The 58171-nt window shown below is 49.7% G+C and overlaps 2 protein-coding genes across 2 annotated transcripts; one reads left to right on the forward strand and one right to left on the reverse strand.

Moving 5' to 3' along the window:
• Nucleotides 1-5981: 5981 nt before the first annotated feature.
• Nucleotides 5982-37020, forward strand: Ccdc63 (coiled-coil domain containing 63). The gene is made up of 11 exons (XM_041649040.1): nt 5982-6081; nt 6404-6573; nt 8922-9111; nt 11175-11294; nt 16720-16901; nt 17924-18102; nt 22615-22835; nt 26191-26265; nt 28209-28401; nt 35418-35621; nt 36881-37020. Exons 1-11 carry the CDS (start codon nt 6073-6075, stop codon nt 37018-37020), a joined length of 1683 nt encoding a protein of 560 aa, XP_041504974.1. The 5' UTR covers nt 5982-6072.
• A 1154-nt stretch (nt 37021-38174) lies between these two features.
• Nucleotides 38175-44287, reverse strand: Myl2 (myosin light chain 2). Its single transcript, XM_041648752.1, has 7 exons — nt 44217-44287; nt 43530-43619; nt 41993-42068; nt 40699-40803; nt 39650-39728; nt 39519-39567; nt 38175-38375 (listed from the first exon to the last, which is right to left on the reverse strand). Exons 1-7 carry the CDS (start codon nt 44217-44219, stop codon nt 38277-38279), a joined length of 501 nt encoding a protein of 166 aa, XP_041504686.1. The 5' UTR covers nt 44220-44287; the 3' UTR covers nt 38175-38276.
• Between the last annotated feature and the right edge of the window lie 13884 nt (nt 44288-58171).

The raw sequence follows: 58171 nt of genomic DNA on the forward strand, positions 1-58171 counted from the left end.
AGACACTTGTCCCTGCAGTTGAGGTCTTAGGACCTCAGCTGGGCTCACTAAACCAACACGCAGTATAGATTAACCCTGCTTAATCTTCTTGTGAGGCCCCACCTATTATGCAAAGAATCCTGGGAGTTGTAGTGTTTTAAGTTTCTTTTGTTTTTGTTGTTTTGTTTGTTTTGTTTTTTTGAGACAGGATTTCTCTGTGTAGCAGTCCTGGCTGTCCTGTAACTCACTCTTGTAGACCAGGCTGACTTCAAATTCACTGAGATCCGTCTGCCTCTGCCTCCCAAGTGCTGGGATAAAGGGCTTGCACCACCACCGCCCAGTGGGAGTTGTAGTTTTTAGTTAGTTTGTTTGTTTTCTTGAGACAGGGTTTCTCTGTGTAGCCCTAGCTGTCCTGGAACTAGCTCTTGTAGACCAGGCTGGCCTCGAACTCACAGAGATCTGCCTGGCTCTGCCTCCCAAGTGAGGGGGTTAAAGGCATGTGCCATCACTGCCTGGCTAAGATTGTAATTTTAAGGTCTCCTCCTATTATCCTAGAAGTGAGAATGGAGACAGAGAAGAAGGAGGGGAGGGAGGGAGAGGGGGGAGAATGGTTCCGTCTTTTTGCTGAGGAGCCAGAGAGAGTTGCCTTTCCTCAGAGCAGCCTGGGGCATCTCATTCCTCCTGCCACCTCCAGACGGTGGCCAGGTGTCCTCAGTGTCTTGTGGGTCATGGACAGCAGCATGGTGCCAAATTGAATTGAATGCTGGCTTCCCTCCTGGGCTGGTCTCCATCACTGCCCTCTGGACAGAAGCTCAGGACACAAGAAGGTCACTTGTTTGTCACAGGGGGAGGTGGGGAGGGGATGTGATGGTTGTTAGTGGGGTTTTAGGATAAAGCTGGGGTGAATTAGGGATCGGTTTGGCTACCTGTCTTAACATGCCAATTAGAAAGAGACATAGATGGGCTGAAGAGGTGGCTCAGAGGTTAAGAGCATTGCCTGCTCTTCCAAAGGTCCTGAGTTCAATTCCCGGCAACCACATGGTGGCTCACAACCATCTGTAATGAGGTCTGGTGACCTTTTCTGGCCTGTAGACATACACACAGACAGAACACTGTATACATAATAAATAAATAAATATTTTTTAAAAAAAAAGAAAGAAAGAGGCATGGACAAAGACATAGACAGTCAATGTGGCCACCCTGGAAGAAAAGAGTTAAAAGGGTTTGGTGACCCTGGGCTTCTCTCCTGAGGCACTGATGGGAGCTTTGGGATGCAACAGAGGAAGAATTGGGTTAGAGGCTGACATGTTTATGAGTTCTGTTGTTCCTGGAATCCAAAGTGGCTGAAGGTTAGGGCAATGCCCAGAGACCTTGGTGAGGGCATTCTGGAGCAGGGCATTGTGGGAGCTGACCTCAGCTATCTCCTCACTCTTGTTTTCATTTCTTTTCTTTTTTTTTTCTTTTCTAGTTTTTCGAGACAGGGTTTCTCTGTAGCTTTGGAACCTGTCCTGGAACTAGCTCTTGTAGACCAGGCTGGCCTCGAACTCACAGAGATCCACCTGCCTCTGCCTCCCGAGTGCTGGGATTAAAGGTGTGTGCCACCACTGCCTGGCTATTCCCTCTCTCTTATTTCTGCATCTTCAGACTCTCAGGCCCTGAGCTCAGCCAGGTTGGCAATATTCTGCGGGAGCAGCACACTGATGAATTAAGCAGGAATGTGACCTAAAGAAAAGGGACTATAAAATGAAGGCATGAGGCACAGCATGGCGGCGCACGCCTTCAATCCCAGCACTCAAGAGGCAGAGGCAGGCGGATCTCTGTGAATTCGAAGTCACCTTGGTCTACACAAGGAGCTCCAAGACAGCCCAGGCTACGTAGTGAGACCCTTCCTCAAACAAACAAAAATGAGAAAATAAAATAAGCAAAATGGAGCGGGGGTCCACAGACATTGTCCTGTACCTCTCTTTCCTCACTGAGTACTGTCGCCAGCACTGGGATCCAAGACTCAACTCTCGTGCTTGATCTCCAGTTCTTGTGAATGCTGTTGAAAGAATTCAAGCAGAGTGTGGGAAAGAGGTGGTTTATCACAAGGCGGAGAATGTTCTCCCGGGATGGGAGTAGACAGGGGGCCAAGCAACCAAGACACCCATCTCCAGGGAGTGCACAGGAGGCCAAGCACTATCTACCAGTACTATCTACACTTCAGATGGGCTTGTGAATTCCTAAAGCTCCCAGAACCCACCATGCTGGCTTCCTGTTCAGGTGAGTGACTGGTCCATCAGCATCCACCCTTCCAGGAAAGGACAATCCTAGCCTCCTCCTTTATCACTAAGCCCGCTGCTAGATAAGGATCTTGCGGGATTTAGACAGTTACCTATTTAATGACTCTTAAGGCGACATACCTCCACCCAGGCCAGAACTGTGACTCAGACAGAGCCCATTGGCCTCTAACGAAAGTCCTGAAACTGCAGTTCCAGTTTTACACGGCTGATGGCCAGGGAGGGTGTCAGGGCCTTAACCTGCAGCCCCAGGCAATGTCTGAGGAGCCCCAGGAAAATATCCGACCATCTTACACTGGCTTCCTTTAAGACTGCAAGAGAGCTGCCAGCAACAAACTGAGGCAGCATGCTTCCTGCTTCCTTTCTCTTTCTCAGAGATGGCAAAGAACCGTGGACCTCTCCTTTGCTTCTGATGAGGCAGGCCACTGCCACTAATTATAAGCTCATCCCTGTGGCAGTCTCCAGGAAACTGTAGGGTACCAGTTAGTCTCTTGTGTTCTTGGACCAAGCATTGACCAGGCAGGCTGACTTGGCAGTCTGACCCTGATGGAGCCCTGCACTGTGTGTGAGGGTCACCTGGGTAAACTGGAATCTGATAGAGGAGTCTTTTGCATTTGTTTCCGTATGCCTTTGACTCTCATAGGCAGAGGTGGGGGAGCGGTTAGGCCCCTTGCTCCTGACCCCCACCCTTTTGCCCAGCTGGCTCCATCCTGGCTGTTTTACTGCTGGCAGTTTTGTTTGCTCCAGGCCACATGGGGGTGGGGGCAGGGCTTGTTCTTTTTTGGCAAGAGAGTTGAGCTCTGCACCCAGGAAGACCGCGAGGGTAAGCCTTCCCCAGGGAGTTATGTTTCTAACCTTTGTCCGCCCAGCGGCGGACAGTTGAGAGCTGTGAGTCAAGCAGCCTAACAAGTGACAAGACGGGGAGCTTCCAGGTGGTGAAGGCTTAGAGTTAGCGTCATTGTCTGGCACGCCTGAAACCATAGGGTCAATCTCCAGGCAGATAAATAAAATAAGTTAAACTCTGAAAACAAGCCTACTTAGGCCCCTGTGTTACAGAAAGGAGGGCCTTTAATGAAGAAGCGAGGGGACAAGAGAGAAAGGGCCAGGGAGGGGATGGGAACTGACTTGGTGGCCAGGGAGAACTCTTGGCGCGGCTGGTTTCACATGGGTAGGTGAGGGTAGCTAAGGAGTGTGTTGCCCTGTCCCCTCGGAGAAGCTGCGGGTTCCCCGTGGGTCCTGCGGTCTCGGCTGTCCATAGAGAACGCGAGTCGCCGCTGTCACAAAGGCGGGTATTCCAGGGCGGAGAACGCGGGGTGTAGAGCTGGTTGCAGCCCAAACGCTCGCAGAGCCGACTACTTGGAGCCGCGGGTGGTAAGTTCAGCGCGAACAGCGCCCCCTGCTGGAGAGGAGCGGAGGCTAGGGGCTACCGCAAGTCTGGGGCCACCACTGCCACCATAAATGCTCCCCAAACCCAAAGAGCAGTATGTCCTCTCAAGCGTCCTCATATTTATTTATTTGTCATTTATTCATTTGTTTGAGATAGGGTCTCATATCACAGGCTGGCTTCTAAACTTGCACTGCAGCCAAAGATGACCTTGACACCTGATCCTCCTTCTTCCACCTTCCAAATGGCGGGCCAGTACCACCATACCCTGCTTTATCCTTGTTTTAAAACAAACCGTGTCACTCATCCAGGATCCCTGCAGAACCAGCCTTGTCATTTAAAAGCGGGGAGGGAGTGTAGGCTCCCTGCCCTGGCTACTAAATGGGAAATGGTAAAGATGGCAGGGTAGCTAACAAAATGGGAGGTGTTCAAGATGGCCTGAGTGAGGCCATTCATTCACGTTGTGTTTGGGAAGGCTCTAGAGACTCTCAAGACATGGCCCCATGGTCATGACCTCCTCACTGTCTGTCAGAATCTTCTAGCATTATTTTCTCTTCAAGTATGGTATACTGAACCAGCTACCTCCATAGTCCCCATGGTGTCTTTGACAGCTCACACAAGCAGGCAGATGCCTTGGGGCTACATTTTTCTAGCTTTTCAGCCTTCAGCCAGGCGCTCTCTTGCCCAGAATTTCTCATCTCTTATTCAGCATGGCTTGGTGAGTTCCTATTCATCCCGCAGAACACAAGGGCCACATCTTGTTGGAACTTTTCCCACTCTTTCACCCTGGGCTGCCTTGGTAGCATCTTGAGGATGACTCACCGCTCAGTTCCCCCACGATATTAAGCACACAATAGTCACAGTTCGCATGCCAAATCGATTTGCACATTTGCACTGCCAGACTCTGGTGGTTTACAGGCCCCAGAAAAGTCACTCTGACTGGTGTGCTTGGCCACAACCCAGAAGCATCTTCCAGTCTGGCTTGATTTAGCTTGATTCTTAGGGCCCCGTGGAGACGGCTGTTCGCGCGCCTGACCTCAGGTGCCCAGGGAAAATTCATCCTGCGACAGCCTGAATTGCTGAATTCTCTCCAACACCTAGCACAGAGCCTGGGAGCCTGGGAGCCCAGGCCCGGCCCACTCTAGTGGGCAGGTATTATGCAGATTAGGTGAGTGTACTGATTGGCCTCTACCCTTCCCCGCTTTCCAGAGTGGAAACTGAGGTTCCAGAGAGCAAGAGGAATGCACCTAAGGTTCATCAGAGGCTGGGGAGGAATTTGAATTGAGACCCTGGAGTCCACAAGGGACCTCCCAGTTTCTGGGACACACAGTCCTCTCACAGTCCTCTGGGGTTTGTTAGACTCATGTCCACTTGTCTGAGTGCCTCTGGCAGGTGACATTCAAGTTTTTTTTTAAAGATTTATTCATTTATTTGTTATGTGTACAACATTCCATGTATGCTTGCACACCAGAAGAAGGCACCAGATCTCATTTCGGATGGTTGCGAGCCACCATGTGGTTGCTGGGAATTGAACTCAGGACCTCTGGAAGAGCAGTAAGTGCTCTTAACCTCTGAGCCATCTCTCCAGCCCCAACATTCAAGTTCTGATGTGCTAAATACTGGTCTGGGTTACTGGCTCCTGACCTGAGAGAGAGGGGCCACAGTGTGTGTGCGTGTGTGTGCGCGTACGCATGTGTGTGCATGTGTGCGTGTGTGTGCGTGTGTGTGCGTGTGTGTGCGTGTGCATGTGTGTGCGTGTGCATGTGTGCGCGTGTGCATGTGTGCGCGTGTGCATGTGTGTGCGTGTGTGCATGTGTATGTGTGTGAGTGGGTAGTGCTTGCTCAGCATGTGTAGGGTTCAGTACAGCACCACCACGCAAGTTGGGTGTGATGGCACACACCTATAATCCCAGCACCACGTTGGAGGTGGAGGTGTGAGGATGAGGAGTTGAAGGTCGTCCTTGGATACAGATTGACTTTGAGGCCAGCTTGGGCTGACAGGAAACCTTGTCACAAAATCAGAAGGCTCCCTCAGGATGCTCACCATCTGAGGCCTTTGTACCCCTTTCCTTCAGAGATGTGGGGAGAAGGGTGTGCGACAGGCTGGAGCCATCTGCCCGGGCCCTAATAATAAACTGGGAGAGGAAGAAGTTCCAGGCATGCTTGGCTCCGGGGGGAGAGGCTCTAGTCACACCCAGCACCATCTGCCATGTCCCCTTTGTATGCCAAGCTGTGGGCGGGAGAGGGGACCGTGAGAAGGGGGAGAGGCCCATGGGTCCTCACTGCCAGCAGGGGTGGCCCACTTCCTTTTTTCCTCCTTTCCCTCTGGGCAGGACGTTGCAGACAGACAGAGAGAGAGAGGGGTGGGCTTGCTGGCTGTGGCCTCCAGGATCCAGTGTCTAAGCAGGAAGGAAGCTCAGATCCGTCTCAATGCCACTGGTAGGTGACGACAGCTGGCCACTCGCTATCCCTTCATGTACCATCTCACCCTACCCACCACCCCATCTCTGGGCATCGACTGCATAGACGGGAGGTTGGAGTTCAGGAACAGTCTGTGACTTTCTCAGGCTCACAGCAGAGTAGGATTTGAACTCCGGACCCTAAAGAACACCTTCTCAACTCAGCAAGGCACCTCTACAGCGAGTTCGACTGTCACCTGGCAGCCCTGGGTGGGTCTCCCCTGTGACAGACAAGCAGATGACATCACCCTGGAGTGGGTTTCTCTGGTCACCTGGGCCTCCTCTCTCTCCATCTCACCCAGGGAAAGAAACACAGGAGAAAGGGCTCTTTGGGCTCTCAGGAGCTTTCCGAGAAGGCCAAAGAGCAGCTGGCAGAGGCGGAGCTGAGGAAACTGAGGCAGCAGTTCCGCAAGATGGTGGAGAGCAGGAAGTCCTTCAACTTCCGCAACCAGCGTATGATCGCCAACCAGTAGTAAGAGGGGTGTCCCCGGGTGGGCCTAGGGCACAGCGGGGGCAGGGAGCACCCTGAACCCACTTGGGGGCCGGGGACCTTTTATCCTATGCTCTAGAGCTTCATAGGGGGCACCCAGTGAGCAGGATCCAGGGTTTTGGGGGGCTCCGAGGGACAGGTGACCCTCAACCAGGTCACTGAGCCTCTGCTCCACCCGGCGCCTGGCAGACACACCCTCATCTAGTAACCCAGTCAGCACGGGGGCGGAGACCTGATTGGTTCAGGGGTCTACTCCTGTCCACCCAGCTGTGGCAGTGACGGGGCGTGGCCATCCTCTGGCTGGTGCCTCCGGGGAGGTTGCCAAGCTGCCTGGGCAGGGCCCAGCCTTTTGCAATTGGGGAGACCCGGTTGTGAAGCCCCTTCTGCAAGGCCAGAAGCAGACCTCCATCCACCCTCGCTGTCTGCTTGCTTGGAGTTCAGAGGAGGGAGCGGAGATCTTTCATTTCCCCTGGATCCGTTTACTCCATGAGAGGCTGGTCCCTAGGAGACATCCCCGTCAGTTTTAAAAAGAAGTGTTTTTTCCAGAGCACTTTACTGCCATCTGTTGGAAAAGTGTTTATTATATAGAGCCAGAGGAAATGTCTCAGGCTGGGGAGATGGCAAAGCCTGACTCCAAGCCTGATCTTGAATTAGATCCCAGAGGGCCACAAGGTTAGACTCCTACGTTGTTTTCTGACCTGCATACGCACAAACGTGGCATGCTAGCACCCACGCACATGTTCATATATCATGCACAAATAAATACATGTTGAAAAAAAGTGAAGGCTGGAGAGAAGGCTCAGCAATGAAGAGCACTTGTTGCTCTTGGAGAAGATCTGAGTCTGGTTCCCAGCACCCACATCTGTCTTCCTGCCACCTGGAACTCCAGCTCCAAGGGCTGTCCCTTTTTTCTGGCCTCTACAGGCACCCCTTGCCACCCAATCCCATATAGATAAAAATGACAGGATAAATAAAAAAAAATTCGGTGCATGGTGGTGCACACCTTTAATCCCAACACTTGGGAGGCAGATGCAGGTGAACCTCTGAATTTGAAGCCAGCCTGCTCTATGTAGAGAGTTCTAGGCCAGCCAGGGCTACATTGTGAGACTGTCTCAAGATAAATAAAATTTAACAGGAAAGCATGGGCAAGCTCTGACGGTGAGAGCCCCCTACACTCTAGGGCTCTGGCTCCCTTTTACCCAGTCCAGCCCTGCCCATCAGCCTGTTGCCTTTGCCTGTAACCACTGTCCTCCATGCCGGACTCCGCTGCTCTGTTTTCCTTCCACCTTAACAAGGTCCGCCTCCAGGAGGGAGCTGAGGGGTGGAAAGGCCCAGCAGCCTTGGAAAAGACCAACTTCTAGATTCACTGGTCACACATGGTCTCTGAAATGGTAGTGAGTTAAAAAAAATGAAGCATTTGGGTTTTGGTGCACACCGGAAGTGGGTCAAGGGTTCACTAGTCTCCTGACAGTGCAGGGACGGGACAACCTTGTTTGTTTGTTTTTGTTTTTTAGAGACAGGGTTTCTCTGTAGCTTTGGAGCCTATCCTGGAACTTGCTCTTGTAGACCAGGCTGGCCTCAAACTCACAGAGATCTGCCTGCCTCTGCCTCCCGGAGTGCTGGGATTAAAGGTGTGTTCCACCACCGCCCGGCCAGGGCAATCTTGTTAATTGTCTTTGTAGATTGTCCCATTGGTTTCATCTCTGACCATGATCAATTGGTTGCTGTTTTTTTGTTTGTTTATTCAAGACAGATTTTTTTTTTCTGTGTAGCCCAGGCTCTCCTGGAACTCAGTCTGTAGACCAGGCTGACCTCAAACTCAAAGATCCCCTGCCTCTGCCTCCCCAGTGCTGGGATTAAGAGTGTGTGCCATCATGCCTGGCCCCATCTTGGTTTTTTTGAGGCTGTGTCTCTCATTGTCTTGTAGCCCCTGATGGGGAGAGACTGGAGGGACAGCTAGCTCAGGGGTCCTCCTGCCTCTGCTTCCAACAGCTGACTTTGCATGAGTGCTTGGATGGACTTCAAGTCCTCATACACAGGGAACTCTTTAGCAGCTGCTGAGCCATCTCCCAAGCCCCTCCGTGAAGGGTTCTGACAGGGCAGCCAACACCTAGAAGCATGTATCCCTCAGGGAAGGTGGAGAGGAGAGATGGAAATGAGTAGGGTCAGGGACATGGGGTTTCAGATGTGGACCCAAGCCCCAGCCCTGAAGCTTTCTGCTCTCACTGGGACCCAGACCTTTCCCCAGGCTCCTTTTGGGGTAAGGAATCCTGTGGTTTCTGAGATGGCATTTAGGGGTGCTGGGTTAAATCAGAAATGCTTCCCCTCAGTAAGGAAATCGAGAATCTGAAAGCTCAGCAGGCAGAGACCACCCTGCTCCTGAGCCTCGTGAAGTCTCCTAAGAACCTAGACCTGAACCAGAAGAACTTCATGGAGCTGCGCTTCCTGCTGCAGACCAAGGGGGACTATGAGGCACTTATCACCTCCCTGAAGGTGCTGCTGGTAGAGCTGGATGACAAGGTGAGGCTCTCCTGGGGGACTGAGCAAAAGGGGACAAGGACAACGTACCCAGGATGCTCTAGGCAGAGTGGAACATAGCACGGGAACTCAGCGCCATCGACCCTGCAAGTCCAACCTCAACATCCTTAGCATCGACCAACACAGGCCAGGTTTTGGTGCTGTAACAAAGATCACCGCTGGCTTTGAATGATGCTAGTTTCTCCCTCTTTCACGCTATGCATCAGTCTTTTTGTCCTGGCACTAAGATGCTGGACAGCATCTCTCTGGGGCATTGCCAGGTGTTAGCGCAGGAGAAAAGCCTTTAAGAAGGTCTCATGTGGGCCATGGTATACACATGCCATTCTGAGCATGATTCGTTGCCTCAAAATCGTCACTCAACACCACACATCATTAGTGTGACCTTCCTGGGTGGCGTCATTGGCTAGGTCTGGCTGTGTCCCAATCCTTCCTCGTAGGAAAGGGAACTTACTGCTTACTGAGTTTGTGTATTAGAAGTATGTAACTTTATAATTTATTTGTATTTATTTATTTTTGAGGCATATATTTGTAGCCCTGGCTAGCCTAGAATTCACTCTGTAGTCCAGGCTAGCCTTGAAGTCAGAGATCTACCTGCCTCTGCTTTTCAAGTTTAAAGCGTGCCGTCATACTCAGCCACCCTTACTCTTAATTTTTTTTTTTTTGAGTTTTTCGAGACAGGGTTTCCTCTGTAGCTTTGGAGCCTGTCCTGGCACTAGCTCTTGTAGACCAGGCTGGCCTAGAACTCACAGAGATCTGCCTGCCTCTGCCTCCCGAGTGCTGGGATTAAAGCTGTGCGCCACCACCGCCCAGCTTAATTTTTCGTATAAGATTTTATTTTATTTTTTAAATTTATTTATTTATCTATCTACCTATTTATTTATTTATTTTTTATGTATACAATATTCTGTCATTCTGTCTGTGTATATGTTTGCAGGCCAGAAGAGACCTCATTACAGATGGTTGTGGTTGCCGGGAATTGAACTCAGGACCTTTGGAAGAGCAAGCAATGCTCTTGAAAACCACTTGAGCCATCTCTCCAGCCCGATTTTATTTTGTTTTATTTAAAGATTTGAGTGTTGTGCCTGCACACCAGAAGAGGTCACCAGATCTCATTAGAGATGGTTGTGAGCCACCATGTGGTTGCTTGGAATTGAACTCATGACCTCTGGAAGAAAAGCCAGTGCTCTTAACCTCTGAGCCATCTGTCCAGTCCCTTTATTTTATATTTAATTATGTATATATGCCTGCGCTTGTGTGAGAATATGTGCATGGGAAGGCAGTGCTCATGGAGTCTGGGAGAAGGCGTTGGATTCCCTAGAACTGAATTATTGAGACAACTGATGTGGGTGCTGGGAACCAATCTTGAGTCCTCTGTTTGTTCCCTGGGGATGGAACCTTGTGCATGATAGGCAAGCCCTCCATCACTGAACTATGTTTCTAGTCCTTTATTTATTTTAAACCGATACGGTACCCGAATAAGACTCTAAAGCAGCAAATGACATTAAATTCAAATGCATTTTGATAAATGAACACTCTGGTCCAACATCTAAAATGGCCACAGGGCCACATATCTGGGTTTTCAGAGCCACAGCGCTTCTGCGAAACTAAACTCCAGCAGTATAGCATCCAGGCAGTGGCCACAGGCAGTACAGAAATGATTGACCTTTCTAATAAATCTTTATTTGTAGCAACGAGCTGTGGGCCAATTTCCAAAGGGTTGTAGTTGGCAGCCCTTGGTGTGATTGATGAAGCCAGAGACTGCACGTTTTCCTCTAGAAACTATGGCTGTCAGGGCTGAGGAGATGGAAATTTTTTGTTCACTAGTGGGAAAATTCACACGCAGAGACAAGAGTCATTATTTTTCCCCCGGAATGGGTGAGAATAATTGAATGGAGTGGGGGTCGGGAAGCCAGAGTAGAGCTCTGTCTATTGGATGGAAGTCAATCTCCCTTTCGCTTTAGCCCTTTTTCCTGTGTGAATGGTCAGTCTGTGGGGGTGGACAGATGCTGATGCAGCAGTACTCCCCACTCCCCCCTCTCTTTCAGATTGTTCAGATGGAGAGGAAGATCAACAACCAGAGACAAATCTTCTTGAAAACAAAAGAGGCCAATAGCCCCCGGAAGCTGCAGAAACAGATCCATATTCTGGAGACCCGACTGAATCTGGTAGCTGCTCTCTGAAGCCTCAGCACTCCATCCTTACCCCACCCCTCATCCCACCCCTCATCCCTACCCCACCCACTCCTCATCCCCACCTCAACCCACCCCTCATCCCTACCCCACCCACTCCTCATCCCCACCTCAACCCACCCCTCATCCCTACCCCACCCACTCCTCATCCCCACCTCAACCCACCCCTCATCCCATCCCACCTACCCCATATCCCCACACCCATTCACCCCTAATCCCTACTTTCACCCACCCCTCATACCACCGCACCCACCCCTCATCCCACCCCTCATCCCTACCCCACCCACCTCTCATCCCCATCCCTCATCCCCACCCCACCCACCTCTCATCCCCATCCCTCATCCCCACCCCACCCACCCCTCATCCCCACCCCTCGTCCCCATCCCACCCACCCCTCATCCCTACCCACCCTCATCCCTACCCCACCCCCCATCCCACCCCACCTACCCCTCATCCCACCCCACCTACCCCATATCCCCACACTCACCCACACCCTCACCCCACCCTCACACAATCCCTCATCCCCACCCTCAATCCAACCCCTCATCCCTACCCTCATTCCCAACCTCACCCCACCCCTCATTCCCACCCTTACCCTACCCTCACCTAACCCCTCATCCCCACCCTCATCCCTACCCTCACCCTACCATCACCCCACCATCACTCAATCCCTCATCCCCATCCCTCATCCCCCCTCACCCCACCCCATCCTCATCTCCACACTCATTCCACCCTCACCCAATCCCTCATCCCCACCCTCATCCCACCCTCATCCCTACCCTCACCCCACCATCACCCAATTCCTCATCCCCACCCCTCACCCCATCCCTCATCCCCACCCTCATCCCACCCTCACCCCATCCCTCATCCCCACCCTTATTCCACCCTCACCTTATCCCTCATTCCCACCCTCACTCCCACTCCACCCCACCCTCACCCCAACCCTCACTTCACCCCTCATCCCACCCTCACCCCATCCCTCATCCCTACCCTCACCCCACCATCACCCAATTCCTCATCCCCACCCCTCACCCCATCCCTCATCCCTACCCTCACCCCACCATCACCCAATTCCTCATCCCCACCCTCATCCCACCCTCATCCCTACCCTCACCCCACCATCACCCAATTCCTCATCCCCACCCCTCACCCCATCCCTCATCCCCACCCTCATCCCACCCTCACCCCATCCCTCATCCCCACCCTTATTCCACCCTCACCTTATCCCTCATTCCCACCCTCACTCCCACTCCACCCCACCCTCACCCCAACCCTCACTTCACCCCTCATCCCACCCTCACCCCATCCCTCATCCCTACCCTCACCCACCATCACCCAATTCCTCATCCCCACCCCTCACCCCATCCCTCATCCCCACCCTCATCCCAACCCTCACTTCACCCCTCATCTCACCCTCACCCCAACCCTCATCCCCACTCTACCCCACTCATCTCCACCCTCACCCCACCCTCACCCCACCCCCATCCTCATCCCTACCTTCACCCCCCCCACTCCTTTATACTTCCAGAAATGAAGCTTGACCGCTGAGCCACCAGTGGAACATAGGCTTGCTTGAAAGAGGTGGACTGAGCGTACTCCCCACCCACTGTAGCTCCCACTCACCCCTCCCTTACCTATCATGTCCCCAAGGCCACCAGGAAGGTGTAGACACACCTCCTCCCCTGGCAGGAGGAGCAGGCCTGTGCAACATTAGGACATAAACCTCAAGATGGAAAAAGTCATGTTTTCTGATTGGTGGCCTTAGTTTGCAGTGACATTTATTGTAAGTGACCTCCAGTTCCATAGTGCCTATGATGGAGTTGATAAAGTCACCCTAACCAAGTTGAAAAGTTCAGAGGTGGAAGTAAAACCTTTAAGGTGCTACAAATTATTTATTATTTTGAAATTATTTATCCTTATGAACATTGACTAGTGTTTTGCCTGTGTACAAGTCAGTGTGAGTGTGTCAGGTACCCTGGAACTGGAATTACAGACAGTTGTGAGCTGCCATGTAGGTGATGATAATTGAATTCTGGTCCTTGGGAAGAGCAGCCAGTGTTCTTAACTGCTGAGCCATTCCTCCAGATTAATTAATTATTTGAAACAGAGTCTCTCTATGTAGCGTTGACTGTTCTTGAACTCACAGAATGCCTGCCTCTGCCTTCCCAGTGTGGGATTAAAGGTCTGCACCCCCATGCCTGGGCTCAGAAGAGAACCCAGATTGGCTTCCTCATTCACAACAGTTTGTAACTCTGGTGCCCTCTTCTGGCCGTCTCAGGTACCTGCACTCAGGCTGTACATGTACATGCGAGTACTCACACAAACATGTGCAATACAGGAAATCTTCTGGCCTAGGTCTGAAAAAGCATGGGATAAATCCGGACTAGCTGAACATAGCGGACAATGAGGAATACTGAGAATTCAAGAACAATTGCAGTGGGTTTTTGATCCTACTGCACGTACTGGCTTTGTGGGAGCCTAGGCAGTTTGAATGCTCACCTTACGAGACCTGGATAGAGGTGGGCAGTCCTTGGGCTTCCCACAGGTCAGGGAACCCTGATTGCTCTTCGAGCAGATGAGGGAGGGGGACTTGATCGGGGGAGGGGGAGGGAAATGGGAAGCGGTTGTGGGGACGAGGCAGAAATCCTTAATAAATAAATAAATTTAAAAAATAAAAAAAATAGTAAAAAAAATACTCTACAGAAATCCAGAACTGGACTAGGGAAAGAGAAACATAGAGTAAGTACACAGTGCAAAATCGAAGGAGGCTCTCACTCACCTTGGGGCTTGTAGAATGCAGGGTAACTACCTGGTGGTATGTGCCTCCTTAAATTCTAAGAACAGATTGTCTGGCTCCACTTGCCTCAGTTTTGGGCCTTTTAGAAGGATTCTCAGAAACACTTGAAGAACCTCTCCAAATCTTTTACTATTGGCAATCTTTCTTTCTAGTTCCTCCCCATCCATGGAAGAATTTCACATCCATACCCGCCCCTCCCAAGTGAAAGTGTGTGTGTATGTGTGATTTTTTTTTGAGACAGGGTTTGTTGTCATTTTTAAAAATGCTACCAAGAGAAGTCATGCTGTCAAGAGAAGTCACACCATGCAATAGGGCTCATGTGGAGGTTCATTGGAAGAAGAGAGAAGGGGGCAGAGAGTGGGGCAGAGTCTGGTTCCTGGGAACAGGAGTGGTGGAAGAGGAAGAGAGGGAGAAAGAGAGAGGAGAAGCGAAGGAGAAAGAAGAGACAGGAGGTGGCAAAGCCCACCTTTTAAAAGGGAACATAGCGAATGTGCACAGGAGCTACTCTTATTGGCTGCAGGTGAGGATGTATCCTGTCAGGACTCTAAGGGCAGCCAGTACAGATGCCTGGATATTAACAGGATTTCTCTGTGTAACAGCCCTGGCTGTCCCGAAACTCACTCTGTAGACCAGGCTGGCCTCGAACTCACAGAGATCCACCTGCCTCTGCCTCCCGAGTGCTGGGATTAAAGGCGTGCGCCACCACCACTCGGCAAATATGTTAATCTATTAAAAGGGGAAGAATATAGGTAAAAACTGCATGCCACTGGCTTTAAAATTACATGTACGCGTGGGGGCGTTAAGGAGAGGTCAGAGGACAGTCTGCGGGAGTCAGTGCTCAGCTTCCACCATGTGGGTCCAGGAGTCAAACTCAGGTCCCTGGGCTTGGTGGCAATCCTGCTGCCACTTTACCCTCTGAGCCATCTCACTGGTCCTGTCGGAGCTGTCACAGTTGGCTTCAGATGCCAACTTGACACTCCCGGGGAGAGGGAGCCTTTCTCAGGAATTGCCTCCATCAGATTGGCCGGTGGGGCATTTTCTTGTTTGCTAAGAGATATAGGAGGGCCCAGCCCATACTGAATGGTGGGAAAGCGGACCTGGGCTGTATAGAGAAGTGGGTTGAGCAAGCCATGTGGAGCAAGGCAGGAAGCAGCTCCCCACATGGCTGCTGCTGTAGTTCCTTGACCTCGATCAGGGATGAACTGTGAGCTGTAAGCAAGATAAACTCTCCTCCTAAATTAGCTTCGGTCAGTGTTATAGAAAAGCAACAGAAAAGCAAACTAGAACACTTTTTTTTTTCCAAGACAGGGTTTCTCTGTGTATCTCTGGTTGTCCTGGAACTTGCTCTGTAGACCAGGCTGGCTTCGAACTCACAGAGATCCACCTGCCTCTGCCTCCCGAGTGTTGGGATTAAAACTGTGTGCCACCACACCCAGCTGACACTTTTTTGGACAGTTTCACACTGTAGTCCTAGCTGGCCTGGAACTTGCTATGTAGACAGCTTGGCCTAGAACCCATGTTTATCCTGCCTCTGTTTCCTGAGTGCTAGGAATACCACCATGCCCAGCTGTATTTAACGTTTTTCTTTTTCTTTCACTCTTCCCTCTTTCTCTTTCATCTCTCTTTCTTGCATTCTTTCTACGATAGTGCAGGCTGGCCTGGAATTCACTCTATGGCTGAAGCTGGCCTTGAACTTCCAGTCCTCCTGCCTTCACCTACTGAGTGCTGGGATCAAAGTCGTGTGCCACTGTACCCAGTTGGTTTATTTGAAATTTCTTTAATTTCTCCTCACTCTCGTGAGCAGTGTAACCAATGTCAACTTTTTAAAAAGTGTTTTAAAGCCCTAAGAGCCATTTACTCGGCTGTGGAAGGTAATGGGAGCTAGGATGATGTCACAAGCCTGGCACCTTGACTTGTGATGTGAGTGTGTGGCTCTCTCTGTCTGTAAGTCTTTCCCGCCCTGAAGTACTTTAAAAATAATAACTGTCCTAATTTAAAGTAATTTAAGGAAAGGCATTCAGCCATTTAATCCCAAATCCTTCTGTTTTAGCTAAATATTGGTCTTCTTTTACAACCACAGCACCAACACTGCACCTTACAGAAGCAACATTTTGTTAATAGTTCTCAAAACTTATATGTATTGATATTTTTCTAACCAGACCACAAACTTTTTTTTTGTCTTGTTTCGTTTGGTATTTTTTTTTTTTTTTGAGACAGGGTCTCTCTCTCTCTACATAGCCCTGTCTGTAGATCACTATGTAAACCAGGCTAGTCTCACACTCACCAAGATCTGCCTGCCTCTGCCTCCCAAGTGTCCCATCATGCCCAGAATTTTTTATTTTTTCCAAATGTCTTCTAAAGATTGATTTGATCAAGATCCCTGGAGTTTTCGAATTCTCAAATCTCCTCAACTTAGAATTAGCTGATCTTAATCAGAGGTGACTTTGCCTCCAAAGGGATGAAGGAGACACATCATTATAGCTGGGCTGGGCTGTGTGCTACTGGCACTCAGTGGGCAGCAGCAGGGCCCTGATGTCCTCCCAGGACCACCCAGTCCAAAGCATATTTGTGTGAGACCCGGTTTGAAGCACAACCTCCCCACAGGTCACTGTCCACTTTGACAAGATGCTGACCTCCAACGCCCAGCTCCGGAAGAAGATTGAGGATCTCCTCTTTGAGAAGGCCGCCTACGACCATGTCTATCAGCAGCTTCAACGGCGTCTGCAGACACAGAAGAAGACCATGAATGTGGCCATCGAGCAGTCTGCCCAGGCCTATGAGCAGAGGTGCCAGGGAAGGCCCAGCTCCCAACTCAGCACCCATTTGGTCCTCTTGAGGCCCACAGCTCACAACAGCAGCAACTCAGGACACTGACCATGCACTCAGCAGGGTGTTGTGTATCTTGGTGCTTCCATCTTTTTCCCCACAGCATGAGGAATTAGTGTCTCCCCCCGCATTCTCAGAACAAATGGGAGCCCATGCAGGACAGTGCAGATGGGGGAGCTGCGGCTCCAGCTCTCTGTCCCTTACATGGCCCTTGGCCCTGGTTTGGGGGGAATCTTTATCCATCTAAGTCTTTCCTGGCACAGCATGTGGCTCTGGAGAGAACAGGCCTTAGAGTCAGACGCATCTGGGGAAGATTCCTCCCTCCATCATTTCTGCATTGTTGTGGGATCTATGTAGGTGGCAGAGAGCAGAAACTAATCCATGCACGCAAGGGATAAGTGGCGACAATGGTGGTGAGGAGGATTTTGATGATAGGGATGATGGTGATGATGATGGTGATGAGGATGATGGTGGTTATGGTGCTGATGAGGATGATGGTGGTGATGGTAGTAATAATGGAGATGATGGTGGTGATGAGGATGATGGTGCTGATGGTGGTGGTGGTAATGATGGGGATGGGGATGATGGGGATGATGATGAAGATGGTGATGGGGATGATGGGGATGGGGATGATGGTAGTGATGAGGATGATGGTGGGGATGGGGATGATGGTGGTGATGGAGATGATGGTGATGATGGTAGTGATAGGCATGATGGTGGCAATAGTGGTGATGGTAATGATAGTGGTAGTGTTGGTGTTTATATTGATTATAATGGTGGTGATAGTGGTGGTGATTGCAGCTGTTGCTAACAGTAAAGGATGGTGACAGGAAAATTACTTCCTGGACTCAAAGCTCTGATAGGGTCCTGAGTTTGGTCCCCACCGCCAGAAAAAAATTGCAAAGAACTTCAAACAAACCCGTGGCCACTGGGCGGGCGTGCAGTCCTCTGGGACTAAGCCCCATCTGCCATCTCCACACAGGGTGGAAGCCATGGCTCGGATGGCTGCCATGAAGGACCGCCAGCAGAAGGACATCTCTCAGTACAACCTGGAGATCCGAGAGCTGGAGCGTCTGTATGCACATGAGACCAAACTCAAGTCCTTCCTGCTTGTCAAACTCAACGACCGCAGTGAATTCGAGGAGCAAGCCAAGAAGGAAGGTACAGCCACAGTCTCCCTCTCCCTCTCCCTCTCTCTCTCTCTCTCTCTCTCTCTCTCTCTCTCTCTCTATCTATCTCATAGTAGAGCTGCCAATCATAGACAATAAAAATACAGCATTCCTGGTTAAACTTAAATCTCAGGTTAACAATGAACACACTTTTAGGATGTTTGTGCTTTGCAGTATTGGGGATACCGTTTGTTTCTTAGCTGCAGTGAGGACTTATTTTGATTTTTGGAAGGGGAGTTGGCCTGTGATTCACGTGCAACCGCTTGCCTGTGTTTTGTCTGCCAGCTGCAACCTGCAAATGTTTTTTCACCCTGAGGCTGTAGTTTAGGGGACACATGAGGATCAGGGCTAGGTTTTTGTTTTGTTTTGTTTTTTTGAGACATGTTTCTTTGTGTAGCTCTGGCTGCCCTGGAATTCACTTTGTAGACCAGGCTGGTCTTGAATTCACAGGGCTCCACCTGCCTTCGCCTCCCTGAGTGCTGGGATTAAAGGTGTGCGCCACCACCACCTGGCGACTCTGTCTAGGTTTGATGACTTGCCTGGGGTCTTGTCAGGGCACAGCACATGGCCATACTCATGGCTGGAATATACTATGTGAGATGGTAAAATGATTAGGGCTGGAGAGATGGCTCAGAGGTTAAGAGCACTGCCTGATTTTCCAAAGATCCGGAGTTCAATTCACACCCATCTGTAATGAGTTCTGGTGCCCTCTTCTGGCCTGCAGTCATACATGCAGGCAGAACATTATACATACTATAAACAAACAAACAAATGAACAAAAAATGCCAAGTTCTTACAGAAAAGCTTATTAAGTTAAAAAAAAAAACAACAAAATGATCAAAGGGAAAAGACACAAAGGGGGTGAAAACTAGGGAAGCTGCCCGGAAGGTATATTTGATCTTTGTTTTTTAGGTTTTAGGGATTGAGCCCAGGGCCTAGTACACACTAAGTTGTTCTCCCTGGCCACACCCATCCTCTTACTTGTGTTGTTTTCCCTGCCTTTTCCTGCCTTATCACTTGGGACTGCGTTGCTGCAGTTTTTTTGCAGTTTTTGAAAAACCTTGTGTATGTCTTACTCTCTAAAATAAATCAAGGGCCACAAGATTTTCCTCTCTCTCTCTCTCTCTCTCTCTCTCTCTTTTCTTCAACATTTGGTCTTCTTTTCATCTACTTATCTGCTCACCCTTCTTGCCACCATTCACCATCCACCCGTCAACCACCCATCATCCACCATCCACCCGTCAACCACCCATCATCCACCATCCACCCTTCAACCACCCATCTAGTTACAGCTAGTTTGTGTAAGCCTCTACTCTAGCTGTCTGGCATGTGTGGTTTCTATATGACCCTCAGTATTATACAAGAAGTAGGCATTCCTGCAGCTCCCCAGCTTCAGAAAAGGACCCTGCAGTTCAGAGTGAACTTAGGTGTCCACCGTAACTAAGCAAAAGATTCAAAATTCCATCCCAGATAAATCCTCTGTTTTCAGTCTTAATCCTCAGAGCAGCACCTCTTCATTCTCACTGCCAGCCTAGATGGTCCTCTGGATGCTCAACACACCCTCATCCTCCCTCTTACCACTGCCTCGGTACTCATCCCCCATCACTTCTGTTCTAGAAACTTCCATGGGGTCCTCCCCATACCAGTGTCCTGCTCCAAACTGCTCTCCAAGTGACCTTCTTCCATGGTCTCACCATCGTGAACTGTGGATGTTGCCATTTATCCGACTGTCCAGTCGGGTCCTCACCCAGCAGATCTACTGGTCACTTACCCTGAAATAGGCTCCTTGCTTAGGACAAGATAGAGCACTGAATGTGACAGTATTTGCCATCAGTGCCATAGGGCTTACATTCTAGACACTAAGACAAAGGGGAAATAGATGTCAACCTAGATGAATACACAGACACCTTTAGTCACAGCAGACTCTTAGCCGAAAGAAGGCAAAAGATGGAGATGGGAAAGAGTCCCAGTGGGGCAGCGGGCACAGTGTAACCATCTTGCAACAGACAGCTGAGGAAAGCAAGGCACAAATCTTTCAATCCAAATGATGAAAAGAATCTGTTAGTGTGAGATCCAGGCATCCAGGCTGAGGGAGCAGCAGGGTCGACATACAGAGGTGGGGGCAGACTAGGCTGAGACACGGAGATGGGAGAGCAAGCCGAGGCTCTCCCACGGGCCCGCGGTTCAGATGGCTGCCCCCACACCTGTCCGTTCAGCATCTGCAATTCCACCCACCTGTCTTTTCCTCTAAGAGGCGACAGGGGCTGTCAGAGATGGCAAATCACACTCAGGTTTGACCTGGTTTCTCAGGAAGTGGAGTGGTTGACAGGGCCGGAGACTGCTTCATCAAGGGTGGTTTGGGTGGGCCCTTCAGGGAGGTGACATGTTGGCAAAGACGTGAGTGACCCAAGAGTGCTGCGGGGACCCTGGGGGAGGCCGAGAGCAGCTGAGACGTGTGCAGGGGCCCTGAGGCATGATTGGGTGATGTGTGGCTGGACAAGGACGAAGGCTGCTGTGGACGAAGGCTCACAGCTCTCAGGAAAGGTGCACAGGGCTGGATCACACGAAGCTTCATAGATGAATCAGGAACAGAGCTGTACCCCAGCGCAGTGCAGAATCTGGAGAAGACATGGGTGTGTGGTGACATGGTCTGCTGAGGGAGAGGAGGACCTTATCTAAAGCGACAAGCTTCAGCCTCATCCCCAGGACAGTCACAGCAGGCCAGAAGTACTGAAAAAGATCTAGAAGGTTCCATCAGATGGCCATGCAGAAGCCATACCAAAGAGACAGAAGATTTGGGTTCAGGGGAGCCTGGGCTGCTTCAGGCTGAACAAGGCTCAGAACTCTCTGGGTCAGTCAGTCAACAAGCCTTCCTGAAAATTCCCTGCCCAGAGGCCTTTCTTGACCCTTTCTTAACCTCCATCCTGCTCACAGGTCACCTCTACAGGGAGGTCTTCTCACCCATCTGTCTCAGGAATTCCCTAACAGCAGAGCCTGCCTCCACGTTGGGCACTTGGTAGTGCTTTATTAAGTTTTTTATTTATATTGTTTTGGTTTATTTTGTGTGTATGCGTAGGGATGGGTGTGTGTACACCTTTTCTCCTGAGTGCTGGGAGAAAGGCGCACTCTGCCATGCCTGACTGGCTCTTGGAGTCTTTTTTTGTTTTGTTTTTCGAGACAGGGTTCCTGTAGCTTTGGACCCTGTCCTGGAACTAGTGCTTGTAGACCAGGCTGGCCTCAAACTCACAGAGATCCACCTGCCTCTGCCTCCCGAGTTCTGGGATTAAAGGTGTGCGCCACCACTGTCCAGCTGGCTCTTTATATCATTTTATTTTTAAGTGACTCTTCTTCTGTCCTAGGCATGGTGGTGCACACTTTTAATCCCAGCACTTGGGAGGCAGAGGCAGGCGGATCTCTGTGAGTTTGAGGCCAGCCTGGTCTACAGAGTGAGTTTTAGAACAGTTAGGACTTCACTTTTTAAAATTTTTTTAAAAATAAGTCTTTTTTTTGAAAGATTTATTTATTTATTATGTGCACAGTGTTCAGCCTCCATGTATGCCCACAGGCCAGAAAAGGGCACCAGATCTCATTACAGATGGTTGTGAGCCACCATATGGTTGCTGGGAATTGAACTCAGGACCTCCGGAAGAGCAGTCAGTGCTCATAACCTCTGAGCCATCTCTCCAGCCTTTCACTTTTTAAATTTTTTGTGTTTGTTTTTTGAGACAGGGTTTTGCTGTAATTTTAGAGCTTGTCTTGTAACCTGCTCTTGTAGACCAGGCTGGCCTCGAACTCACAGAGATCCTGCTGCTTCTGGCTCCGAGTGCTGGGATTAAAGATGTGAGCCACTACCGCAAGGCTAGGACTTCACATTTTTAACATGGGTTCTGGGGAACTGAACTTACATTCTGACACCTTTGTTGATCAATGGCTTCAGACCCTGTCTCCAAAAAAGACCTTATCTTTTTTATGTCTGTAACTGTATGCCACAGGTGTGGGCATGCTGGCTGAGGACAGAAAAGGTGGTCAGATCCCTTAGGACCGGAGCCATAAGCAGTCGTGAGCCCCAGGATGGGTTCTGGGAAATTGAACTTACATCCTGACACCTGAACTTGGGTCCTCTAGAGTGGGCGGTGCTCATAACTGCTGTGCCATCTCTCCAACCACACCTTGGTCCTTGAGTCAGTGTCTCCCAATGAACCTGGAGTGCACTGGTTCTGCTGGCTGACCACCAGGCCCCAGGGAACCCACCTGTCCCCACCTCCCCAGGCTGGGACTACGGGCAAACATCACTGCACTCAGCTTGGTACCCATTCTGGGGTTTGAACTTAGGTCCTTGAGTTTGTGCAGCAAATACTTCACCAGCTTTCTTAGCCCCCTTAGGAATTTCTGATGGGTCTCACGAGCAGAATTGCCTCACCCCCTCCCCAAGACAGTGATGAGAACAGGGAGCCTGGGTCCTTTTCCACACCTCCTGTGGTCTTTTTCTCTCCCACCCTTTCAGTTGCGAAGTCCAAGAAGCGTGGGAAGAAAAGCAAGGGCGAGAGTTTCGAGAGCTACGAGGTGGCGCACCTGCGGCTGCTGAAGCTGACGGAGAACGGAGACCTGAACCAGCTCACCGAGGACTTCCTGGCCAAGGAGGAAAAGAACTTTGCCCGCTTCACCTATGTTACCGAGCTCAACAATGACATGGAGACCATGCATAAGAGGACACAGCGGATCCAGGTGCATGGCTTGCAGAGCCTTCCCCCACCCCAGATGGTCCCTAGACAAATCCACCTGCTCTGCAGACAATGCCCATGGGCCCTGAGTTTATGTCCCCAACCCAATTATGACAATGGCCTCTGCAGCAAGTACCATTAACTCTGGGCAATGAGCTAGGAAGGTACTCCAAGAATTTGCTTTATTTTTTGTGTATGGATGTTTCGTCTGCATGTATGTCTGTGCACCATGTGCGTGCAGTACCCACAGAGGTCAGAAGAGGGCGTCAGCTGTCCTGGAACTGGAGTTAGAGATGGCTGGGAACTGCCCAGTGGGTGCTGGGGATCAAACCCGTCCTCTGCAAGAGCAGCAGGTGCACCTAACCACGAAGCTGTCACCCCCACTCCTCTACCTTGTCCTCTGAGACAAAGCCTGTGAATAGGGTTTGGAGTTCAACAACTGAGCCCCAGGGAGGCTTCTGTCTCCCCATTCCCATACTGGGGTTACAAGTGCATGCCACAATGACCAGACTTTTTACGTGGCTTCTGGGGATGGAACTCTGGCCCTGCCACCTTTGGCTTCCGGGTGGAAGAGAGGTGGTTGGTTAGGGCTTATCTCGGACAGGCCCGGTGTTCATTGGCTTAGCATTGCTCTGACAGGGCCTGAAGGCAAAGAACCCGGCTGCTTTTATTGAATCCAGAATGGCTCTTACTTAAGTGGCTCCTGGGCCTCCTCATTCCCCACAACACAAACACTTGCCCGGGACAGAGTCCAAACCACTGAATGCCACACACCAGTCCACTCAGAAGCTGTCTGGCAGCTGTCTTTGTGGTTCAGAACCAGTGATGACCCCCAGCCCCTCCTGGAGTTGCTCTACCTGGCGGTAACACACTCCCCCTCCTCTGATGGTTCCCTCCGACTGTGCCCTCCCCCTCTGATGACGTCACGTTCCTCAGGCCTGTCCCTGCCCTGCTGTCACCTCGGGAACTCGTTTATGCCTCTCTCTGAGGCCCTGTCATGTTTATGGGACAGTTTCCCACTTGTGGGGTTTGTCGAGGACAGGGTACCAGGCCCTTGGCTTGCCCTGTTGTTTGAGGTTAACTGGCCTGCCGCTTCCCAGGGGTTCTGCTGTCTCCCAGGCAATCTCCTCACAGGAGAGCCAAGCTAACCACGGTGCATCCCCACAGCTGACTTCCTGTGGGTTGTTTGGTTTCAAACTCAGGTCCTCAGAGTTGCACAGGTGCCTTACCCTCAGAGCCAGCCCCCAGCCCTGCAGGAGGAGAGTCTCCCTGAGCGCCAGGCTTCAGCTTTTCCTTGGGGTCCACTGTCTCAATAGTCTGCAAGCCACAGCCTCTGGATTATCCTCACTCCTGCCAGGATGGTTACTCTGGAGCCCTGGCTGCCTTCTTGTTTTGTTTTGTGTTTTATTTATTTATTTATTTATTTATTTATTTATATATTTTTTGTGATAAGGCTTCACTTGGTAGCCTAGGCTGGCCTGAAACTCACAGCAATTCTCCTGCCTCTGCTTGGTGATTGTGGAGATTTCGAGCATGAGTCACCAGGAAGCATCTCTGCTTACACTAGGATCCATTTTCTTTTTTAAAGTTTTTTTTTTTTTCTATTGTACACATCCAGCTTCAACCCTTTCTGGTGACCGGGTTACGGATCCATCCTCTCTGATCTCCTGTTAAGATTTGTTCAGTGGGGCTGAGAGATGGCTCAGCGGTTAAGAGCAGAGGCTGCACTTCCAGAGGACACAGGTTTAATTCCCAGCACCCACATGGCAACTCCTAACTATCTGTAAACCCATTTCAGGGGGTTCCAACGCCTTCATACAGACATGCAGGCAAAAAAATGAATGTATACAAAATAAAAGTAAATAAGTTATTAAAAAAAGATTTGTTCAGTAACTATCACAAGCCGGGCGGTGGTGGCGCACGCCTTTAATCCCAGCACTTGGGAGGCAGAGGCAGGAGGATCTCTGTGAGTTCGAGACCAGCCTGGTTTACAGAGCTAGTTCCAGGACAGGCTCCAAAGCCACAGAGAAACCCTGTCTCGAAAAAACAAAACAAAACAAAAAAAACAAAAAACAAACAAAAAAAAACAAAAAAAAACAGTAACTATCACATTTAAAAAGCAGAGCTTTCTATACAACCCCCCCCCCCCCAATTTTTAGTTTCTCTGGGGACATCAAATCAGACACAAGGTGGTGATTTGTATAGGCCACTGTGGCCCTTGAATGCATTGCTACTGCCCTCTGGTGGCTGCCTGCGGTATGGCAGGAAGGTCTTTGTGGTCCAGCCTGTTCCGGGAGGGAGCACGGCCCTAGTCCCTGTGCGGTGTGGATGTGGATGGATGTGAGGAGCACTGTGCATCCTCCACAACACACTGGACCTTTGAGGGCTTTGGTAAGGTGGACTTTCCCCCTTTTGGCCTCAGTTTCCCTATTTGTTCTGTGACGTTGGAACCAGCACTGTAGCCTCCAGGCTCTTTGTTTTGTTTGCTTTAGAGCATTGTAATTTAGGGAGCCTGGAGTTCAAGTCTCTGTTAGGGAAATACTGCACCCCAAACTGCACGTGTCCAGGACCTACACCACACCCACAGCTCCGCGGACGGACTGGTCATCGGCATTTAGTCCTTGCATGTGTGCCTCGTCCCCTTAGAATTCACTATCAGTGGTCAATTTGTCACCTCTCAGTAAGTTTGTCTCCCCACTGGAGTGGCCTCAGATGAGACCTGGGGATAGGAACTTCTGTGACAAAGGGCTTGGACACATGGCCTGGGGACTGGTCAGAAAGGATGGATGTCTGGCCTGGCTCCAGGCCTGGAACTTGGAGTGGTCCTGAGTGGGCGACTCAGATTTTTGTGAGAGTTTGAGGGACCCCGGGCTCAGCCGCTGGGTTCAGTGAAGAAGCCACTAGTCGCACATGGCTGTTTAAATTCTTTACATGTAATACAGCAGAAACCCCAGATACCCAGTGGGGGGAGTGGAATGTGGAGGACTGTTTATTACTCTGTTCTAGATGATTCTAAACCTGTGGGCTGCCCAAGACCAATAGAAAACACAGATACTTACAGTTCCTAACCGTCACAAAATTACATTTATGAAGTAGCAATGAAAACCATTTTATGGTTGGGGTCACGAGAACATGAGGAACTGCAGTAAAGTATTGCAGCATTAGGAAGGTTGAGAACTACTTCTCTAGATATTTCTAGATGATTCTCAGAGAGGATGAAAAAAGAAACCCCTGAGGAGGAGGAGGAGGGGGCGGGGGAGGGCTCCTTGATGGGTTACCCAACGCTGGAGTAGGGTTAGATGCGGGGGGGGGGGGGGGAGGCTGCCATTTTCCTCACCGATCCCCTTCTCTCCAAACAGGATGACATCATCAACCTGCGGTCACAGCAGCAATCCTCCCAAGAGGGCACTCAGAGTATCCTGAGACAGATGGAGGTGAGCTGGGGAGTCTCCGGAACCTGTCTGTTGTCACCTGTCCGTGGTCTGCCAGGTGGCCTGTCCCAACTACAGAATCTTGTCCCCAAGGTCTATTTATTGTAAAGATGATTCCCTTTTCAGGGGTCAAACCCAAGCCCTGGGGCTGCAATTCCATCCCGACACATCTCTGCCTCAGTTTCTCCTTTTGTTTCTTCCTTGGCCCAGCTCCACCATTTTTCACCAGAGATAATGACCAAAAACCACCCTTCCTTCCTTCCTTCCTTCCTTCCTTCCTTCCTTCCTTCCCCTCCTCCCTCCCTCCCTCTGTGCTGAGAATCAAACCCAGGGCTTCCTTCACACAACTCCTCCCGCTACCTCTGAGCCACAGCCCACACCCCACTTGCAAATGCTTCCTGGACTAGTCAGTAGAGACCAGGCTATGCCTACTCCTCTGGCCCCACCTCCCTTCATCTCCCTGGGGAGGAGGTGTCACTCGAAATCTTTCCATTTCTCGGGTGTGGAAACTGAGGCCACTAAAGGTAAAAGTGACTTGACCAACCCTAGGAAGCCGAGCTATGCTGGGGTTGGGTTTTACTGGGGGGCACAGGGTCTCATTATGTAGCCCTGGTGGTCTGGAATTCACTATGTAGACAAGGTTGATGTCAAACTCACAGAGATCATCCTGCCTCTGCCTCCCCAGTGCTAGGATTTCCCTCTTCCCTGATGATACCCTGGGAGCCTGAGAAAGCTAGAAGTTTTTTTTTTGTAATTTTTTTTTTTAAATAATCTGAAAATTGGCACTTCCAGGATGGGAGAATGGGTGTCCTTGTGGTGGCATCTGCCACCCAGGCCTTCCTTGGTGTGTGATTTCAATCCCAAGGATGCCTGGCGATTGCATTAGAGCAGCCAGGGACCCCAGCTTCAGGCAGGAAGAAGGTGGACGCATGGTGAGAAGGCCTCACTGGCTGAGTCGGGAAGCTCAATCGTTTGTCCGGGCACCCCCGGGGCTAAAAGGGTTCTCTCATGGAGGTGTAGGGAGAAGGAACAACAAACACCGGGTAATAAGTGGATTCCGCCTGACTGGCTGGGTGTGGAGTGCGTGCTTGTGATCCCTATGCCCAGTAGGCTGAGGCAGGAGGATCCAGAGCTCAAACTGACAGTTCCTGCCCCTGAGCATCTTCCCTCCGATTCCTTGAGGCCGGCTCATTTCTGCTCAGTTTCCCCGACCAGGTAGGTGGCGCCATTCTCGACTCTGCCTCTCGGGGGCAGCAAAGCCCAAGGAAGAGGGCTGGGCGCTGTTGTAGCTCAGGCTGGCCTCGGCAGGTGGTCTCCAGCCTAGCCCCACACCCTTTGCTTGGGGCCACCTAGAACCCTAGACTCTTCCCTGGGGTTGGGACTAGCGGTGCCTTCGTTGGGGCTTTCTCCTCCTGGCCCTGTATTTACTGTTTTCTGTCTTCATGAGGGGAGCTTGGGGGCGCCATCCCCTCCCAAATGCAAATACCCCAGCAGAAGAATCCATCCTCGGAGCTACGGACTCTCAGGTGTTTCCACCCTGCTGAAGGGTCCTGTCAGAAGCCTCCCACCCCACCCTCTTCACCATCTTCCCTCTACCCAGGAGCCCAGGTTAGGCACTCAGAGCAATCACTTATTTTTGAGACAGGGTCTTATGTACTCCAGGCTAGCCTCAAACTCGCTACATGGACAAGGATAACCTTGGACTCCCGATCCTCCTGCCCCCGCCTCCAGAACTGCAGGAGTGCACAGGGTTTACGCAAGTGACCCACCCACCAAGCTACACCCTTAGCTGTCTGTTTTTTCTTCATTTTGTTTGCCGCTGACCGGAAGCTTCATTTCTTTGATTTGCATACCCTCTGGGGTTTGCAAGCCTGTCTGGGATCCCCCAGTCATCTGCACAGAGAGTCCCCAGCCTCAGGCCAGGCCTGGTGTCTGTCTGTCCCCAGGAGAAACTGAAGAAGACCACCGAGGATGCGGACATTTTTGAGAGCAAATACAAGGAGATGAGCAAGACCCTGGAATATCTCAAGAACTCGGTGGAAAAGCTGTTCAAGAAGATTAACTGCGACGCTACGGAGATCCTGGGGAAGCTGGGCGAGACCGGGAAGGTAACAGACATCAACCTTCAGCGGTACTTCGGTGAGCACAGCCATGGTGCAGCCTGCCTGGGTTCAAATCCTGATTCTTCACTTACTAGCTGTGAGACTTTGGCCACGTTCCTGACCTCTGCACTCGGGTTCTTTTACCTCTAAAATGAGGGTAAACTCAGACGGTACCTCATTGGGCTATTGGGAGGATTAAATACGGGATAGTTGGTGATGGTCGCAGTGGACACGGGAGAGCGATTTAGGGAAATTCAATGCCCTTAACGAGAAAAACTAAAATTAAAAGGGAACTTTCTTACACACACACACTAACACTATACACATACAAGCTCACACACACCTGAATACATGGTTATACACACATACACATGCATGTGCACACACACAGGTACCCATACAAACCTATACACACAGACACATTCACACACATGTAAAAGATACAATATACACATGTGTGCACACACATGCAAACAACACACACACAGATGCACAAACTTGCATATACCTGCATGGGCATGCATATAGTCACGTACACACACACATACACACACACACACACACACACACACACACTCATGAAGCACGATAAATAAAAGACAGAAATTGCAGTTCAACCTGAAGACCAGAAAAGCAAAGCAGTCAGCAACTGGCTCTTACCTAGACCTCAGTCTAAAAATGGCGAACCTGCCTCCAGGAATCTCAGAATGAGATTGAGACTGTGAGCTGTCTCCTCCTGTCTTATCATCCTCTCTAGGGTTGGGGTTAAAGGTGTGCACCACTGGATTAAAGACATGCACCGCCTTGTTTCTATGGCAAACTAGTGTGGCTACTGGGATTAGAGGTGTGTGTGACCACTGCCTAGTCTGTAAGGCTGACCAGTAGGACTGTCTTACTCTCTGATCTTCAGGCATGCTTTATTTAATTAAAATAAAAATGAAATGTCACTACATTTCTCCTTTTTGTCTAAAATAAAAGAGAAGGCTATAACTACTATAAGAAAAACTATATACAATAAGTACAATAACTATATAATATACTTAGGCAATAAATACATCAACAATGTCTAGTCCATCAGCATTTGATGAATTCAGAGAAAATATTCCATATCTATCCTATTTTGATGAGTCCAAAATTTTGTACCTAAAATAATTTCTACTACAACTTGCTTTACCTTCCAAAACTATCTTCGGCTATCTCACAATCTTATATACTTTATAATTTTTTTTTTAGCGAATTTCTTTTCTGAGTCTCATAAGGGAGACTATAACTATCTAGTCTTCAACTATCTCAGAGACCCAAGGAGGAAATAATATTAACTGAGTAAGTAGGAATTGCAAGCAAGTGACTTCCAAAAAATGTGAGAAACGACAGAAACATCTTGCTGCCTGGACAGTCGCCTAAAGTCTGCAACCTTGGGGCATCCATATTCAGCCTACAGGTCTAGCATATTAGACAGACTTTTCTGTGAAGCAGGAGATTCTCAAAGGCTGTCCCTCCTTGTCTTGAAAATGTTTGTCAGCTGGGCGATGGTGGCGTATGCCTTTAATCCCAGCACTCGGGAGGCAGAGGCAGAGGATCTCTGTGAGTTTGAGACCAGCCTGGTCTACAGAGCTAGTTCCAGGACAGGCTCCAAAGCCACAGAGAAACCCTGTCTCGAAAACCAAAAAAAAAAAAAAAAAAAGAAAAGAAAGAAAGAAAAAAGAAAATGTTTGTCAGTCACTTTCTTTTGTGTCCTGCTTGTCCAATTAGGACAGCACACTGTCAGCAGTCGAGGCAAAGGCACCTTCTTCCCAGTGGTTTACTTTTGCCACAAAGAAAGCAAGCTACATGTGGAATTTCTTTGGTGCCCATCATACTCTTTGAAGTAGATTGGTGCTTCCAGGAGCAGACATGTCTCATTGTCATAAAAAAGAAAAAAGAACCTATGTTATTAAAAGATCTTAAATGCCATGTTCTGTATATCTCTAAAGTGTTTGAAGATGACCTGTCTATTTAAAATATATCTGTTTGACCTTGAAATCATATAAGTTCAATTATACTAGGTGATTAATTACTAACCTGCATTTCTTATTATCTTAAGTAGTTGGTAATAATAACTTCCAAGGACTAGAAATTTATATTACATTGTTAAATGAACATATAGGTACAATACCTTGAATTAGGAACATATATGTAGTCTGTTTTTAACAAAATTAATCTCAAATTTGTATCAGTATATAAAATTTGGATACAATATACAAGAGTCCAATCTAATGTAACACATTTAAAACTAGTAATTGTTTTTAAAAAAGTAGATTCAATAATCTGCCTATTTTTTTTTTTTTTTTTTTTGGTTTTTCGAGACAGAGTTTCTCTGTGGCTTTGGAACCTGTGCCAGAACTAGCTCTTGTAGACCAGGCTGGCCTTGAACTCACAGAGATCCACCTGCCTCTGCCTCCGAGTGCTGGGATTAAAGGTGTGAGCCACTACCACCCGACAATAATCTACCTTTCTATTTTATCATATCTACATCCTTCCTTTTTCTTTTCAGAGTACATTCAATAATCTACCCTTTTATTCTATCCTATCTATAATATCCATAATCCATTGAACAACCAAAAACCACCCACCCCACTTTCTTGGGAATGTGACCTCATCTCTTGGGAATGTGGATCCTGTATTCTTAAATTTACTTTCTACTGTCTGGGGGTGATGGTATTTTTAGGGGAATCTTGAAAGAAAAATTTGGGTTAACTGTCAAGTCCTAGGAGAGGTAGCTGTATCACTCAGCCTATGCATCAAGGGAAAGTGCAGGGCTTGTCTCAAGTCCTGGCTGGAGGGGTCTGTGAGGCTGGGTCATCTCATCTAGCCATCTTGAAATTGTTCTGAGAAGTTGATAGTCCAAAGCCAATCTTTAAGGGATGCTATCAGCTGAATGGCATCATATGAAGCAGGTGGAATCGTTGTTGTGGGGCCCCATCTTCTTCCTGGAGACTTCAGACATTACTGTAGGAAAATTTATTGTTCACTGTGGAAAACTTAAACATTATTTATACCAAAGTGGAAGGTTTGAATTTCAATAAACATATTCAAAGAAAGGTACCATAGAGATGAAAATAAGTATGCGGAGAAGTAAAATTTTTGAAAGCAGAGCTTTGATAACCTTAGGCCCTAAATTTTCTCTTCCTTCTGTCCCACACCGGGTGGTTCCTGATATGAGACTGAAACTCTGAATTTATTTATTTATTTATTTATTTATTATGTATACAATATTCTGTCTGTGTGTATGCCTGCAGGCCAGAAGAGGGCACCAGACCTCATTACAGATGGTTGTGAGCCACCATGTGGTTGCTGGGAATTGAACTCAGGACCTTTGGAAGGGCAGGCCGTGCTCTTAACCTCTGAGCCATCTCTCCAGCCCCTGAATTTTTTTTTTAACAACTGCTTCTCCTTCCCAAGCCTCAGTGTTATTGGCTGTGTGTAGGATCTATTCATCCATTGGTGCTGATCTGACCTTTAAGGGCCTAAGTATCTTTTTTGCATTAAGTTAGGGTTTTCAAAAGCCAGAGATTCATTGAGTACTTGTCCAGCTTCTGGACTTGCTATCCCTATTTGTACAGCTTTAGATTGTCTTTGGAAAAAGTCACTAAAGTGTTTGTTCTCTTGGGCCTTGTATAATTTTAGTATATGATTCAATTCTTTTTCCTGGTTGTTGAATCTTCTCCCAAGCATTTAAGGCTGTTGTACGACATAGGAACAAGATATGTTTATTGTATATAGCTTGACCCTCTGGATCAGCATAACGGCCCTTGCCAAGAATTTGGTCTTGGGAGGCCTCAATTCCTCTGACTCTACATTGATGTTCAAGGGCCTTAGCTTTCTCTCTTCACAAACTTCTCCTCTGAAGCTGTGAACCACGGTCTAATACAGCTGACAGTAGTTGAAGTTACTCATGTGGAGTAACCTTATTTCTTGAAGCCCATGTCTTTACCAACTCCCTCATATATAGTGAATGCATGCATAAGATACTACTGCTTTATTAATATCTTTTAGGTCTTTCATACCTATAGATTTCCACTTACATTCTATATATCCTTTGGGTATTGAGCATTTGCTGGCTTTTCAGAAGTCGTACAGGATAAGTAGCTAAAGCTCTCGGTAAATCATCCCTGACTCTGAGAGGTCCTGGCAATGCTAAATCTTCACCATTGTCTTTTACCTGTGCCTCCTCTCCTTGATTATTAGTTCTGACAAGTTCCTCAAATGTTTCATATATTTTTATCACTGTCTTTTGTAAAGTCTGAATCTCTTGACCTGTGAATATTTTCTTTATTTCTTTCCTCCTCCTCCTCCTCCTCCTTCTTCCTTCTTTTTTTTTTTTTTTTTTTTTTTTTTTTTTTTTTTTTGGTCTCGAGACAGAGAATCTCTGTAGCTTTGGAGCCTGTCCTGGAATTAGCTCTTGCAGACCAGGCCAGCTTCTAACTCCAGAGATGCGCCTGCCTCTGCCTACCGAGTGCTGGGAATAAAGGCATGTGTCACTACTGCCCAGTAACCTGTGAATATTTCTGATGATTTCATCAGATCAATTAATTTCTGTTTTTCATTCTGCACATGTGATTCCAAGTTTTTAAATTTTTCCATTACTGCTGTCTTCTCATCCTTAGAGATCATTTGGATGGCATGGAGGTTGCCTTCCAGGAGGGTTGTTCTAGCTATCAGCTTGTTATAACTTTTTAATAGATTTCGATGATCAATTTCAACAGGATGAATCTTTTCAGATAATCTATCTTTCTGTACCATTTTGTAAGGTTTCATAACCCATTGACATGGAGTGAGTGCATTTTGCCTGTCAAATTATGGTTATTATTTCCAGTGGTGTGAATCCTTTCAGCCAACCTCTCAGTATGAGTCTGTAAAATCCATATCATCTCTAAACGTTTCCCATTCTTCACGCTGTTATTTCTTTAAAGATATGAGTTGGGCAGTGGTGGCGCACGCCTTTAACCCCAGCACTTGGGAGGCAGAGGCAGGCAGATCTCTGTGAGTTCAAGGCCAGCCTGGTCTACAAGAGCTAGTTCTAGGACAGGCACCAAAGCTACAGAGAAACCTTGTCTTGAAACAAAACAAAACAAGAATCAAGGTGTAAAAAAAATTTTTAAAAAGCTATAATATGGCCGGGCGGTGGTGGCGCACGCCTTTAATCCCAGCACTCGGGAGGCAGAGGCAGGCGGATCTCTGTGAGTTCGAGGCCAGCCTGGTCTACAAGAGCTAGTTCCAGGACAGGAACCAAAAAGCTACGGAGAAACCCTGTCTCGGAAAACCAAAAAAAAAAAAAAAAAAAAAAAGCTATAATATGAATTATCAAACTGACCGGCTACGGCTAAGAATGTATATATCCCAGGTAGGTCATATACCTCTCCTAGAATTCCATCCATGATAGAAACAAAAAGGTTATTAAATTCTTGGATGTGGGTATTATCTGCAATTATTTTAGGGGTGGTTTCCAATTTGCAATATATATATATATATATATATATATATATATATATATATATATAGCAGATGACTTACCTCTGTTAAAATCCTGGTTTAGTTAAGACTTTGAAGGTGTAATAATGACGTGGGCCAGAAAAACCTGTGGATTTTCTAAGCAGAACTCAAAACCAAACTGAATGGAATTTTGTTAAAGAGACGGCGGTCAGGGCAGCCATGCGGCAGTTGCACACGGGTCGCTGGAACCAGGGCAATCTGCGGTAACCATGTGGGAGCTGCAAGCACGCATGTGGAGCTGGGGGCAAGCCACGGGACCGCAGGAACCACAGGAACCACAGCAGCTGGGGGGGGGGGGCGGGAAACGGACACGCAGAGTGGTGCCCCATGGGGTGGCAGCAAGGAGAGGAAGTTGAACTGGGGCGGATGGGAGCTGGGAGAGCTAGCTTCTCCCGAACCCAGGTGTTTAGGTTTGGGTCCAGCTCCTAGAGGAATTCCAATCCCAGCTCTGGCCTGGGCTGGTGGCAAAAGCCCCCCCCCCCCCCCCCCCGAAAAAAACAAAACAAAAACCCCTCAGGCAAATGGCTATTTGTTTTGTTTTTGTAAATTTGTGCCCCAAAAGTTGGGCACCAAATAAAGCACAATTAATAAAAACTCAGAGACAGAAATTGGGGTTCAACCTGAAGACCAAAAAAGCAAAGCAGCCAGCCACTGGCTCTTTCCTTGACTTCAGTCTGAAAATGGCGATCCTGCTTCCAGGAATCTCAGACTGAGGCAGACTGAGAGCCGCCTCCTCCAGTTTTACATTCCTCTCCTTGGCTGGGATTAAAGGCCTGAACCGCCCTGTTTCTGTGTCAAACCAGTGTGGCTACTGGGATTAAAGGTGTGCGTCACCACTGCCTGGTCTGTAAGGCCGGCCAGTGGGGCTGTTTCACTCTCTGATCTTCAGGTAAATTTTATTTATTAACATACAGATGAAATGCCGCTACACACGCATACGTACACGCTTCGTATTTGAGCCTTATGCTTTTTTCTCTAAGATGAGGAAGAAGGCAAGCATGGGGCTCCATAGAGTTTGTTTAGTGCGGTATAGTAACCCTTGCCGAGGCAATAAGACAAGAAAAAAACAAAAATCCTGATCGGAAGCAGGAAATGAAGCGCTGAGAGTGGGACCCGGTGTGTAGCGTGTGCTGGCTGACCGCCTTTTGCATTTCCAGGTTTGGCTTCACCGTTCAGGGTAGAGAGCAGACATGAAAACTCAGGTCACGGCAGCTTGGCATGAATGGTGCCCCCTCTATTCTTAAAATTTAACCCACAGGGGCTGGAGAGATAGATGCTCAGCGGCTAAGAGCCTGTACTGCTCTTGCAGAGGGCTTGGGTTTGAACCCCAACAACCACATCAGTGTCCCCGACAGAAGAAAAGACATCAACAAAGGCCCGGAGTCAGGCTACCTTGACTTTTAGTTTACAGTGGAAAGCTGAATTTTGGCCTTCCCATTGTCAACACTGAGGGAACCCTTTTCAGAACATGCTTTCTGAGAAGCTGTCACTCGTGGTGACCGTGACCCCGTTGTCTTCCAGCTATCATCGAGAAGAAGACCAATGACCTTCTGCTCCTGGAGTCGGTCCGGCGCCTGCAGGATGCGGAGGGGCCCGACGTGGATGTACCACAGCCCTTCGTCAACCCCTTCTGGGGCGGCTCTGCCCTCCTCAAGCCCCCAGAGCCCACAAAGGTTGTGCCCCCTGTGTTTGGGGCAGACTCCTTCAGTGACAAACTTGAAGAGGGTGAGTTCTTTCTCACTGCCACCCAGGCGGGCCACTGGATAGAGTCTCTCTCTCTTTTTTTAAAAAATATTTATTTATTTATTATGTATACAATGTTCTGTCTGTATGCCTGCAGGCCAGAAGAGGGCACCAGACCTCATTACAGATGGTTGTGAGCCACCATGTGGTTGCTGGGAATTGAACTCAGGACCTTTGGAAGAGCAGGCAATGCTCTTAACCACTGAGCCATCTCTCCAGCCCTGGATAGAGTCTCTTAAGGAGCCCGAGTCCCTACAGGGTCTATAGGCCAAGCCTCAGTATCCCTCGTTACTTCCTTGAGTAACATCCCACTGTGTGAGCAATCATCACACGGTGGCACTGGTTTGAAAACACAGATAGGCATATATCCTTACGGAAAACTGAGGGGTCAGAGCAGAAGTCAGAACATAGTCACTGTAGCCCCAAACCAGAAACAAGCAAAGGAACCAGCACGCGCACACGCGTGTGCACACACACACACACTCTCATATACATACTCATTCAAACATACAAACATAAACACACACTTTTTCTCATATACTCATACGCACATACATTCTCAAACACATGCACACACATACACACATTCTCAAGCATATACATACACACATGTGTGCACACATTCTCGAGCATACACATACACACATGTATGCACACATATTCAAGCATACACATACACACATGTGTGCACACATATTCAAGCATACACATTATGCACACATATTCAAGCATACACATACACACATGTGTGCACACACATTCAAGCATACACATACACACATGTATGCACACATATTCAAGCATACACATACACACATGTATGCACACATATTCAAGCGTACACATTATGCACACATATTCAAGCATACACATACACACATGTGTGCACACATATTCAAGCATACACATACACACATGTGTGCACACCTACACACATGCACCATTCACTCTTAAGTCAGAACTTAACAACAATGGAGTGTTATGCAGCCACTAAAGCAAATGTCACTCTGGGTAAGACAGCTTGGCCATCAAACGCGGGCTGTGCCATGCAGTTTTGTCGTTGCTATGAAACCAGCTGTTCTCCCACTCTAGCTTGGGAACTCCCTGAGGGCACATCTCTGCTTGGAGCTCTCCAGGGCTTTCCACACCATGCCCAGCTCGGCATGGAGTGACACTGTCCCTGGGAACAGTGAGCTGGGTGTCAACTCCCAGCTCCTCACAGAGCTCTGTCCTGGGTGCAGTGGAGCAGCCCCTGGACCACAGCAGCCTCCGGCAGCTGGTCTTGGAGAACTACCTTCACAAGGATCGTGGCAAGGACCCACAGGACACCCTGTCGGAGAAGGGGGATGAACTGAGGCCCAAGAAGAAGGTGGTAGGCTGAGCTGCAGGTGGCTGTGTTCCACACCCAGAGATAATAAATATTTTCTTCCTGAGCCCCAGGACCTTTGCATGTGCTGTGCTAAGGTGCTCTGAGGGCTGGAAACCAACCTTATGTGGGGTGGGGGACAGAGAAGAATGGCACTCAAAATCTGGGGCCCCAGGTTCAGTGCTCCTGGAAGAATGGGTGTCCCTGAGGGATGCTCACAGGAACACAGGTGGGGTATGGAGAGTCAGAGTTTGGGGGCTCTAATCCTCCAGGATCCACCCTTTGAACTCCAGCTTCCTGCAAGGGGCCCATAGGGACTTCATTGATTACACAGCTGGATTTGACCCTGGGGATGGGACTGTGGGTTTCTTCTCTCTCAGATAAGGCAGTCACCATGCCTGATCCCAGCGAGTCAGCGAGTCTCTTGAAGTTGGCTTTCCTTGGTTTTTTTTTTTTTTTTTGACACAGGCTCTCATTATGTAGTCCAGGCTGGCCTGAAACTCATTATTTAATCCTGTCTAAGTCCGAAACTCACAGAGATCCTCCTGAGTGCTGGGATTATCCAGTCTAAATCTGGAACTCAAAGATCCTCCTGCCTCTGCCTCCTGAGTGCTGGGATTAAAGGTGTGTGCTAGGCTGTGCTGTACCAAGCCCCTCTCCAAAGCAAACAAAGCTAAAGGAAAGCTGCTTTGGGGCAGATGGAGAGATGGCACCGGTCACCCTGGATGCAGCTGCTGCTGAGCCCATGGACTTCTGAGCTTTTGGAACTTTTTTCTTTTTCTTTCTTTCTTTCTTTCTTTCTTCCTTCCTTCCTTCCTTCCTTCCTTCCTCCCTCCCTTCCTCCTTCCTTCCCTTCCCCTTCCTCCCTCCCTTCCTCCTTCCTTCCCTTCCCCTTCCTCCCTCCCTTCCTCCTTCCCTTCCCTTCCCCTCCCTCCCTTCCTTTTTTTTGAGACAGGGTTTCTCTGTAGCTCTGACCATCCTGGAACTCTATCCATAGACCAGGCTGGCCTCAAACTCAGAGATCCACTTGTCTCTGCTTCTGCTGGGATTAGAGGAGTGTGCCAGGCAAAAGACTTTGTTTTTTGAAATGAGATCCCTGCAGCCTTTACACAACCCAAATACTTTTTGAGTTTGGCTACACAGGACCAATGAGCCAACAGCCATCATGATTAGATCCAAGACTTCCTGTTTATTTGCACATGGCCTTGGCTGGGGTGGCAGGGGCTAGGCCGGAGAGCAGGCTGTAGGTCACCCGAGGCTGGGCTCAGGGCTCAGTCCTTCTCTTCCCCGTGGGTGATGATGTGGACTAAGTTCTTGTAATCGAGATTGCCGGTGACATCTGGGGGAAAGGCTGTGAACATCTGGTCGATCTGAGAGCAAGAATGGTGGGGACAGAGACAATGAGACTGGCAAGGGGCAGAGGCCTGAGAGCCCAGGAAAGACCTGGGAAGGACCCCTGTTCCACAGCCGCCAGCGGGTCCGAGGCAGGAGGTCCAGCTCCCTGGGCACTCAGCCCAGGCTACCGTCCTGGCTCAGCGTCTGTGTCCACACGCTCCCGTGTCATTACCATCTCTGCCTCTATTCCCCAGGGTGACCCCAAGGTCCCCTAGACACCCCAGACACCCTGCAGTGGAGAATAGAGGTTCAGCCTCACAGGGAGCTGGGTGGATCAGGTTCAGGTATGCCAGGGCCTGGTGGGGACTGCAGCTGAATGCAGGCAGAGGGCCTGTTGTGGTCACATGGCCAAAGAGGTCATATTCGTGGAGGGAAACCAGAAATCAAGGTGGTTATTTTACATACAATTTCCCTGTTTAAAAAGTATTGGGTGAAGCAGTCATAATGGTGCCTGTGATCCCAGCACAGGGAGGCAGACAGAAGGTCTGGGAATTTAAAGTCACCTGGATTAAGTAGCAAGTTCTAGACCAGCCAGGGCTGTGTTGTGAGACTCTGTCTTAAAAGGCACCCCCTCCCCCAACATGGTTTTGAATGGTTACTATTGGTCCCCCCGACTTTTCTCTATCTTGCCGTGCCAGGGATTGAACCCAGGTTTCCTTGCACACCAGGCGAGTGCTCTAAGCCTGAGCTACAGTATCAGCCTTGTTAATCTTTATTTTGTGGCAGGCCTGACCAAGTTGCCCAGGTTGGCCTTAAACGCTATAGCTTGTTCTGGCCTTAAACCTGCAATCCTCCTGCCTCAGCTTCTCTGGTAGCTGGAACAACTACAGGCTGCCATAGGCCTGTGTCATGAGACCTAGCTGGCTTGAATTTGTAACCACCAAAAGACACTGTGCCCTGGCCCTGTGATGGCATTGTGCACTGTGAACACCACCGAGCCTCGTGGCATGTGGCAGTGGATTCTGTTCTCATCCCACCTTGACAGTTGGGGAGACTGAGGCACAGTGAAGTTAAAGTCTAAAGTCCCATGAGTGATGGAGGGATGGTTCTCTTGGGGGATATACACCAGAGCGAAACAGAGCTCTTGTGAAGGGGGCTGGGCACTGGGGACACTGTACCTCCTCTTTGGAGAATCTCTCTGCTTGTGTGGTCAACATCTCCCGGACACTGTAGGAGAGGAGAGAGCAGGTGATGGTGACATATGTCTGGGGTGGAAAGTGGGGACCCCACTCCCTCAGAAGTCACTCACTAGTCAGCCTTCAGCGACCCTTTGCCTTCAGGGTCAAACACCTTGAATGCGTTGAGAATGGTCTCCTCGGGGTCAGCCCCTGTAAGAGAAGGTGGGCTTACCAATCTGATGGGACGGGAGCCACTGGGGCCGTAGGAAGTGGACCCAGGTCCCCCTGAGCCAGAGGAGCTGGGGCAAGGCCATTTCCCTCAGGGAGATCTGGGTTTGAACAAAGGCTGGGGAGTTGGCTCAACAAGAGGACTTGCTGCTCCTCACATCCTCCCATAACCCTGCCTCTTCTGGCCTTCACACACTGCATGCGTGTGCTATGCAGGCACGTATACACACAAATAATAATATCTTAAGAGAAGGCTGAGGAGCCAACAGGAAGTCAATTGCAAGGGAGGGTTCCAGAACAAGACTGGGCAGGTTGACTCTGGGACTTTGTGGGTTGCAGGGCCTTTCAAGTAAGTTGTCTTTCTGTCTCTGAATCCACCATGACCTGGGGGGTAAGAGTAGAGCCAGCCACTCAGGTGCTCCAAAATATGTCAGTCACTGAAGCCGATCAGCCCAAGGCTGGGTAGAGGACTTGGATATTTCCCATGGCCGAGCAGCTTCTCCTGCTGGAGGAGTACACCCCCACACCGCCACTGGAGGAGGGATCCCCTGCTGGAACAGCCTCACCAGCAGCTGAAGCAGCAACCCTGCTTGCTTTTATGCTATTTTTCTTCTTTTTATTATTTTTCATGTGTATGAGTCTTTTGCTTGCATATATACTGTGTACTACATGTGTGCCTGGTCTCCAGAGAGAGCATTGGACCTCCTGAAACTAAAGTTACAGATGGTCATGAACTACTATGTAGGTGCTGGGAATTGAACCTGGGTCCTTTGGAAGAGCAGCCAGTGCTTTAAACCACTGAGCCATTCTTCCACACTAGTTTTCAATGAATACTTTTCCACTTGTGAATTGCCCATCTTTCGCCCATGCTGTCTCTTCTAGAGCTTAATGCATGCCCACAGGTGAACACACACACACACATGCATGCTCACACTCACATGCACAAACTCACCTTTAAGTTTCTCCCCAAACATGGTGAGAAACACAGTGAAGTTGATCGGTCCTGGAGCCTCCTTGATCATTTCATCAATCTCTTCATTTTTCACATTCACACGTCCTAGCGGGAAACACTGGGACTGAGCGCTGGGAGGGGCAGCTGTGGCCCTTTGTGATCCAGCTTCCGGGAAGCTGGTCTGGGAACCGTCGGGGACAGTGGTGTGTGTGTGTGTCTGTGTGTGTCTGTGTGTGAGAGAGAGAGAGAGAGAGAGAGAGAGAGAGACAGACAGACAGACCTAGGGCAGACTTTCCCAGCAGTGTTCTCGAGCAGTCAGTCAGCTTCTGATGTGGACTGGAGTGGTTAAAACAGTGTTGTCAAGGCCGGGGTCATGGTACAGGGGATTAAGTGGTGGCCTAGAATGCAAGAGGCCCTGGGTCCCACCCCCCCAGCACTTCATAAACCGGGTGTGGTGGCGAATACCTGCACTGGGATGATCAGAAGTTCAAGGTTCTCCTGGGCTACTTAGTGAGGTTGAGGCTAGCCTGGGCTACATGAAACTTGCACTCATTAAATGAATAATGTCTTCAGGCTTGAAACCTTTAATATAAGTAAAACATGCTTGTGTTGTGATGCCCTTCTGAGATGCGGGCAGAGGACTGTGTCTCCAGTCACCAAGGGAACTCGGTCAGGCTTGCTGCAGCCCGAGCTGCACGGTGTCACATCCCTGCTCTCTCTCTGGCACGCGGCTGTCTCTGTGCAAACCGGACAATGCTGGACCCTTCCTAAGACTGTGTTTTTAAGGTAAAAGGCCGCAGCAGTTACAAAGATGGAGAACAACTCCCAGAGCTGTTCTGGGAGCCCTGAGTTTTGCGGATGGGCACAGGGGGGACTGGGAGGCAGGCTCACACACTTGAAATGCTGAATAAGTCAAAATCCCAAATGGGATGACCCCAGTAGCCTGAAAAACAAATATATGGAAGGATTTTAAGGTCTGAGACTGAAGCATTGATCAGAGCATGGCCTTCTGATAATTCTGTTTTCTCCTTTACTCTTTTCTGAGTAGTTTGAATTTTCTATGATGAGCCAGGAGTGTGCTATAAAATCTGTCTGTCCTGCCCCTCCTCCTTGGGTTAAAAGGAAAGGAGGAAGCATGGGAAGACCCGGGAGTGGCTCCCAAAGCCTGGCTGCAGCTGAAGCTTTGGCATATGACAAACAGGCTCTTGGCTTCTTTCGATGCCCGCACCACCCCTCCTCCACCTTCTACCCTAATAAGGAAAGGCAATCTCCGTGCAGGGCTCACGCCACATACCTAGGGCAGCAAATGTGTCCCTCAGGTCATTCTTGTCAATGAAGCCATCTCTGTTCTGGTCCATGATTGTGAAGGCCTGTGGGGCAGGGAGAGTTCAGCTGAGGACTGGGAAGGGGTTTCTGGGAGCTCCAGGGACCACAACATAGAATGGATTGAAGAATTGGAAACAGTCTTGAGCTGATTTAACTGCAATGTCCCTGTTAGGCCCCCACCCTAGAGAATCAAAATCATGTCCCCATAAAACCCTGCCCAGAAGCTGAGCAGTAGAGGTGCACGCCTTTAATCCCGGCACTCGGGAGGCAGAGGCAGGTGGATCTCTGTGAGTTCGAGGCCAGCCTGGTCTACAGAGTGAGTCCCAGAACAGTCAGGGCTATTACACAGAGAAACCCTGTCTCAAAAAAACAACAACAAAAGACCCTGTCCAGACATTCTGATGTAGGAGAGCCCCAGGCACACCCTAGCATCTTCAAAGGAGGAATGAGACCCCAAATGAGGCTCATGCTACTAAGCATGGTTCAGTCCTGAAAAAGAACAGTGGTTCCATCCTTGTCACAGCAGGGTTTCACGGAGGGAGCAAGGCCAAGACGACCAACCGTGGGCCACAGGTTGCCTGGGTACTCCAGGAGAGAATTGGACCACAGGCACCAAGTTTCCTCTTTTGAGGTGACAGGTGACCTGAGCTTTCATGGTGGTGACTGGTAAAGACACGGTAAGAGTAAAACCTGGTGATCCACAGGAGGTGGTGTTAGTAGGGACAGAGGTACCATCTTAGAACCTATGTAGAAATTCTTGTGTGACCACAGCCCCTCCCCCCGCCAAGGGCCAGGTGTGAGTGAGGAACCGGTGGTGCTGCTGGGACATGACTCTCTTGACCATGGCCAGTGGCTTCATTTGGCCGCTTTAATTAGGGCCAGAGGTGCTTGCAGCAAGGCACAGCCCACTGCTGAGGGCAACAGGCTTCATGCAGAGCCGCACTCAGTTGTCCGAGGTGGCCCTGCCCTTTCCGCTTTGGCACTGGAAAGGAAATTCTCCACGGTTAATATGCAGGGACGTGGCAAGGATAGACATAACAGTGATGGGCATGGGTGGACGGCCATGCTGTCCAGCCCAGTGCACCAGGACCCAGGCAGGGAAGGGGAATCAGGAAGGACTATAGGGACCAGGGGCTGGACTTGGTTCTCCCGCCCCCCCCCTCTCTCTGTCATTTATCCCCGCCCCCCCCCGCCCACCGGCACAGGAGCGACTGAGGATCTCAGGACACAGGTGACCAAAGTGGGAATCAACACTGAGCAGAGATTACCAGTGGGTGACTGTGGCTCCCCATCACCTCTCTTCTGTGCTTTTCTGGAAGATTCCTTGTATGTCAGTCCGGGGGGGGGGGTGCACTTTTTTTTTTAAAAATAATCTATAGAGGTTACTAAGACCAAGTGTTTGTTCAGGGGTTTGCAGACAGTCTGAATGAGCCTGGGCACATGGGCTTGCAGGTCATTTCCCCCGTGGGGTGTCCTTCATCTGGGGAGGGGGCTGCCACACCCACCTCCTTGAACTCCTGGATCTGAGCCTGCTCAAACATGGAGAACACGTTGGAGCTTCCGCCTTCTATCCTCTTCTTGGCTTTCTTCGGTGCCTGGGGAGGAAGCAGCCATTAGGCACGGCTGAGTCCCAGGCCTGCCCCGTCACCTGGTGAGGGACTCTCCTTTGCCCAGACAACATGAGAGAGAAAATGACACTTGAAAGGCTCCACCAAGGAGACAGACTTACTGGAGGCTCAGAGAGAGTGAGTCATTTATCCCAGGCCACACAGCCACAGAAACCCACATAGTCTGTGCCCCTGCCACTGTCTCGCTCTGACTAGGAGGTTGGGAGGCAGACACCTACCCAACACTGTGAAGGAGAACCTTTTAACAGTTCCAAGTTCAGAAGATAGAACCAGAAAAACTTTCCTGAATGGAAAACAAACAACCCAAACCAAAACCCAACCCAAACCCAAAACCTCCCCCTCTTTTATTCAATTTTTGCAAGTCCCCTAGGGAGCTGCTCTTTTTGGTTCCTTGGGGACACTGATTGGGGTCACTCTGCATGGCTGGTACACAGTGCTGGTCCATCTAGGGCTGGGGGAAGGTTTATGAAAACTTCCCTCCTCCTCCAATGGGGTCCTTAGCTTACAGGGTGCCTCTTGATTGCCCACCCTGCATCTTCCCTCAAGGGTCCACTGGCCACTCACCATGGTGTCTGGAGCTGGCTGCTGCCTCTGGAGAATTCCACGAGTCTACTGGCCTGCATCTGCTGTGGAACAATAAATACCTCTTCCCCGGGGTTAAAAATATCCCCATGACCACTTTTGGCAGTTGTAGGTGAGGCAGAGGCCACCTAAGCCCCCCCACTCCATGCCGTTCTTCTGAAGTAAGAGCTGCTCACTGGCGGCCACCGCCTGGATTGACACGTGAGACCCAAAAATGCCTTCAAGGTTAAAGAGGCAGTGGCTGGGGCCTGGCCTGGGAGTGATGCTCAGTGCCGCCTGCCACGCCTGTCATTGTCTAGTGGGGAAAAGGAACCGTGGAGGAGGAGGTGAACCTCTGTAATTAGGCTCCCTAGCACCTCGGGGCCTGTGCACCTGCGCTCCTTGGGCAGCCTCTGGCGCCCTATCTTTGCTCAAATGTCACCCACCTTCGTTCTTGGCCTCCCTTCCCTGATTTGTATCCATGCCCTGCCCTGCTCCGCAGTGTTCACAATCTGAGCAGGCAGTGTGATGGACAGCCAGCTCCCGAGGCAGGGGGGCCTTCTCAATGCCTCTTTCTCTGCTTCCATCTACTTCGCAAAGAAAGCTTCTTGGCCGCCTGCACTTGTGGACCTACTGAAGAAATGACACACATCACACTCACATTCAAAGTCTCCAGCCACCCCACGGGAGCGAGGTCACTTTAGCAATTGGGTTTCCATCTCACAGCTATGAAAAAAGTGAGCTCTGAGAGGCAAGCCTGCTGCTGGGACAGTGGTAGCGTGGCCTATGTCCCCAAGTGCTGGGGGACCGAGTGTGTCACTACGTCAACTCCTTTTCTTTTTGAGACGTGGTCTCATATGTAGCTGAGGGTTGCCTTAAACTCAAAAAATAAGAAAAGGGAAACACAGGGTTTATTCTTCCATTTCTTGCATTCAGGGTGGACTTGAACTCACTATGCAGCTGAGGCTAACTTTGGAATCCGGATCCTTCTGCCTCCTCCTCCTCTTGAGAGTTGGGAAGACAAAGATGAGATTCGGGCAGCCCAACCTTCGTTAGGTGACAGTCATTTCCTTCTGAGGTCAAGATTGTTTGAGTCTGTGGGGCACAGACATATGGCCAGATATAGCTATTAGAAAGAAAGAGGGCACTAGAGATGGCTCAGCGGTTAAGAGCACCGGCTGCTCTTCCAGAGGACGTTGGCTCACACCTGTCTGTAACTCCAGTTCTGGAGGATCTGACACCCTCACATTGACATAAAAAAATAAAAGAAAAAGAAAGGGGGTTAGGAAGGTAGGGAAGGGAAGTGGCATACACCGGTTACCCCAGTACCCAGGACATTGAGGCACGAGGATCAGGAGTTCATGGTCAATCCTTGGCTACACAGTGAATTCAAGTTTAAGGCCAACCTGGGCTACATGACTGTCAGCAAAACAAAATACAACCAATTGACCACAACCCCATTTCCCTGGCTTCTGGAGATTGTGTTGAGGTGTGTGTGCCTGGCCAGGAGCCATGGTGACTGAGAAAGGAGGTGACCCACGATGGTGTGAGGCTGGAGGCTGAGGTCTGGCATTACCATGAGCCTTGGGCCCCCAGAGGTGACCTGTCCCCATAGCCACTTTTCTACTGAGCTGTCTGAGGAGCTGACTTGTGTTACTGTGTGGGAGACTTTCTGGCGATCTGGTGAAAAAACCCTGGCCTGAGGGCCTCAGAACTTGAGGCGGCAGGCACTTGTCCATGGACCTCCACAGCCTCTGTGGGCTCCTGTTTCTTCTGGTAAACACAGATGTGCTACCTTGGACTATTGGACTTCGTGAAGGAGACCAGAGGATTCTGGGATCATGTTGGCCCAGCCAGGGTGCAGAGGCATGGTTGCTGGAGGTGCAGTATTTCCGAACTCTCAGTCAGAGGCCGGATCCTTGAAGAGGCCCAGGGTGGGTCCAGGCAGGGGACTTAGCTCCCTCCTCACAGTTCATGGTGGAGGCACACAGGGGCTGACATTGCTCTGTCCCTAGACTCTTGGGTGACACCCACCTTGTGGCCCCAAGCTCTCACGGCTTGTGAAATTTCTGTAGCCTTGAAGTTTCGGAGATCCACTGAGCACGGAGAATCAGGGCCCCCCACCCAAGCAGTATTGTCGGAGCCTCCAGAACAACTGAGAACAAAGCGAGGGTATGGCTTTCCCACTGCCCTTACAAAACACAACGGTAAACCCCGTGGCCCACGGCAGCCAAGCTCCTTATCTGGCAGGGTTGGCCGTCAGAAATAGAAATGGAGCAGAGGGCTGCGTCCCGCTGTGGATGTGGGGACAGTCCCTTCCTTACGCCTTCCAGCTCCTGGCAGCTGCCGGCATTCCTGGGCTCTCATCCCCATCAGAGCAGCCTCTGTCTGGCTTTTCTGGCTCTTCAGTGTCCCTCGCAGGTAGCCACAACAATAAAGCTTAGATGTATATAAATGCGTGGGAAAATATACACCAAAGAATAAAAGGAAAACACAACCTGTCCCCAAAATAAACAAAGGTCAATACACTTGAATACTGTATATATGTATATGTGTATGCATACATATCTACATCTATACATATACACACACACTGCGCATGCACACACACACACACACACACACACCCATTCAGGTGCTGGGGAGACAGCTGAAACCCACATAAAAGCTGGGCAAGGTTGGTGCGGGCTGAAAGCCCATCACAGGGGACATGGGAACAGAAGGAGTTCTCTGGAACGCTGGCCAGCAAGTGCAGCCTACAAGCAGTGAGTCCCAAGCTCTGTCTCAAAAAATAAAATGAGCCGGGCGGTGGTGGCGCACGCCTTTAATCCCAGCACTCGGGAGGCAGAGGCAGGCGGATCTCTGTGAGTTCGAGACCAGCCTGGTCTACAAGGGCCAGTTCCAGGACAGGCTACAAAGCCACAGAGAAACCCTGTCTCGAAAAACCAAAAAAAAAAAAAATAAAAAAAAATAAAATGGATGGCCTCTTAGAAATGACCCTAAAGGTCGACCGCTGGCCTCTATGGGCACACACAGGTGGACGTGACAGGTACCTGAACCCACTTGAGTGTGAGCACACACACACATGCACACACACACGTACACATATACACACACAAATAATTACCCATTGACAATTTTAAAAGTTGAGAGGAGAGGAAAATATAGACCATATTTATAAATACAAAAATGATTTTACCCCTCATTTTTTTTTTGATGGGGAGAATCTCTGTGTTTAATACATCGAACCTTGGAAGCAGCTGTGTCTAAGACAATGAAGCCTTCTTTCCCCCTTTTAAACTACGTGATGGTGTCAATCCGAAGCTGCCACCACCACCACCAAGAGGTGGAGGGAAAGGATCCCGTAGACTAGAGGGTAACAGCTTTGGACTTTCTATGTAAGAATGCAGCTGCTAGTCTCTTCTCAAGAGCTGGGTAAAGAGATTTGTGGAACTGCTCAAATAAGGGGGATCTTCTTCCTGAAGGGAACACCGTGGGCCATATCTTGAATCATCCAGGACCAGGGTAAAAGTCAGGCCACTGGAAGGCACTGTTAGCGCCACCAAGACCGCCTCTTGTGGCGCTACCCCTCATTCTAAAGGACTTTATGTAATTATTGGAGCTCTACTGTGTGTAGGATCCTGTGTACATCTGGAGTTGGGGGATACTGGGGTTTAGGTATGTTGTTTGAACCCCAAATACAAGCCAGATGGTGGTAGCACATGCCTTTAATCCCAGCAGTCAGGAGGCAGAGACAGGCAGATCACTGTGAGTTCAAGACCAGCCTGGTCTAGAGAGCGAGTTCCAGGACAGGCTCTGGTAGAGCCAGGAGGTGGGGTCTGTGAGAGGTGACTGAGGTTAGGTGAGGTCATGAGGGTGCCCCCCATGGGCTTAGTGATTTAGTAAAAAGAGGACAAGGACTACTAAGCCTCCAGCCTTTGAAGCAATAAATCTCTTGTGTTTGCAAACAACCCAGCCTCTGGTGCTGTGTTATATAAACACTGATACACTAATACTTAACTCAGCAGAGATGAACTTCCAGAATCCTGAGTTGTATGCCCAACTGTTTACAGTATAACACAGCAGAGAAGGAATATCATTTTTCTTCTTTCTTTCTTTCTTTCTTTCTTTCTTCCTTCTCCTCCTCTTCCTCCTCCTCCTCCCTCCCTCCCTCCCTCCCTCCTCCCCTCCCTCCCTCCTCCCCTCCCTCCCTCCTTTCTTTCTTTCTTTCTTTCTTTCTTTCTTTCTTTCTGGTTTTTCAAGACAGGGTTTCTCTGTGTAGTCCTGGAACTCACTCTGTAGACCAGACTGGCCTTGAACTCACTACGATCCACCTGAATCTCCCTCCCAACTGCTGGGATTAAAGGCATGTGCCACCAATACCTGGCTATTTTCTGTTTTGTTTTGTTTTGTTTGTCTGTTTTATTTTTGCTTCTTTAGATCAAATTTCACATAGCCCAGGCTGGCCCTGCACTGATCGCGTAACAGAGACTGACCTTGAACTCCTAATCCTCTTGGCACCACCTCCTAGGTGCTGAGTTGATCTATTAAATGCCTTTGCTCTTATAGGCCTAAATATTGATTTATCCCTCTAAGCAAGCAAAGAAACAAATTAAACAACTCCCAAATGCCAAACCTCAGGGAAATTCATGTAAACTTCAGAAATGACCAGACAGAGTCAAGTCTTTGCCTCTGCACTAAAGGGGAAATGGGTTTACAGGGTTCACTGTCTCCAGCTCCAATCCTGGTACTGGGTTAGAAAAAAATGTTTCAAACTGACAGTGGTGGTGCATGCCTTTAATCCCAGCACTCGGGAGGCAGAGGCAGGCAGATCTCTGTGAGTTGGAGGCCAGCCTGGTCTACAGAGCAAGTTCCAGGACAGCCAGTGCTACAAAGAGAAACCTGTCTCAAAAAAGAAAGCAAAACAAAAAGATGTTTCTTTGTTGCAAAAGGATGGACAGAAGTGGCTGATGGTGGTTCTGGTTGTGGGGGCGCCAGTGTGTGCCACACAGGGACCGTCCACAGAGAGGACACAACTCCTCGGGCTGGAGAGGCTCCCATGCTCAGAACAAGGGGAAACACACAGGTCCTGCAGTTTGAGGACCATGAAGACATCTGACATAGTCGCTGGCAGAAAGACGTGGCCCTGTGAAGGGACTCAGCCCGCTTGGGAATGTCTGGACTTCTAGGGAGGTGAAGACAGGACTTCGGCCACACACCCAAGTGTGATGAAGCATTTGGCATCTGTCTGACTGGAACCAGGGGGAATATTCCCCTTTGATTCTCCTTGCTTGGGCACTGTGCAGCTGTGTGACACCAGGTAGGATTTTTATCCTCTCTGAGCCTCATTGTGCTCATCTGTAGAGTGGGCATGATAATGATGTTACTTTCTTGGGGTTGTCACGAGGATAAAATCAGAGTTTTTTGGTTTTTTGCCTTTTTTTCAAGACAGGCTTCCTCTGTGTAACAGCCCTGACTGTCCCGAAACTCACTCTGTAGACCAAGCTGGCCTCCAACTCACAGAAATCCGCCTGCCTCTGCTTCCTGAGTTCTGGGATTGTAGGCATGTGCCACCAACATCCAGCCAAAATCAGATTATTTTGTGGATGTTGACCTGGGGACTCCTGTTGGGGTGAAGAGCCTGCTAACTTGCCACCCCCCCCCCCCCGCCGCGCCAGACCTGGGGATTGACCTGATGGTGAGGGGCAAGCTTGGAAGTGGAGCATCCTTTTAGTATGGTCTGTGGGCACTACAGAAACCCAGAGTCAAGGTCTCCATCTGAACCTGGGCCTGATATCTCCTCCACCTGGACTCACAGTGCTCTTGAAGAGAGCCCTGGAAGGAGCTCCCTACTTTCAGAGGCCTGTTAAAGTAACAGTTTCATTTCTGAATTTAACAGTGAGCGAGCACTGGAGTCAAGAGCACCGGAGCCAGAGATGTCTGAAGCCAGGATGGCAGGGGAAAATAGTAAGGAAAGACTGGGGCTGGAGTTCCTAGCTTGGGAAAAAATAAAAAGCAAATAAGGGCTGAAGAGGGCTTGGATGTCAAGAGGACTCACTGCTCTTCTAGAGGAGCCGAGTTTGGTTTCCAGCGCCCAGGCAAGGAGGCTCAACAGCCACCTGTAACTGTAGCTATAGGAATATGTCACCTTCTTCTGGCCTCCCAGAACACATGCACTCCCTGGGCATATCTACAGACAGACAGACAGACAGACAGACAGACAGACAATTAAAAAGACTAAAGTAGCCGGGCGATGGTGGCGCACGCCTTTAATCCCAGCACTCGGGAGGCAGAGGCAGGCGGATCTCTGTGAGTTCGAGGCCAGCCTGGTCTACGAGAGCTAGTTCCAGGACAGGAACCAAAAGCTACGGAGAAACCCTGTCTCGAAAAATCAAAAAAAAAAAAAAAAGACTAAAGTAAATTAAAAAGGAAAAAAAATCCTGAAACAGGATTCCTATTAAAGTAGAATTTGGGATAAATTGTGAGCAATTTGGAGACTTGGGTGTGCAGGGCGGTTTTATGCCTTTTATCTATCTGTTTGAGATAGTTTCTCACTGTGTAGTCCAGGCTAGCCTTGAACTTGTGATCTTCCTGCCTCAGCCTCTTGAGTGTTGGATCACAGACCTGGACCACCATGCCCAGCCTGGGGAGGATTTGAACTCATCTTCTCTGCAGGTGCCTTTCCCATGCCAGCTGCCAGAACGGAGTCTAAGCTGTGTGGCCCGGCTGTCAGGAGCGAGGCCCCTTGTGCCTTGCTGACACGGTTGGTTTTGAAACTTCTCAGTGGAGCCCAGGAGCTCGGAGTGAGCAGCAGAGCGTGAGAGCTGGCCTATCTAACTGAAAGGCAGAGCAGGGGAGGGGAGGTACCTACCATGGCTCTCTGGTCTCTTCAGAAGTGGCCTCACCACGGCCAACCCGCCTTGAGTGCTGGGCCATTTAAGGAGGGTGATGGAGCTTGACTGAGTCTTTGTAGAAGGAGGGCCCTGACAGCCTGGAGCTGTGACTGAAGGCTGCTGTCTCCACGGATAGCTTATCTCCTTCTGTCAAGATTCAGAAGGTGCTGGTGACAGCTGCCCCTGGGGAAGCAGTCACTCCAGCTGGCCAGGGGGAATAAAGGGGGGTAGTTTAGCACCTGCTGGGGGGCACTCCTAGAAGATGGACACACAGAACTACCTTCAACATTCTAGAATGTTCCTGGGCACAGCTACGTTCAGTCAGGTCAGCTCTTACACACACCGCTGGGTGGACACAGAAGCATCGCAGTGTGAAGTCCTTGTCCCTCTTTGTCCCCCAACTCTTTTTTTTTCATTTCTAACTCTCCCACTGATTCCCAGACCCAAAGCCCCTGCCGTCTTGATTCAGCCCTGACAAGATGTTTCTGTATTCTGCCCCGATGATGCCTTGCTTGTGAATACAGTTCCCTCTAATTCCATCCCAGATCTTGCTCACGACAGTAGCTACCATTACTTTGGGGCCTCTCCTCTATCCCCACACTTCGCACACTCCTAACTCTTTCCTCTACGCCCCGCTCTGATGGCCCCTCCCGACCACTCTGCCCTCCTTAGCCCAACAGTAATCGCTTAGCAATTGACCTTGACCTGCTAAAGTGCCATAGTCATTGAACACTGGGGCTCCAGGTCAGCTTTCCTGGGGGGCCCTGGACGAGACTTCACCAGACCCAACCCTGGTATTGTCACCCTGTGAATAAGCAAATTACTCTAGTCTTAAAACATCCCTGTTATTAAATGATGGTGAGCAACAGCTAACATGTACTTACTTGGTGCTACGGCTGCAGGTGGCCTGTGTAGTTCTAGTTGCGGGAGGACAGACAGACAGACAGACAGACACAGTGGGGTTGGGGAGAGAGAGAAATTGAGATTATTGTTTTCTGCCTTCCTGGCTCCACTCTAGTTGCGGGAGGACAGACAGACAGACACACACACAGTGGGGCTGGGGAGAGAGAGGAATTGAGATTATTGTTTTCTGCCTTCCTGGCTCCCCTCTAGTTGTGGGAGGACGGACAGACAGACAGATACACACACACACACACACACACACACACACACACACACACACACACACAGTGAGGTTGGGGAGGGAGAGAAATTGAGATTATTGTCTTCTGCCTTCCTGGCTCCACTTCCCACTCCAGGCCGCAGACACTCAACTCTTTAGCACAGATGCTCCGAGCTGGCTGAGTTCGAATGGACATGCCCTAGGCCCTAGGAGAGACGGTATGGCTTGTGCTGGGTCCTCAGGACTGGACGAGGACTTTATGCTGTGGCATCCTCAGCCTCTGAATGGTGATCTTCCTGCACCGAGTGACAGCAAGCACTTATCGCCAGCTTGCCCACCTCTCCCAGTCTTCTCCCTGTCTATTTCACCCCAAACCACACCATATGGCAGATGTTCGTATCAGATCCTTTTCTCAGACGAAAAGAACTGAGGTTTGGAGAGGATCCTTGCTGGGCCTTATAGTCAGAGTCTCTGCCTTGGGCAATGCTGAGTTTGGCACACAGGATGCTGGGGTTTCTCTCTGCACCTCCCTTTGGCCTGGGATCCAGCTGCCCCCAGCTGTCCCCCACTAGGAGCAGAGGTCCCACTGGGAGCCAGACACTATTGGTGGCTTTTTCTCTCATTGTATTTTCAGCCTGGGCTGACTGGCTGGCGAGGCGCCTTTTACCAGCGCCCTTCAAATACCCTCCGGCAGCTGTCGTGGCGAGCACGACGTTCCATGGCATTGTCCTCTGTGCGAGACCCAGATGCCAGTGACAGCTGGCCTGACCTGCCTGCAGCCCCTTTGCTGAGGGACTTGGAACTGTGACAGCCCAGCGGGTTTCTGAGCCCTCTGATCTATATAAAGGCTCCTCAGTCATGCGACCTGAGGTCATGGGGTGAAGAGCCTTTCAACTTGTCCTCAGCCAACACTTTGTGGGCCCCTGAGCCCAGGGAGCACAGGCTGGTGGCCTCAGCTCTGTGCACACAGGGGCAGTGCCTCCTGGCTTTGGCGGGATGAGTAGCCACTTTTGTGGTCTCTGCTCAGCTGCTGCCAGGAGCAGCTTCCGCTAGCCACATGCCCACAATCAAAATGTCCCCAGATGCCGCCAACTATTCCCAGAGAGAAAGGAATCAGAGGCTGGGATGACGGCAAGGGTGAGGTGGTCTCCTACAGGGCACAGTCCCCTTCCTGTCCCCTGGATGACACATCACCATTATTTGCCATGCTCTGAAGCAAGTACCAATGAGAGACCTTGGCAACAGGCGGCACTTGCATTGAACTTGAGTGCTGGTCTCTTGGGACACAGAACAATGCTAGCTACATTCTGTCTTGCCTGATCATATGGCAAATATCCAACTCTCTTGCAGATGGCAGTACTCTGGGGTCACCCTGTTTGTGGTAGGGACCAGACATACCTCCAGCAACCAGTACCCCATCAGAGTTCCGTGAGTGTTTGCTGAGTGATGATGGTCTCTGGTAATGCTATCTCTTTCTCTAGAATTTTCCAGGATGAGAGTAAAGAACCGTCCATCGTTTGGGTTCTTGTTCCTGGCACACAGTAGGTGGTCATCAAGACTGGTCCCATAGAAGTGAGATTTCTCGTTGGGGCAAAAGGACAGTCAAAGTTATTTTGTCTCCCAGGGGAAAGGTGTATAGAAATAGCTGGCCGGTGCCGGATGGAGAATGGAGGTAAGGTGGCTTCGTCCTAGCCAGGAACAAGGGCTCTCTACAGAGGGCACAAGAAGATAGGAGAGAGGAGGGAGACAGAGGCGGAGCTTCGGGAAGGAAGGTATGTAGATGGTTGGCCTTGGGGTGGCTCAGGAGTTTCCAAAAGTGATCTGGCCCCATCACTATGCCCTGATTGTCCCTAGAGTGAGCCAGGGAATGTTTAGACACAGGGAAAAAAACCAGCTGCTTCTAATTCTGAACAGGGGCCCAGAACTGGTTTTTTTTTTTTTTTCATGCTTGCCTGCTTCTTGTCAAGTGTTTTATTTTCAGAGGACATGCTCCATTGATGTGTCCATTGAGCTGGGGAGATGGCTCAACCAGGAAAATGCTCAGCTTACAAACATGAAGACCAGAGTTCAATCCCCACAAACCACAGAAAAAGCCAGGGGTGATGCTGTGTTAGCACCAGCATCCCATTCCTGGGGTTGGAGACAGGAGGCAATCTGAGACGTTCCTAGCTGAACTGTGAGCCCCAGGTCCCTGGGAGAGACCCTGTCTCAAAAAACAAGGGGAGACTGTCAAGATGGCTCAACAGGTAAAGGGGCCTCGCTGCCAAGCCTGACAACCGAGTTTAGTCCTGGAACCTACGCAGTGACATGGTGGAGGGAGAGAACAGATTCCCACAGCTGTCCTGTCCTCTGACCTCTGTGTGTGTGGTCTCACATACACACAGACACACAGATACACACACACAGAGACACAGACACACACACACAGTCTCACACACACAGACACACACAGTCTCACACACACAGTCTCTCACACACACAGACACACACAGTCTCACACACACAGACACACACAGTCTCACACACACACACAGACAAACAGACACACACACACAGGCACACAGTCTCTCACACACAGACACACACAGTCTCACACACACACACAGACAGACACACACACAGAGACACACAGACACACAGTCTCTCACACACAGACACACACAAACAGTCTCACACACACAGTCTCTCACACACAGTCTCTCACACACAGACACACACACAGAGACACACAGACACACACAGACAGACATATACACAGACATTCACACATACACACACACACACACACAGACACACACACAGACACAGAGACACACACAGACAGACACACACACAGACACACACACACAGACACACACACACAGACACACACACTTGTAGTCGGACTTTCTTTGGACTGTCAGCTCCTGAACGGAGACTTTTTATTAATTATGAAGGCTTAGCCTTAGCTTAGGCTTGTTCCCAACTAGCTCTTAAAACTTCAATTAACCCATTTATATTAATCTACATTCTGCTACCTATTTCTCAGTTCCATATGTCTGATTTTCTCCACATCTCACTTTGCAAACCACCCCCTCTCAGATTCTTCCCAGAGTTCCTCTCTCTCCCCAAGAGGCCCCACCTATCCTCTCCTGCCTAGTTATTGGCCATTCAGCTCTTTATTAAACCAATCAGAAGGTGCCTTAGGTAGGTGAGGTAAAACAGACATCTCACAGTGTCATCAAATATCTCACAACACATGCTCTTAAATAAATAAAATGTAAAAATAGTTAAACAATCAAACAAAAACCCCAAAGAAAAACAAGGTGGGTGGTGTCTGAGGGACGAGGCATGGAGCTGGGTAGGCAATGGATGCTGTTTGTATAAACATGTATAAAGGCAGTATTTTATTTATTTACTTACTGTTTTCAAGACAGGATTTCTCTGTGTAGTCCTGGATGTCCTGAAACTCACTCTATAACCCAGGTTAGCCTTGAACTCACAGAGATCCGCCTGCCTCTGCCTTCTGGGTGCTGGGATTAAAGGTGTGTGCCACCACTGCCTAGATCGGGTAGTGTTTTTCTTGACTCTCATATCAAAGGTGGTATTTTAACAAAGCCTACTAAGACCTTGCAATAACGGGGAGATCAGGAAGACGGCAGCATAGGAATTCAAACCCAGGACCCTGTGTTGGATTGGAGTCCACAGAACAAACATTTGTCCACTAAAATGGACAAATGACTCCTCTCTAGGGAGGGTCTTTGCCATGACTGAAACTCGAGAAGCTTCCAGCCTTTGTTGTGTTTCCTCTCGGCTAAAGAGCCCCTGGGTCCAGCAGCGGTGGTGTTGGTGGAGGTGGCAGTGGGTGACAATGGTGGAAGTGATGGCGGTGGTGGAAGAACCCAGGTGATCCGTGCCCTGGGTTGAAGTTGACCTCCGTTCCTTTTTCCTGACCCCCTTCCCCGTTCCTGCTCTCAGTCCTCACCGAGGGGGAATTTTTGGGACTTGACTTTATTTCTGCGAGCATCTGTCTCCCACCAGAACTCCATTAGTGCCGAGAGTTCCTCCAGTGCGGACGAGCGCTGAAGTGGGCTTGGCGCCTCCGCTGGCCGCCTGCTGCTTGCTGTTGAAATGGATAAAAGCGCAGGAAAACAGGGAAAGCGGCGCTGCTCCTGGCACGCCGCTTCGGATGCAAAGCCATTATCATCAAGAATATTGATGACGGCACCTCAGGCTGTCCTGGTAGCCATGCTCTGGTGGCTGGAATCAGCTGCCATCCTTGAAAAGTCACAGCTGCGTGGGCAAGAAGTAAATTGCCAAAGAGGTCAAAGATCAAGTCTGTTGTGAATGTGTACGACTACAATCACCTCATGCCTACAGGGTACTCTGTGGACACCCCCTGGACAAAACTGGGCTCAACAAAGATGTTCTTAGAGATCCAGCTCTGAGATATAAGGCCAGGTGGGAGGTCGAGGTCAAATTTGGGGTGTGAGGGCTGGAAAGATGGCTCAGTGGTTAAGAGCACTGGCTGCTCTTCCAGAAGTCCTGAGTGCAATTCCCAGCAACCACATGGTGGCTCTATAGTGGGATCTGATGCCCTCTTCTGTCATAAAGGTGTGCATAAAGATAGACAACAAATAAATAAATCTTTAAAAGAACTGGGGCGGTGGTAGCACATGTCTTTAATCCCAGCACTCGCGAGGCAGGGGCAGGTGGATCTCTGTGAGTTCGAGACCAGCCTGGACTACAAGAGCTACTTCCAGGCCAGGTTCCAAAGCTACAGAGAAACCCTGTCTTGAAAAACAAAAAACAAACAAACAAAAAGTTTGGGCTGTGATACAAGACAGGAAAGAACAACTGGTTCTTCTAGAAGCTTCGGTTTTAGGTATTTTTTGTATCCCTTATTGAAAATAAAGTCAGCAAAAACTGGGCTAGAAGTTCTGATTTTGTGGGGAGATTTGGGCAGTAGGCCTGTATGAAGGGTAATCTTGGTTGTCAACTTGACAAGTGGGAAGAGGCACTCACTTGAAGACTACCCCCATTGGATTAGCGTATTTTCTTGATTGCTGGCGGTGCCACCCCCAAGGAGGTGGTCCTGGGTTATATAAGAAAGCTACCTGAGCAAGCCATGGAGAGCAAGTCGGTGTACAGCTTCCTCCGTGGTCCGGGCCTCGAGCTCCTGCCTGGCTTGGCTTCCAGCGGCTACACACTGTAACCCCTCAGGCGCAATGCGTCCTTCTCTCCTCATGTTACCTTTTGGTCACGGAGTTTATGACAACAACAGGAAGTCAACTAGAACATGCTTAAATATAAAGCTTGAAAGACCTGTGGGAAACTGGAGAATTTCCAGAAAGATCCCGGGGAAGCTGTACTTGAATGCCAGCTGATGTTTCTCAAGGCAAGATCTACCTTCGGGAAAGGCGATCCGTGGCTCCGGGTCTTCCCTGTCCCGAACAGGGTACCGCAGACAGCAGGCTCTGCCTTGGCCAACCCAGGACATTCCCGCAGGCTCCCTGTCCTGGACATGCAGCCAGGCAGTTCCGTAGCCGGCCGGCAGGGGGAAGCACTGCACCAGGCTCTGCGCTGCTGCCAGCCTGGGATGGGAGAATGGATCTGAGTCTCCACTAGGAAGACCATCTACTTGTTTGATGGTCCATCTTCCCATCGATTCACCCACCCACCCAGCCAGCCATCCCCCCTCCCTTCTCCCCCTCCTTTTTCTTTCCTTCCTTTGCTTCCTCCTTCCTTTCTTGTTTTACATAAATGAGAGACAATCTTCTCTTTCTTCCTTTTTACAAAGCAGAGTGTGGCACCCGTGTAAACATCTTTCTCAAGTGACCTGACAAGACAGTCTCTCCAAGTCAATCGACGCTGAGCTGTCCTGTCCTGGGGACCTGGAGGACCTTCCCTGTGGCTATCACACAGCTCGGGTGTTAAGAAATGTGCTGCGTCCCATAGCGTGG

The sequence above is a fragment of the Microtus oregoni genome, unplaced genomic scaffold, assembly GCF_018167655.1.
Source record: "Microtus oregoni isolate MIOR12 unplaced genomic scaffold, Mior012 000003F_ref0000135, whole genome shotgun sequence".
Lineage (NCBI taxonomy): Eukaryota > Metazoa > Chordata > Mammalia > Rodentia > Cricetidae > Microtus > Microtus oregoni.

What these genes read in the sequence shown, in the direction of transcription:
- Ccdc63 (XM_041649040.1), top strand. An exon ending in TGGAGACCCGACTGAATCTG is followed by an intron (nt 11,295 to 16,719) that starts GTAGCTGCTCTC and finishes ACCTCCCCACAG; the next exon opens with GTCACTGTCCACTTTGACAA. An exon ending in CAGTGACAAACTTGAAGAGG is followed by an intron (nt 35,622 to 36,880) that starts GTGAGTTCTTTC and finishes TCCTGGGTGCAG; the next exon opens with TGGAGCAGCCCCTGGACCAC.
- Myl2 (XM_041648752.1), bottom strand. An exon ending in GTTTGGGGAGAAACTTAAAG is followed by an intron (nt 39,729 to 40,698) that starts GTGAGTTTGTGC and finishes CTTCTCTTACAG; the next exon opens with GGGCTGACCCCGAGGAGACC. An exon ending in GGGTCGCTGAAGGCTGACTA is followed by an intron (nt 39,568 to 39,649) that starts GTGAGTGACTTC and finishes CCTCTCCTACAG; the next exon opens with TGTCCGGGAGATGTTGACCA.